This window comes from Sorex araneus, chromosome 1 (assembly GCF_027595985.1).
Source record: "Sorex araneus isolate mSorAra2 chromosome 1, mSorAra2.pri, whole genome shotgun sequence".
NCBI lineage: Eukaryota > Metazoa > Chordata > Mammalia > Eulipotyphla > Soricidae > Sorex > Sorex araneus.
In genome coordinates, this window is record NC_073302.1 from 205979438 (window position 1) to 206051526 (window position 72089).

General features: G+C 41.8%; 1 protein-coding gene across 1 annotated transcript; it reads left to right on the top strand.

Moving 5' to 3' along the window:
* Nucleotides 1–33230: 33230 nt before the first annotated feature.
* MMADHC (metabolism of cobalamin associated D) lies at nucleotides 33231–53673 on the top strand. The gene is made up of 8 exons (XM_055121314.1): nucleotides 33231–33324; nucleotides 33586–33647; nucleotides 37809–37956; nucleotides 39815–40032; nucleotides 43295–43400; nucleotides 44001–44131; nucleotides 51750–51836; nucleotides 52628–53673. Exons 2-8 carry the CDS (start codon nucleotides 33639–33641, stop codon nucleotides 52820–52822), a joined length of 894 nt encoding a protein of 297 aa, XP_054977289.1. The 5' UTR covers nucleotides 33231–33324; nucleotides 33586–33638; the 3' UTR covers nucleotides 52823–53673.
* The last annotated feature ends 18416 nt before the right edge of the window (nucleotides 53674–72089 follow it).

Here is a 72089-nt window from a genome sequence, read left to right on the forward strand (position 1 = left end):
TAATTTGTAGCTTGTTTTTTCACTTGATTGTTATTTTATTTCCTTTGCTATGCAAAAGATTTTTTGCTTATTCCAGGTGTTTAATTTTTCTTTTGTGGCCTGTGTTTTTTGGTATTATATTTAAATAATCATTGCCAAATCAATGGCATGAAGCTTTCCCACCAATATTGTCTTCTATAGTTTTTATAGTTTCTGGCCTTACTTTCTAAGTCAGTAATATGTTTTATCTTGATTTTTTTTTGTATAGCTAAGATAAAGGCCCAATTTCATTCGTTCTCACATGGATAGTTTTCCCAACACTGTTCCTTTGCTCGTGTGTTTTCTTGATGTCTTTACAAAAATTCCTTAACAAATCAGCATAGATTATTTTTCTGGGCTCTCTATTTCTGTTTCATTTCTGTTTTGCTCCACAGTCTTTATGCCAGAGCCATATAGTTTTAGTTGCTATGATTATAAATTAATTAATTGCAATTAAACATTTTAATTATTTGTATTATATTTTGAAATCCATGTAGTGTGATTCCTGCTGCTTTGCTCATTCTAAAGATTATTTTCAAGTCAGGATTCTAAGTGATTCCATATGAATTCTAAGATAGTTTTCATTCAAAACAAAATGTGTTGATATTTTGATAAGTATTAAATATAATCTGTAGACTGTTCTTAGTAGCACAGATTTTAACAATATTAAAATTTTAGCAAGTTTAACTTAATTTGAACTGTTAGTTTTTCAAACTATAAACAGAGGATGTCTACACATGCATTTGTCTTTTTTCTTTCATTATTTTATAAACAGCTAATTTATTAATTAGTCTTAACACATTTTGTAATAGAGTCCTTGGGCTTTTCTATATAGTTCATGTCATTGCTAAACAGAACCTAACCTATTCCATTTTGAATATTATTCCACTTTTTTCCCCTCATAACTCTTACTAGAATTTAGTAGTGTGTTTAAGAAAAGTGGGAATGATAGCAGTCACCCGTATTTTTCCTGATCTTAGAGAAAAATAATTATTTTTATCAATTTTTTATCATATTGAATATAATGTATCTGTTGATATTTTATAAATGGCCATGAATAGTTGAGATCATTTTCTTTCACTCTTATTTTGCTACAAATTTCTTGGCTCAACTACATTGTCCAAAATAAAAAAGTGAAGAAAAAGAAAGAAAGAGAGAGAGGGAGAGAGAGGGAGACAGAGAGAGAAGAATAGGGCCTGCCATAGAGGCAGGCTGGGGGGGGGGTGATGGGAGGGAAACTGGGGACACTGGTGCTGAGAAATGTACATTGGTTGAAGAATGGGTATTGGAACTGTGTATGACTGAAGTCTAATCATCAACATCTTTGTCAGGGTTGATCTCACAGTGATTCAATTAAAAACAATATTTTTGTGTCATAAAAGGATGTTAAATTTGATCAGACATTTGTTTCATTTATTGAGATTTTTTACCCTTTATGAATATGTATATCACAGTATGCTTTTTATGTCAAAATATATTAAGTACAGAAAGCAAACATATAAAATATTTTATGTTAAAATATCCTTCAACTCCAGGGAAATTCTATTTGCTGTGGTGTATGATCTTTTCATTTGCTATGAGCTTTACTTTAGTGGCAATTAAGAATTTTGCACTGATATTCAGTAGGAATATTGGCCTATAGATTTCTAATGATATCTTTATGAAAGAGTAATGATGGTCTCATAACATTAATCAAAGTGTTTTCTACTCTGCTTCCTCTTGAGGGTTGCCACTAATGGTTCTTGAATATTTGGTTGAATTCATCAGTAATGTCATCAGAACAAAGACCTTTTGTTGGGAAATTTTTAATTATTTCATTTGGCTTGGTTTGGGGGAGTCACACCTGGCAGTGCTCAGGGCTTCCTTGTGGCTCTGCACTCAGGGATCACTCCTGGCAGGGTTAGGGACCATATGGCATTCTGGGGATAAAATCCAGGTAGGCCACGTGCAAGGCAAGCACCCTACCCACTATGTTTTCTCTCTGACCCTTGAAATGTTAAGTTATTAATCAAGTAACCGCCTGAAGTGGACTGAGTATGATCAGGGCAAATAACAGAGCATGAGGCAGACATGCTCCATTGGGGTCTCAATCAAGTGCTAGGGCTACTTTTCATTACAAAGTCTTTTAGCACTGCCTTTTTACATGTATAAACTTTCTCAGTATTCTTATAGCTATAACACAATGTCAATATTATACATTCAACAAAACATTTTGGGGGATGGACATACCCAGCAGTGTTCAGGGCTCTTCCTGGCAGTGCCTGGGGAACCATAAGGGATGGCCATTATCAAACCCAGGTCAGCAACATGCAAGGCAAGTATCCTCCCTACTAAACTATCACTCCAGCCATGGTTGAACAAAACATCTTCTGGTGAATCAATTTCTTAGGTGTTTATTTAAAGGAGGATTGTTCATTGACAGGCCACACAAAAATGATTTTATACGTAATTTTCCTCAAAAGTAGTTTTTTTCTTTTGCTAGGGAAAATATTATATCTTATTATATTTATTTGGTATTTGTCTCTTTTTATTGAATCACTGTGAGATACAAAGTTACAAAACTGTTCCTGACCGGGTTTCAGTCATACAATATTCCAATAGTCATTTCTACACCAGTGTACATTTCCCACCACAAATGTCCTCAGTTTCCCTTCTTCCACCCTACCCCCAATCTGCCTCTAAAGCAGGCACTTTTCTTCTCTCTCTCTCTCCCTCTCTCTCTACCTCTCTCTCTCTGTCTCTCTCTCTTTCTCTCTCGTTACTGTGTATTTTTGCACCCCCAGGATATATTCCAGAAGTAGTATTGCTTGGTCAAATGGAAGCTCAATTTCTAGTTTTTTGAGGAATGCTGCACTAGTTTCCAAAATGGCTAGACCAGTTAGAATTCCCACCAACAATGAATGAGATTCTTTTTCCTTGCATCCACACCAGCTACTGGTTGTTCTTATTCTTTTGGATATGTGCAGTCTCTGTGTTTTTTTTTTATTTGAATCTCCCTGATGGTTAGCGATGTAGAGCATTTTCATACACTTTCATGGCCACTTGTATTTCTTTGAAGAAGTTTCTGTTCATCTCCCATTTCTTGATGAATTTAGATGTTTTTTTCTTGTAAAGCTCTTCCAGTGCCTTATACATCTTGGATATTAACCCCTTATCTGATGGATATTGGGTAAATAATTTTCCCCATTCTGTAGATTGTCTCTATATCTTGGTCACCATTTCTATTGAGGTACAGAAGCTTCTTAGCTTAATGTAGTTCTTCTGTTTATCTTTACTTCCACTTGCTTAGTCAATAGTGTTTCATCTTTAAAGATGCCTTTAGCGGCACATGAAAAAGTGCTCTACATCATTTATCATCAGGGAGATGTAGATCAAAACATCCATGAGATACCACCTCATACCACAGAGACTAGCACACATCCAAAAGAACAAAAGCAACCACTGTTGGAGAGGATGTGGGGAGAAAGGGACCCTTCTACACTGCTGGTGGGAATGCCGACTGGTTCAGCCCTTCTGGAAAACAATATGGACGATTCTCAAAAAATAAGATATTGAGCTCCCATTTGACCCAGCAATACCACTGCTGGGAATATATCCCAGAGAAGCTAAAAAGTATAGTCAAAATGACATCTGCACTTATATGTTCATTGCAGCACTGTTTACAATAGCCAGAATCTGGAAAAAAACCGAGTGCCCTAGAACAGATGACTGGTTGAAGAAACTTTGGTACATCTATGGAATACTATGCAGCTGTTAGAAAAAAGGAGGTCATGAAATTTGCATATAAGTGGATCGGCATGGAAAGTATCATACTAAGTGAAATGAGTCAGAAAGAGAAAGACAGACATAGAAAGATTGCACTCATCTGTGGAATATAGAATAACAGAGTAGGAGACTAAGAATAGAAGAATAGTAGAAATAAGTACCAGGAGGTTGACTCCATGGCTTGGAAGCTGGCCTCACATTCTGGGGAGAGGGCAGCTCAGAGAAGGGATCACCAAATATAATGCGGTCGGAGGCCATGCGGGGGAAGGGTGATGCGGGCTGAATGTGGTCTAGAGACTGAACACAGTGGCCACTCAACACCTCTATTGCGAACTACAACACCTAATGAGAGAGAGAGAACAAAAGGAAATGCCCTGCCACAGTGGCAGGGTGGGGTGGGGGGAGATGGGACTGGGGAGGGTAGGAGGGATGTTGGGTGTACCGGTGGTGGAGAATGGGCACTGGTGAAGGGATGGGTTCTCAAACTTTGTATGGGGAAAACATGAGCACGAAAATGTATAAATCTGTAACTGTACCCTCATGGTGATTCACTAATTAAAAATAAATAAATTTTTTAAAAAATAATAAAATAAAGATGCCTTTAGCTTCAATGCCATGGAGGTTCTGCCTATGTTTTCTTTTATGTACCTTATGAATTCAGGTCTGATATTGAGGTCTTTAATTCATTTGATCTGACTTTTGTGCCTGCTGTTAGAGAGAGGTCTGAATTCATTTTTTTGCATGTGGCTGTCCTGTTTTCCCAGCACCACTAGTTGAAGAGGTTTTGCTGCTCCACTTCACATTTCTTTCTCTTTTATCAAAGATATCCTGTGTCAGGACCTTCAAATATATATTCCATTGGTCTCTGGTTGTGTCTTTCTCCAATACCATGCTGTTTTAATTACTTAGAAGTAGTTCTTAAGTGCAAAATACAATTTGAAATCATATGTTAAGTTTCTTTTTTTTCTTTTTGGGTCACACCCAGCAATGCTCAGGGGTTACTCCTGGCTCTGCACTTAGGAATCACCCCTGGTGGTGCTCAGGGGACCATACGGGATGCTGGGAATCGAACCCGGCTCGGCTGCATGCAAGGCAAATGCCCTACCCGCTGTGCTATTGCTCCAGCCCAATATATGTTAAGTTTTTTAAGATTTTTTTATAAATTCAATTTTCAGCTTTCTCTTTACAGGAGAACTAGTTTCTAATATAATATATAAAAAAAAGTTTCATGGTCTCTAATGAGTTATGTAAAATAAACAGAAACAATTTGGCATAAAAGCCACTAAAAATCTTACTGTCTCCTATTTTGGAGCATTTGTTCTTCTTAAACACAAAGCATACTACCTACTTGTAAACCCAGAACACAGTCCTTAATCATCAAAACCAGTTCCAGTTCCAAATTTTTAGCTGTTATTGTTCACTGCCCCCATACCATGCAACGATTTTCCTAACAAATGCTCACTGTCCAGAAATTTGACAGAAAGAAAGGTATCAGCCTAATCAAAGAAAGACTGATTACTTTCTTGACTCCTATAAAATGAGAAAAAGCTTCTAAAAGGAACTAAAAAAAGCCTTCCTTATTCATTCATTTTTAAAATTGTCCTGTAATTGGATCATTTGGTTTTAACAGCCACATTGATTAAGAGAAGCAGATTCATTATAATTGGTATTTATAAATTCATGTCAAAAAGAAATTCATTAAAAATCATGGTTAAACCGTGCAATTGCTATATCAGAAAATGTTTCTATTAATCCCTGATATATATTTTTCAGAATGTTTAAAAATTATTTAACACAGAAGTGCTATAATTCTGAACCTTTTGTTAAAACTAGTAAACACTGCCACAAGACAGAAAAATCTTCCCAAAATATTATTTTGTGTATTATTGGAAAGATGGAGCAAACCCTGGAGAAGGAAAAAATATACATGCAATTATTTGGGAAAGAAATATGTCTAAGTGCATGTCAAGAGAGAGTAATTTTATTTAAAACTTTAAGATTTTTTAAAAGAATAATAAGAATTATTGTAAGAAAAATTTTTAAAAGAATAATAAAATGTTAAAATCCTATAATCCTTTTAAGCAGGTTAAAACTATACATCTATAATTGTGTCTCTCCTCTTATATAATTTCTCACTGGTGTTTCTATGCTCGTAAATATGCTGTACACTTTTAAAGGAAGATTCAGATACTAAAATTTTCACTGAATCCTCTGGGGTCTATGCCAAAGGTAAAGTGGCATATCAGAACAAATTCCAGGGGAGACGCTTTTAAACAAAATAAATTGGAAGGCACTAAAGTATTTATTCATAAGAAAATTGACATCTGATCTTCTAATCTAAATCCATAACTAAAGGTATGTTCTATTTTCCTACAAACTATCCAGCTGGTTGACTGTTGGATAACACTGTTGTCCTTGCTGCTCTCAAAGGGAGCTTAAGGTTTATGGATCCACTCCCAGGGCAAGTGAGACACACCCAATTCCATCAGGCACTAAAAATCCTATATTGCTTTTCTCTTTTCATTATGTCATTTGTATGGTTCATTTAGAATGTCCTTTTTGTATAAACACAGGAAGACAGTTGATGCTATGCTATGTAACATGGGAGTTAATTGATTCCAAAATAATATATTTACTCCCCAGCATCTATATGCATTTGACTTAAGCCTCGGGTGCCCTTAATTCCTAGCACTCCAAGAGACTGGATGGATCCAGGAGAAGCTGTGAGCTACCCTGCCATTGAAATGGGCCAGGTCAAGTGCCATAATACTAAACTATAAGTTAAGAGTATGGTCACGGACAAACTGTCATGACCCAAAAAAGGGGTTAGGAAAGACTAACCTGAACTGAGGACTGTGGTCTGGAATATGTCATGAGAAGAGCCAAACTTTAAGCTTACTATATCTCTTACTGTGTTCATACAAAATGACGTTGCTAGAAATATTATTAGAAGTAAATTTACTATAGCTGTTTAAATGGATTATTAGCTGAGGATTACTAGTTCCAACTAGGATGTTGAAATTCTGATGACCAAGACTATGGCCAAAACGAAGAAAAAGCAATACACCCTTAATGGAATCTGGCCTTGGGCCTTTGGCAGATATTTTAGTAATCCTGAGTAATCTCCTTAGATGAGATTTTGTCCTTGAGTTAATCTCCTAATGGAGTGAACTTCAGCAGTCTTTGTTGCTATGATAACGTTCAACCCACCTTGGTATCCCCCACCCAACATGATTCCTATATAACTATGCTGTAAGGCAAAAGAAACAGAACCATGCTGGCAGAGAGACTTGTGGCTGGCAGAGACTTGTGTCTGGGAGAGAAATTTGTAGAAGGTAGACTAGACTCTGGGAAGGAGAGTTGTTGAAGACGCTGAGAATGAAGAGGAAAAGAGAAGGGGAGAGGAGGGGCAGGGAGGGGCAGGGAGCAGCAGGGAGAGGAGAGGAGGGGAGGAGAGGGGAGGGGAGGGGAGGGGATGTGAGGGGAGGAGAGGGGAGGAGAGGGGAAGAGAGGAGAGGGGAGGGGAGGGGAGGGGAGGGGAGGGGAGGGGAGGGGAGGAGAGGGGAGGGGAGGAGAGGGGAGCAGAGGGGAGGGGAGGGGAGCAGAGGGGAAGGGAGGGGAGGGGAAGGGAGAGGAGAGGAGAGGAGGGGAGGGGAGAGGAGAGGAGGGGAGGAGAGGAGAGGGGAGGGGAGGGGAGGGGAGGAGAGGGGAAGGGAGGGGAAGAGAGGGGAGGGGAGGGGAGGGGAAGGGAGGAGAGGGGAGGAGAGGAGAGGAGAGGGGAGGAGAGGAGAGGGGAGGGGAGGAGAGGAGAGGGGAGGGGAGGAGAGGAGAGGAGAGGAGAAAAAACTAGGCGTTGGGGAAGGACCCCGGGACTGGACTCCAGGAAGGAGAAGCTGAGAAGGAGTGAGAAGGAGATAGTGATGACTAGGATATGATGACTAGACGCTGAGGACTAGATGTTGAGGATAAGAAGGTTGAAGAGACGTTGACAGAAGGAGGAAACTGAGACTTTGGAGACCTTGAGGTCTTCGAGGAGACGAGGATGTTGAAACTCTGATGACTGAGACTATGGCCAAATGACAACTATGACTGTGCCGTAAAGGGAGAAATCAGATGATGCTGGGGAGGAGAAATAAACTGACTGCCAACCAGCCTGGAGCCTAGGTCCTGTTTCGCCTTGTCTGTCGTCTATCCTTCACCTGTCATCTGGCCTGGGGAGGCGGCTCTCGGCCACTGAACATCCTGTGTCCTACCTGTGCACGGGTCCACCATCGCAACCCCTTTTCTTCTGTTATTACTGAAAACTTACAGTTGACATATTAGTTCTATTGACCTGCCAGACAATTTCTTGTCAAAACGGAAAATAAAGGCCTTATTGGATTCCGTTATCCCATTTAAAATGGGTTAAGCAGTACTTTGCAAAGGTTTCAAATGTATGTTTAAATTTCTTTTTTTTTTTTTTGCTTTTTTTTTGGGGGGGGTCACACCCGGCGATGCACAGGGGTTGCTCCTGGCTCTGCACTCAGGAATTACCCCTGGCGGTGCTCAGGGGACCATATGGGATGCTGGGAATCGAACCCGGGTCGGCCGCGTGCAAGGCAAACGCCCTACCCGCTGTGCTATTGCTCCAGCCCCTGTATGTTTAAATTTCAAATGGCCCTCATTCCAGGAAGTGGCCCTTTACTTACCCATTTCATTGCACATATCCTGGTCATCTATCATTGAGTTACTTCCAATTCTCTTCTGTAATAAACATTGAGGAGTTCATTTTCTCTTTGGAAACCTCTAAACTCCATCGATATAGCTGCAATCTTTTTAACTTCTTATCCAAATGGAGTAAACTATGAATTTAGTCCCACCACCATCACTACTGATTTTTTTTTAATTTGGGTGACACCTGGTGATGCACAGGGGTTAGTCCTGGCTCATGCATTCAGGAATTACTCCTTGCGGTGCTCAGGAGACATATGGGATGCTGGGAATAGAACCCTGGTCAGCCACATGCACCGCTGTGCTGTTGCTACATTCCCATCACCACCTATTTTAACATACAGAAGACAAAATATAAGTAACATGGCTTATGGATATTAAAGAAGAGGTATTACAAAATTATGACTTCTGAGAGAGAATAAAAAATAACAATAGTGCATTAACATTTACCAATTTTCTTTCTTGAGGACATTTTGAGGTATCAAAGATAAGAACCAGTTTTGAGAGGCCAGAGAGAGTTAAGATTTACTGCCTACCAAGAGTAAACCTTGGCCACAAAGCCAGGAGTCAGCCCTAAACTCCGCTGGCTGTGCCCTTGCCCTTCCCGGCCTCCACAAAAATAATAATAATAACAAACAAAATTAAATTAATAAAATTAAAAATAATCTTTAGGGTTAGGGATGCAATACAGTGGCAGAGCACAGACTTGTATGTGTGAGACCATGGACCAAATTAAACAAAACATTAAATTAAACAAAACATATCAACAAATTAAAAGGCAAGTGAACAAACAACCCCATGCTAACTCCCCACTCTTCCTTCCCCTGGCCTTAGGTATCAAGTATCTATAACTATGCTTATCTAAATATATGTGCACATAAGTATATAATACAAACAGGAAAATAAGACACTGAGACATGTTATATGCAGAAAAATTAAGAGAATAACATTAGATTTTTATAAGAAACTATGCAAATCAAAAACCTAAAAAGAAAAAATATAAAATCTACATGAAGCTCTTTTGTCCATGGAAAAATATCTTTTAAAAATAATGAATACTCATTTCCAGATTAACAAAACCAAAAAATTCATCACCATGGAACTATGCTCTAAAAATATGTTTCTTTGGCTCAACTTAAATAATACCAAATAGAGAATGTTAAGTCTTTATAGAGGAGTGAAAAAACACAAAAATCATAAATATGTATGGGAATATATGCATAACAAACAATAACAAATAACTTTCTTTTTAGATTATTTTCAGCTTGCTCTTTGAGTTCATGTTCACCCTTGAACAAATCTCACTTGCCTGTCTTGATATATCTTTGCTCACCTATTTCTATGCTGGAGAAGCCTGTGTTCTCTTTTGAACACACATTTCTCCCTTTATCTCCCCTCAAATCTTTCTAAATAAGTTTCAATTCAAAAAAATTCTTGCTACACACACACCCTTTTAATGTATTAACTGTTTATTCTTTGTGCTACAAATTCTCTATCCTTTGAGCTATTTTTGACATCAGCCTAACATTCCCGCAAATCCCAAAATACACTCTTGTCCTATTTGCTTTAAACAAGAAGGAAGTGAATACCACTCTGATGGAAGTTAAGGTGCTAGAATATTTGATGCACAAATCCCTACCATTAACAGTACTAAAAATCAAAGCTCCTAATTTAATATAAATATATATTGTGTATATGCAGGATGAAATTTTAGCTGTAAAGAACACTTATTTTCTGGGGCTGGAGATATAGTACAGCAAATAAGGTGCTTGCCTGCGTGCAGCCAACCCGAGTTCTATCCCTAGAATCCCATATGGTCCCATTAGCTTGCCAGGAGTGATTAGTGAGTATTGAGTACTGCTGATTTTGGGAGAAGCCTGTGTTCTCTTTTGAACACACATTTCTCCCTATCTCTCCCTCAAATATTTCTAAATAAGTTTCAATTTTAAAAATTTCTTGCTATACACACACACACACACACACACACACACACTTTCAGTGAATTAACTGTTTACTCTTTATGCTACAAATTCTCTCTCCATTCTTTGAACTATCCTTTGAGAGAACCAGACCCCACCCCAAAAACAAACAAGCAAACAAAGTATCATTTCTCATCTTGAGGACTCATGGAATAAGAGCCATAAGTAGAGGCTAACATGGGAGGGACTGGACATAATGCGGTCAGTGAAGTGAGTGCATGATACATGCATGGTTTTCAAAGAAGGGGTGTCTTTTGGTGTCCTCTAAAATATTAACCAAAGGGGAGTCATGAAGAAGAAGGTATCTTACAGTAGGAGATAAGCTTAGGAGAACCAATATTATACCGAGACTGCCAAGGGAAGAAGCTATCTCTGAGGCAAAAAATATATATATATCATGAATCACGAATCACGAATCATGAAATCCCATTGATCGTCAATTTCTTAAGTGGGCTCAGTAACCTCTCCATTCATCCTATCCCTGAGATTTTAGAAGCTTCTCTCCACTCGGCCTTCCCATGGATGCCACATTGGAGGCTCTTTCAGAGTCAGGGGAATGAGATCCAGCTTATTACTGGCTTTAACATATGAATACACCATGGGAAGCTTGTGAGGCTGTCCCATGTGGGCAGGAAACTCTCAGTAGCTTGCTAGTTTCTACCAGAGGGAGAAGTAGGTTATAAGATATCACTTCTGGGAGCGTGCTTTTAAGTCTCTAGATGTTGGCCGTTGATGGGATTACACACACCTGGGTTCCTCTGCCGGCATCTTCATGCGTGAGGCTTGTCTAATGTGTGGAGAGGGGCTTTGAGCATGGCTGTAGCTAAGTTCCTGTGGTCTTTGACCGCTGGGAGCTCTGCTCAGGGCAGGGAGGGAAGCTGGAGCCCATCCCCTCCGAGGGGCCCCGGGGAAGACAGCCTGGCGTGCGGGCAAGAGACTCTCTTATATCAAGCAACACAAAAGTCAAGCATTCTAGAATGAAACAAAGTGAGTGTAATTACAGAGCAGAGATAGATCATGAACATGTCTGTTGTAAAAGTGAGATCCTTAATTGTGACAGTGATGATGAGACTATACATATATAGGGAAAGGGAGCCAAACTTTGAGCTTGTAAACAAATAAAAGCATGACCAGAGTGATGAAGTACATAACTGATACAAAAAAATATTTATTCACCAGAATCCATAGGCCAGGGTCAACTTAACTATGTAGAGATAGATTCACAATGATTTTTTCTGAATTTTTACAATGACTGGAAACATAACAAGATCCTGAAAGAGAGCCGTTCATTTGGCTTTTCATGGTTTAGCTTATTGTGTATGAGTCTTTAAGAGAATCCAGTCTCCTAGATGAATTTTAGGGTGTGAGGAAGGACTAAAGGAAGAATTACACAGAAGTTAATATAAATTAGAATAAATATGGAGCTCTGAGTCTTTTCTAAAATGGAAATATAAAAGGCCAGGGCATTATAATCAAGTAAACAAGTAAATCAGTTGCCACAAAAGAGTGTCCTTAGAAGAGTTCAAATGTTCTTCAGATAGGTTTCTGGGTACCATACAAATTTTGTAAAAGATTAATGGGGAGTACTAAGGCCAGGAGACTTGGAGCACAACAGTAAGCTTGGTAAGATGCCTTGTCTGAAGACAGAACCCAGAGGAGTGGAGGGGGTAGGAGAGTCAGAGATTTGCAAATTTGTTGAAAGACTTATGAGACAAAAGCATATCTGTAGTAATCTGAAGGGGCTGCAGCAGGAATAATTTCTTGGAGGAGCACACTGATGACCTGGGAGGCATGCTCCCTTTTAGTGAGGAAGGCCTTGGTCAGTTAGTAAAAGTATCAACTGGAACTCTTAAATATCCTTCTTGCAGGGTGGCATGCAGGTGAAATCTAATTGCCAATTTTTCTCTAGAAATATCCTCTCTGTTAGACTCAATGCAAGAGGGGTATGCCCGCCCAACATAAGTGCCCCCCTAAATTATAGTGGCATAGATAGAGTAGTGTTTAGATTTATTTTGAAGGTTTTCAGAAGTCTTGCCTTCTAAGGACCATAACTTCCACTTAGATGCTCCGGTAAGGCATGAGATCCAGATGGAGAGTATTAGGAAGAGAACGGAAGAACTCCCACTCGAAGGCCTAGGGAAGTCAGAGCTGTTTCTGGATATGGACAATCCATTCTCAAGGGTTTGGCTACTTCAGTTGCCAATTAAGTTCCTAAGTAGTATACGTTGGCAAGACAGAGGTGAGGGTTGGAAGCATGGAAAGCACCTTAAGGGGGAGGAGCCTGGCTTGCAGCTGCACTGTGAGAGCATTTCCCTGCATGATATAACCAATAACAGACTGGTGCCCCTTTCAATGCACCACTGCTAGGGTCTTTGGGGAATTTACAGAATTTAGGAAGGCAAGAATTTCAGTTTTATGTTTATGGTACAATTCCGAGTTGTCAGTAGTCCTTATTCTTTCCAGATGGCAACATGAATATGTAAGAGATGATGGGCATTGTTGAGCCTGTAAAGGCTGCAAAATTAATATTTTTCCCAATACTTAGGCTTGAGTCAGAGCTATGAGTCTGACCTTTTGCACAAAGGTGAAAAAAGTAAGGATTTAGTTTCAACAGGTATATGGGGGATAACATTGCCTGACCCAAGGATACATCACATACAAAACTACTGACATCGGTAAACCAAATGTCTTGGTAAAGGAGTACCTTAGAGATCCAGTCTGGTAGCATGTGAGAAGTCTATGGCTTGAGGCAGTGATGGGTTGCTGGGAAATCAGTCTTAAAGAAGGGTTTTAGGATTTAACTGAGTGCAGAGCTATTTTGTAAGGTCAGAGATTCAAAGAAAAAAAGTCTAGTATTTAGTGATTCTGTTTGAAAGTCAGGGATATTTCTTGGTTTGTAAAACCAGAGTTTGATGTGAGAAATATTATTTAGTAAATAGCTGGTCCCAGAGTAAATTTAAGAGTCTCTTTCAGAAGTACAGACTAAAGCTTAGGACCAAAGGCATGGCAGTTGATGCCAGGCAAGAGAATCCAGTTGTTCAGAAAGATACGCCACTGGCCCAGAGTCAGGACACAAGTTTTGTTCTAACATTCCAAGGGGAATTCCTTGGCTTTCTCTAACAAAAAGGAAAAGGCCATGGTTGGACAGTGCTAACACAGGATAGTTAAAAGCTTTGGAGACTTTTTAAGTGTATTCAAATTCTTTGTTCCAATTTAAAGTTTCAGTGTCAGAGTCAAGAAGTGACTTAGCAATTATTCTAAGTTGTGGATTCAGATTCTCCAGAAGACTGCCATTCCAAAATAAATCCCTGAGTTTCTTTCTTTATTTTTTTCTGGTGGTAGTAAACTTCAGAGAAGCAATCAGGATCTTTTTATCTGTCAAGTTGTTGGAGGCCAGAAGACAAAATAAAGCCTAAGTAAGTCACCTATTACTTAGTAATTTGGGCTTTTTTTTAAATGTAGGACTACTATTATTTATTCAGCCATTGATTAAGCTGATTGAATTGGGCATGACTCCACATTACTTTGTTTTTTTCAGAATGTTAATTTTGTTTTATATTATTATTATTATTAATCACCATGAGATACAGTTACAAAGATTTCATGTTTGAGTTTCAGTCATACAATGATTGATCACCCAACCTCCACCCGTGTGCATCTTCCAACACCAAGATCCTCATGAGGTCACACCCACAAACTGCCTCCAGTTGCTACTTAAACTCTGTACCGGTCATGATCCAGAGACCACAAAAGAATCTCTGGACTGAGCAGTTGGCTGCAAAGATTTCTCCAGACCCTAATTATCTAAAATTTTGTAATTCCAGCAGCCATGCGACATCCTGTGCTTTTCATAATATAAGCAATACAAAAGAGAGTATGGGGGGAGATTGTTTGCCGTACAGGCAGGGGCAGGGGTGGGATAGGGGATGAGTCTCCATAAGCCCATTTCTTTACAGGTAGTTTAGAAGTGTAATGGAATTTAAGTTCTAGAAATCCTGGCCAGAGCTGCACAGTAATAGATCATCTGCATACTGGGAAAGGGGGTTCTTTTCTGGGGTGAAATTCTATAAATCTCTCACTAGCATTGCTCAAAGAGATTAAAACAGTCCCAGAATCCTTCTGTTTCTTTGTATGTCTTATTTTGGGGCCATATCAGCTGTATGGGCTTAATCAAAGAGATGAAAACTGTCCTAGAATCCTTTTGTATGGTTTTAGTTTGTTTGTTTGTTTGCTTGCTTGCTTGCTTGCTTGGGGGCCACACTGATTATGCTTAGGGCTTACTCCTCGCTCTGGGCTCAGGGATCATTCCTAGCATGGCTGGAGTGCCAGAAATCAAACTCAGGTGGTCATACAAGTGCCCTACACACTGTACTCCTTCCCCAGTGTCCTGTTCCACAATCCTTGAGAACAGCAGTTGGATTTGAGTTACTGTATCTGTTCAATGGAAGGTATTATGAATTGGAATGTAATGAAATGCAGAAGAAAGCATCCTTTAAATCAAGGATAGCAGACTGCTGGGCATTAGGGGTACTGGTCTCCAAAGAGTATACGTTGGTATTATTGCTTCATTAATTATTCTTAGAACCTAGACAAAGTGACACTGCTCATTAGGCTTTCTCACCAAAAGAATATGGGTGTTGCATGGGAAGTTGCTAGGGAATAGGAGTCCATATTTTAGATATTTGTTGATAGTTGGTTATAGTCCTTAAAAAGCTTCAAGTTCAAAGAATATTGTTGGTGTATTTATTAGGTTTCTTTAGGGATACTTTTATGGGAAAGACTTAAATAGCTTTCCTGGGATTTCCTCATCACAAACTATGGGATTCTCAAGAGAGGGTTTTTGAGGGGGAATACAGAGTGGAGGAGGTTGTGGTTCAGATACCTGAAGAAGGCTCATTAAGGAACAATTAGTTTTGTTTGTAATGTACTTAGAATGTCTCATTTCAATAAAGGAAGAGGCCAGGTTCGTGAAATAAAAAAAAAGAATGTGAAAAGGTAAAGGGCCCTATGCTGCATGAGAAATAATCTTGCTGCCAACACTCATGAAGGCAGAAACCCATAAATGTGACCCAAAATTGGACAAGATCAGAATAAGAGGTAATAAATAATGTTCTTATCTCCATATTAAAAGCTACCATAGATCCCATCTCTGAAATGTCAGTCATCCTTATGGCCAATCCTTAGGGCCTGTCTAGTCTGTTGACTCCTGATCAGATTTTTGGTCCATAACAAAGGCGGGTAGCAGGAGCTTGCTGGGCGCAGTCCTTTATTAACCTGGGGTGGGAAAAAGTGAACTAGCCTCTTTTTGCAAGGAGATGATCACAGCTGCTCTCCTAGTGTTCGTTCTCCTTGCAAAGAGGGCATATCCCAAAGGCTGGTCCTCTGTTATGCTGCAGATATGCTTTATTCAAGAGTCCTCTCTGGTGGCACTTGAGACAAATGCAGGTACCCTTGTTCTAGGTTCATGGCATTTTGCGAAGGGGTTGGAATTCAAGGTAAAATCGAGAGGACCGGCGCTGGCATGGGCAGCAGCCACAAGCCTGTCTCTTGATCCTCTCCCCGTTACAATTCTCCCCCGAATCCTCTTCTGACTCATCCTGGTTGTTAAACACCTTGAAGGCCATGTCCAGTAGCACAGTCAAAGGGACCTGGGGACCCATGTCCAATTTCTGTAAATTGCATATAATGTCTGGGGCAGCCCAATTAATAAAATGCATTGACAGGATGTTCATTCCCCCTGGCTAGAGGAATCTAAATTAGTAAATTTGCACAACACATCTGCCAATCAAAATTAAGAGAGGGAAGGATTCTCTTTGGGGCCTTGAGTGACAATCCAGAGAAAATTTTCATAATTCTCTGGCTTGACTACTCCTTGTTTCATGCCCTCAATAAGACAGGAGACCATCTGGTCCGTGCATGCGTGACCTGGGCCATGAATTTGATAGTCCCGGGAAGAGTCAAGATTTGGGGCTGCCTCTACAACCACCTGGTATTCATTAGGTCATCACACTGCAGATTTACCAATAAGCCTCTAAGCTAAGGGCAAAATATGCATTTTCTTTTTTAGGGTGAGCAAGTATTTAAATGATACATAGACCTCTTGCCAGAATCAGTCAAATGTTAAGGAGAACCCATGAAACTTATGCAGGGATTGGAGAGCACTGAGTAACTTTCCAAATTAGCTTCTATTTGGGAGTGATCTGATATAGGAACAGGAACAAGGACTCTGATGATCCAAACCACCCTCCATCACAATCACTTGCAAGAGCAGCATGTGGTTTCATGATAAGGGACACCTCCCTGACAAGCCCCTGCAGGAGAAAGTCTAGTATAGAGGTTGATGGAAGAGACAAACATTAGGAGCAGAGGGAGTGGGGCCTGAAAATGGGTCCTCAGTCAGTGATGAGGGTGTGGGTTGTCGGGTTTATGGGCGTCTGTGTGGGGAGGGCTTCCTGAGAAAGGTGGGCTGTCTAGGAAGTCAAGAAGTTCTGGGAATTTGGCCAAACAAAAGTGACAATTTTTACAGAGTCCAGGATTCTAAATGAACCTCATAAAAGCCTGCAGTTAGGGGGTTGCATATCATTTTTTAAAGTTTTTACAATAAAGATCTAATGGCATGATTGTGCTGTAATTGAGGCTGCCATTAGGGATCCAAAAGCCCTAATTGTCAAGTTTACATTGAGGTCAGGCAATGGTATAAGGAAGAGTTATTAGTTCCCTCAAATTGTGAATTAGGCAGCACAAATGTGAATCTAGGGGGACAGAGAGAGAAGTTCCAGGATCCAAAATGGAATAGGAGGAGATAAGAGGTATGAAGTTTCTGAATCTCCATCCAGACACGGGAAAGTCCCAGACATCTCTGGCATCACTGAAATGAGCATCACCTAGTCTTTAGGAGTCCCAGCCTACCCAACTGAAACCTAAATATGGCAATTCAAGGTTTGAATGCATCCCATCATATCAGTGTCCCTTGGGCAAAGCATACATGCTGTTACATTAGAAGCTGGCACCTACTGAGTATCCCAGACAAGAGAACCTACCAGTGGATGTGATGATAAACAGGTCTGCAGAGAAGGAAGACATCAGGAAGCAGCAAAAGATATCCAGAACCACCTAGTGGTCAAGAGAGATACAAAAGTGCTCCGCTTAGAGAAACATCAGCGTAGCCCTGGCAGACATCCGTCAGCCCCGGAGTCAGTTTAGAACTTTGGAGTATCCCATCCACAGATGAATATGAGGAGAGAAAAATCTCTGGCACCTAGCAGCCAAGGGAGAATGACAAATTGTCTTGGTATTTAAGACTCAGTAGAGAATAGCTGTAACTCGGTTCCCAAGTAACACATGTAAATGGAGTTCACCAAAGAGTAAGTTTACCGAGTCCACTAGTCAGTCAAATGGACTCACTCCCATCCAGAGATGAATTTGAGAAAAGGCACTTCAAATATAATTGCTTAAAATGGATTCACCCAGATGGTATTGCCATTGACTGCTGCACCAGGCATTGGAAATTGACTCAAGTGAGGAGAGAGAGAGAGAGAGAGAGAGAGAGAGAGAGAGAGAGAGAGAGATTCTTTACACGGGACCTAAAAGCTATTTGGGCACAGGAATAGCTTTGAGAAAGTATTCATGAGCATGTTAGGTAGGGAAAGGTTATGAAGAAAGAATAAGAAATGGTCAATTGTTGAACAGAAACTTTACCAAGGAAGAGATACGAATGGCCAAAAGGCACATGAAAAAGTGCTCTACATCACTAATCATCAGAGAGATGCAGATCAAAACAACCATGAGATACCACCTCACACCACATAGACTAGCACACATCCAACAGAACAAAAGCAACCGCTGTTGGAGAGGATGTGGGGAGAAAGGGACCCTTCTTCACTGCTGGTGGGAATGCCGACTGGTTCAGCCCTTCTGGAAAACAATTTGGACGACTCTCAAAAAATTAGATATTGAATTCCCATTTGACCCAGCAATACCACTGCTGGGAATATATCCCAGAGAATCAAAAAAGTACAATCGAAACAACATCTGCACATGTATGTTCATCGCAGCACTGTTTACAATAGCCAGAATCTGGAAAAAACCCGAATGCCCCAGAACGGATGACTGGTTGAGGAAACTTTGGTACATCTATACAATGGAATACTATGCAGCTGTTAGAAAAAAGGAGGTCAAGAATTTTGTAGTTAAGTGGATGGGCATGAAAAGTTTCATGCTGAGTGAAATGAGTCAGAAAGAGAGAGACAGACATAGAAAGATTGCACTCATCTATGGTATATAGAATAACAGAGTGGGAGACTAACACCCAAGAACTGTAGAAATAAGTACCAGGAGGTTGACTCCATGGCTTCGAGGCTGGCCTCACGTTCCGGGGAAAGGTCAACTCAGAGAAGCGATCACCAACTACATTGCAGTCGAAGGCCATGTGGGGGAAGGGAGTTGCGGGCTGAATGAGGGCTAGAGACTGAGCACAGCGGCCACTCAACACCTTTGTTGCAAACCACAACAGCTAATTAGAGAGAGAAAGCAGAAGGGAATGCCTTGCCACAGTGGCAGGGTGGGGTGGGGGGGAGATGGGATTGGGGAGGGTGGGAGGGACACTGGGTTTACGGGTGGTGGAGAATGGGCACTGGTGAAGGGATGGGTTCCCAAACTTTGTATGAGGGAAGTGTGAGCACAGAAGTGTATAAATCTGTAACTGTACCCTCACGGTGATTCTCTAATTAAAAATAAATAAATTAAAAAAAAAAAAAAAAGAAATGGTCAATTGAATATTGAAAAAAAGAAATTGTTTACAGATTAAAGGAGGGAATAGAGCATGCGAGCTAGTAATAACAAAATCAGGGAGATCCATGTGGGAATAACCATAGTCTCTTTAGCTAATGGAAGCTAATGTTAGAAGAGAGCTAAAGAAAAGGGTTAACACGTAAAGGATGAAATAATACAAATTGGGACAAGAAAATGCCAATGCCATATTGTTGTTGAGAATATAGACTTGAAAAGCTTCTTCTGAGATCTGAGAGACAGAGCAAGAGGCAAGGCACTTGTCTTGCATGCAGTTGACCTGGGTTTAATCCATGGCACCTCATATGGTTCCCTAAGCCCCACCAGAAGTGATCGCTGAGTACAGAGCTAGGAGCAAACCCTAAACAGAAACCAAAAAGAAAAGAAACATTTCTTCCACAGGGGCCAAGAAGAGATAGTACAGGAGGTAAAACTTTTCTTGCATTTGACTAACCCTGACTTGAAAGAATGGTCCTTCAAGCAACCACTAGGGGTCACTCCTGAGCACAAAACCAGGAAGAGCTTCTGAGTACCACCAGATGTGACCCAATCCAAAAAGAAATATATATTTTTCTTCTCCAAATCCTGACTAAAATATTCTGCTTCATCAGTAGGAAAAAGGAAAGAAATACAAGAAGTTAAGAAAATTCCTAAAACAATAGAGAAAAATATGGATTCCAAAAACCATTTGATATGCATGTAATTTCCTTGGAATTCGGAGATATTAAAAACTAAAGGAGAAAAATAAACTTCATTTGATCCAGAATTTTACCAATATTCTGTCTTCTGACATAATTTTACTGATATTTGAAGATAAAGTCTCCTTTAAGCAGCTATTAAGCATGCAATCACTGATCCAATCAAACACGTAGAAAATGAGTACCTTATACACCAAAATAATCATCTTATACACCGAGGTCACTGTCACTTCGATGGTTCAGTGAAGTGCCTGCTCGCTCAAATGGCAGGGCACTGGGCCTTCAGCTTGACCCATAACTTGATAAGTTATTCCCACTGCAATTTGTCAACAGATTGGCAAACATTCCTAGTGACGGCAACACACAACCCAGAAATATACCCTTACCCTCAGGCAGGGCCAAATCACCTCAGTGCAATGTCATTCTCCTCTCTTGGCTCCCTCTAATGGCCCCAAGTGCCAATTAAACATCTTTACCATCTCTGTAGCTAAATTTGAACACAGGTATCCGTTGGGTTGCCTGATGAGACTAATTAAGTATGTTGCCGAAGTGTGAAGCAATCAGTCCTAGATTAGGGGTTAGGGGAGGAGAGAGAGTGGGGGAGAAGGAGAGAAATCCCTAGAGGCGAATGAAGTTTCATAAACTGAAATAACATTCTACCATAAATTGAAGGGCTTTATGTTAACAGCAGGAGACAAAACCTCCCCTCACAACTCTTCCTCCAAAAATTTAGCATATCCATGATAAATTCTAAAATCATATTGCCTTGTACCGCCACCTAGTGTCCAGAAGTAGGCTTGGCGTAGCTGTAGCTTAACATTCGCTGAACCCAAAGGAGACATTTTTTTCTTGTCTCTTCCTTTCTGTTCTTCCTCTTTCATCCTTCTTTCTCATTTTTCTTTATTTTTTAACTAGTACATTAGTAAGAGACATTATGCATTCTAAGGGTAAAATGTTATCATTCCGTGCCCATCGGCAAAGTACCCCGCCACCAAACAGGGACGTTTATGAGACTCAGACATTCAGTACCAGGGGATTCCTGTTGTCATGCCTCATTCTGCTTCAGGGCACACAGATAAAAGTGCAATCATGGATTTGTTTGATTGTAATTGAGCCCCCATTTTTTGGATCACCTCCCAGTGTGTTTAAACTGTAAGCCGTTCCTCAGGATAACTCCTCCTTACCATATAGCACACACCTGGCTCGCCATTCTTTATCCCTATTCTCCTGAATTAATGGGGTGTGTATGTCTGTATGGGTATATAAATTTTAATAGCTTTATATGCTGCAGAAAATATTCTTCTTTAGTGCAAAACTGTACAGAAATATATCAAAAATTGTCTGTAATACCAAATATTACATTTGAGTGCCTTGAGATGTTCTATTTTGGAAACTCAACATTTACCTTCTAGACCTACAATGTCATGGTAGGAGAGAAAGATACTAATGGATAAATAAAAACTCAAACATTAAAACAAGGCTTATTTATAACAGCACAGTGGGTAGGGCATTCGCCTTGCACTCGGCAGACCCGGGTTCGATCCCTCCACCCCTCTTGGAGAGCCCGACAAGCTACAGAGAGTTTCTCGCCTGCACAGCAGAGCCTGGCAAGCTACCCATGGCGTATTTGATATGCCAAAAACAGTAACAAGTCTCACTATGGAAACTCGTTACTGGTGCCAGCTCGAGCAAATCGATGAGCAACGGGATGACAGTGATACAGTGATTTATAATACTGTATATCTGAAGGCGCACAATTTTATAAACTAATACGACTTCAATTAAAAAAAAGCCCCTTTGTTGCTAGGAGATAGTACAGTGATTAGGGCACATGACTTGTATGCGCACCCAGGTTGAGTTCTTGGCACTACTTGGTGCCCCCAAAATTGCCAGTTGTGTGCCTGTGGACCCCCAGCATCACTGGCAGGGACTGCGTTATCTCTGGCACCAAAAGGCCTGAGCAAACCTACAGCACTGAAACTTGGGAGTTCCGTTTTTTTTTTAATCCCTTAATACTGCATAAAAACAAAAATAAAAAATAATTACAAGGATTAATCCCTCAAGAGCCCCGATTTTCTTCCAAGTGATCAGCATCATCTAAGCCCATGAGAACCGTTTCTCTGTAGGAAATGTGAAGAATTGGAAGATAAAACTTTCAGAGAGTATCGTCAAACCATATTTAGATCGACATTTCCTTCTTTGTGTCAGATGTTTTTCAAACCAAATGAAACAGAAAATTTGAAAAGTTAAATAACGTTGGATATAAAAACATGGGAGAGTTTTCACAGTACACCTCACAGATAGATTTGTGGATTGCTGTATAATATTTAGGACATACTTATACCCCACTAACCCCTCCAAATCATTCATTTACTTTAAAATTTAACTGAGTGTCCCATATTTTTGTCAGGGAAGACAAGTTGGGGTAAATAAAAAGACTGCTTGGAAATATAACAGGGCTCCCAGCTTTTATGAAAATAGTTCTTTGGTATAGTTCCAAAAATCAATATTAAAGCAAAAGTCCAATAGTATAGAATTCAAATCATATTATGTGGATTAACTTGAATCTAAGTCTCCAAATATGGTCAATATCTATAAATAAAGTAAAACGTCATGTGAACCCCACGCAAGACTTTCAAGCCCTGCGAAGCTATTAAAAACTAAATATTTGTCAAACCTGGCATAAAGCTAACTATATGACTTAAGACAGAGAAAAATTAAAATATACTCTGAATCACTGAGCTATCTTACATACTTTTTGAATATACAGTTCATTTAGACTTATTTTTAACCACACACAAAAAAATCTCTCAACTTCCTAACTATAATGAGACATTATTCTTCTGATCGGAAGTGTTTGTATGTACCTCCAAATCTCTAAAATTCTAACCACTATTCTTTATTAAGCTATTAAATATCCCAGCAATATTTAACAACAAGATAGTATAGTTTAAATCAAAGTTAATTTCCCCTAGACTTTCAACTTCAAATTTTGAAATTTTTTTTATAATTCATTTAGTTATGAGTCATTTTTAAATTGTAGAGGGGTGACAGCTGGTGTTCATATTGTGTATTGCACTTCTGCCCAACACAGATATTATCTTTCCCTGTGGTCCTCAAATTCTAGTGTTCATTAAAAATCTTCAACAGTTTCTTGGGGGCTGGAGCGATAGCACAGCGGGTACGGCGTTTGCCTTGCACACGGCCGACCCGGGTTTGATCCCGGGCATCCCATATGGTCCCCCAAGCACTGCCAGGAGTAATTCCTGAGTGCAAAACCAGGAGTAACCCCTGAGCATCGCTGGGTGTGACCCAAAAAGAAAAAAAAAATCAACAGTTTCTTAAAAACAGTTTCCTGGAACAGATAGTACAAAAGGTAAAGCAGGTAAGGTGGGTAACCTTGCAGGAGAATAACCCAAGTTTTACCCCTGGCATCACATGTGAAATATCCAGTCTGCCATAGAGCCAGTGGTGATACCTGAAAACAAATGGTGTGGCCCCCAAAATACACAGACACACACACACACACAATTTCCAAAAATTCTCATAGTTTCTGATCTTATATACATTACACAAGTCTAGTCCCATTTTGCTATAATCCTGTTTCTACCTCCTGGTCAAATTCATTCCAGAGAATCCTGTCAACATACACACTCTGCATTCTGGGACAGTAGTTTCAAGATGAGGTTGGTGGTTTCTTGTTTTCTTTCTCTTTTATCCCTTTAGTTTTTCCTTTTTGGCTGCGCTAGAGCTCAAATGGAGGTCTTCTACATATATGGTGAGTGCTCTACCACTGAATTATATCACAATGCCAAGATTTTGCATTTCTAGCAAATTCTCCAGTAACATCATACTCCCATTGTAAAGAGAAGCATCTCCACTTGTTTAGTATCCAGACCACCACTGAATGGAGTCAATTTACAAAATGTGACTTTTGGATGTTTCTTGTGTAATGGTTAAACAAATTTTACTCAGGTCTTCTTCACAGCCGTATCCTCTGCTCTCTCTACATGTTTGAATACCAAAATTTACCTCCGGTCCCCTTAAGATCAAATAGCTGGGAACAAAGCAGCACACCATCTGTGGCAGTGATGTAGGCAGGTAGATAGGGAAAGGCCCTTGGCAATGAAAATTGAGATTTAACAGAGTCTCTGGGAAGGGGACTCTTAAGATGTGCAGATTCAAGAAAACAAAAGACCCGGAAGAAACCATCAGCAGACCCTAAGGACAATAGACCCCTCCCCAGGGGGTTCCCCAAAGAAGGCCATCACCACTCCCAACCTCCCTGGTAACCTCCTTAGCAACGGACTTTTACCTGGGAAGAAGCCCCCACGTGGGGGCAGGTTGGAGAAACCCTATAAAGGCCACCTTGAACAAAGGAAGTGCGCGCATATGCTGCCTGAGCCCATGTGCTGCTTGTGCCATGTGGCCGAGCACATGTGTCGCCCGCATCTCCCCCCTTGAGATGTGTACTTTCTTGCTTTCGTGTCCAGTGCTAGGATGTGTATAGAGCTCTCTCCATCTTTGGAGGAGCCCGCGTTCTTTCTTGACCGCGTTACTCCTACTGGTTTTCCCTTTCCACTTATCCCTTCCTCCTTCCCTCAGAAACCTCTAAATAAAATCTGTTACTTCACTGCTTGTCTACTCCTGAAATTCTTTTCCGCGAGCGAGACAAGAACCCAGTTACCCTGGGTCCCGGGTGTTAGAGGTGGTTGGAGAGAAAGTGATCGTCTTTCTCCTCCCCACTTCACGTAAGTCACCCGTGGGGCCCACCGACATCAGCAGGAGCCCCACCAAATCTGTGGTCATGCCCCTACACTAAGTCGTTTCCTCAACCAGAGACATAGATGCTCAAGGCAGCACTAACACTGCACAGCTGGGAGCCAAAACTCCTAACTGAATTATCACCTTCATAAAAGAGGGAAGATAGATGATGACAACCATAACGTTGTTGATAGAGATAAAGATGATTTAATAAGAGCTGTATACTAGGCTAAATTCTTTTTCAATTTTTTTATTTTATAAGGTATTTCACAATATTTGACTACATTTAATAGTCAAACACCAATCCCACCACCATTACACCTTCCCACCACCAAATTTGGGATGTTTCCATCCCAAGGCCCAACCCTGTCTCAAAGTACAACCAAAATAATATATTTTGTATTGTCTGTTATGAAGAACCACTGAAAATACTTACAAAAAAGTATTCATATAGGAAACTGTGAAGATTGTTCTATTTTGGCAGGGGCAATTAAGACATTCTTTAGGATGTGAATAACGTATTGTTAAAGGTTGAATGATATGAGCTTCCGTATATATATGAAAGTATGTATATATGCATATATATATATATATTTCCCTCTGTGATTTTTTTGCCTTCTATCTGAACCCCATCAAATGTGGTGTGGTACTAATGGAGAATGTGTAGGGAGTGTCTTATGATGTGTCATGCTGCCACGTGCTGTCCAGGAATATGTTCACTCATGCGTGAGACTCGGCCTGAGGTGTGGGAAGCAGCCTTGAGCGTGGTGGCAGTCGGGTTCTGGAGGTTTTTGGCTGCCGGGACTGGGTCCCTTGGGGCAGGGAGGGCTCTCACCCGCTCCTCTCTGGGGTGCCCTGAGTGAAACAGCCTGGCGCAAAGTCTGGTGGCATGGGCATGCTAGGATAAATTCTTTACAGGGGTTAGGTAATCTTCACAAAATCTCTTATGAGTTAAACAATAATAATGCACCCATCATAATGCTGAGGAAACAGAGAGAGCTTATAGGGAGTAGCTAAGTCTCACATTATAATTAAAGTCAGTGACAGATTATGAACACGTTCTAACTAAAAACCAAAATAGTAAATTGAGAGCTACTCTTCTGTTTCTTCCCAGAAATACAACGTTCTCTCTCTTTTTTGAACGGTCAAGAGAGGGGAGGGTTGATCACACTGTGCAGTTTTTACTGCCCGCCCCCCAGCATGATGCTTGGGCAGTGCCGGCTTCAATTCTGGGTCTCTGGCATGCAGTGTGTGCATCAGCCCTTTGAGCTATTCACCAGCCTAACATCCATGCATGGTCTTATATTTCTCAGTAATAGTCATGTGCTGACATCAGCAATAAATGTTTAAATCATGCAAGAGGTTTTCAGGAAAACCTTGAGTTTTCTAGAAATGCAATGGGACATGGCCTATCTTAACATATCACATGCTAAAGGGTTACCTTAACATCGGTGGAGGTAATATATTTTTAAATAAGTTTTCAAGTGTTGAGCTTTGTGATCAAGTCAAAGTCAAAATAAAGACAAAGCTCACAGACTTGTTCTTTTGCATTTCCCCCTATTATTCTCCCTTAATGTGTGTCACTTTCTTGCAGTCAGGTTCCAAGCAACTTTTCTTAAAATAACCCAGAATATTGTCTCCAAATTTAGATATGCTTGGTTAAGCAGAAAATATTTCCACTTTGTCTCTTGATTTTCTAATCCTATTATCTTTACAGAAAGAGCTAAGCATAATACAATAGTCTTTCAAGGTTGAGCACTTGGTAATGACTGTATATTTCTTTACTTAAGTATGCATCTTTGTTATTGAGAATTAGTATTTCATAGAATATAAGGGAAGTCTTATGTTTATCAAAGAGCACTCATGCAGAGCAAGGTGAGACAGAAAGCCCCAAGGATTACATATAGGCCTCTGAATAATCTTATAATCTGGCAGTCTGATTTTTCTTTAGAAGTGCAAGAAGGCGCTTTGTCTCTGAAAAAGAGCAATACAAAAAAGAGTGAAGGAAAGATAAAGGAAAACTGGGGTGATGGCAGGGAGGTAATAACCTTTTCTTCCTCCCTTTTTGTTGTCCTAAAAGTAGCAGGGGGTTGTAAAACAGGCCTCCAACTTAAAATTCAAAAATTTCACATCCCTTGCCACATAGAGCTAAACTGCATCAGGCAGTTGACTTGGCTTCCGAGTCTCAGTCAACTCATTTCTGACATGTTCCTCCAGCAGAGCAATTGGGTAAATAGATGTATAGATGTAGAAAAGGGTAGCTGTAATTCGTGGCCATATTCTTATCAGACAACATTTTTTCAGTTCAAACAAATATACAAAATATTTTTATTGATTAGTTCTCTGATAGGAATGCAGTGAAGTCCCAGGAATCAAGCAAATAGATAAAGGCTTCTTCCCTTGAGTATCCATAGCAATTAGAAAACTATGACTTCCCAGAACCCCTCTCCCCAACCCCCCCCACCACCACCACCATCCCCTCCATTCCAAGAAACTCCTCTGGCAGTCTAATTTGCCTGATTAATTTATCAAATTCAATGGACTGGTTGGATACTCATTAAGAACCTTTATGTATCATCTAAAAATGTTTAGTAAATGTGTCCTTGATAACGGTGATACTTTCTCCTGATTGTTGTCTGACCTTTGAAACCAGTCTCCATTGCCTGTTTCTTCGTTACTCTTTTAATATTTGTTTATGTACCAAGTTATTGCCTTCCCCGTTTCCCATTTTTTCATTAGCAGTTATTTTTTTTTTTTTGCTTTTTGGGTCACACCCAGCGATGCACAGGGGTTACTCCTGGCTTTGCACTCAGGAATTACTCCTGGCAGTGCTTGGGGGACCATATGGGATGCCGGGGATCGAACCCGGGTCGGCCGTGTGCAAGGCAAACGCCCTACCCGCTGTGCTATCGCTCTGGCCCTTCATTAGCAGTTATTAATCGTTCCATAGCTATGTTTTCCTGTGAATCATAAGAAACTATATGCCCTCTCATTAGAGAAACAAATGGATGTGCTTATACAACACAAAAAAATTTTATAAACCTTCCTCCCTTCTTCTAAGGCCCACTGTGAACTCTGCACTAAGGAGTTTCTATTGAAATGGGGTCAAAGATCAGTATTGGACAAGGACAACTATCTTTGCCCCCAATTGTTCCAAATATAGGAACAATTTTTCCTCAGTTTACCTTCCCCCAACCCCAAAGCCTAACCTTTTATTTTGTTTAGGTTTGTAGATAGGTTGGAATATGATTCAGGGACCATCCCACAAGGGGATTTTATTGTTTATTCTGGTACCCAGTAGTCTGCTGCCCACCCCTCCTTCCGTGTTTCTCTCTAGAAAAACTTCTTATGACTGTGTAGAAAAAGATGGCATGAGTTTGTCATCCAACCTATCTGCAGGTTGCTAATAAAGCTCTTAGTCACTGTGTTTCTCACTCAATAGGTTCTTGGGTGGAACTGAACTTTTTTTTTTTTTTTTGCTTTTTTGGGTCACACCCGGCAATGCACAGGGATTACTCCTGGCTCATGCACTCAGGTAGTCCTGGTAGTGCTTGGGGGACCATATGGGAAGCTGGGAATAGAACTCGGGCCCGCCACGTGCAAGGCAACTGCCCTACCTGCAGTGCTATTGCTCCAGCCCCGAACTTTTATGGTAATATAACTATTACCTTATCACCTATCACATAGTGATAGCTCCCCCCACCCCCTTTTTTTCTTATTGTCATTTTGGGGTAGAAAGGGACTTAATGGTTCTTTCTGCTTTTTGATAACATTGTAGACAAATTGGCATTTAGCACTTAAGCACTTTAGGTAGTAAAGAGTTCTCAAGATGAACTATTAATGTAATCATTTGACATTAAAATATTTTTAAAATTTTGAAATTGGCTTCCCTCTGTATTCTGCCTTTCCTGTTCCTTAGAGCTAAATTTTTCTAAATTTGTTTTCTAAATTAACTGACTGTATCTAAATTTAGTTCTGGCAGAGGAACCCAGGTGTTCCGGACCCGGGGCCGAGATCTCCAAGGCTGCTCGGATTGGAACTGGGCCTCTTCCACCCAGATCCCCCATTTTCTAGTAGCTAGGCAGTCACACCCAGAAACTGCCCCCAGCACCATGTAATACCATCAACGGCCAACATCCAGAGACTATAAACCAAGCTCCCAGAAGCACAAGCGATGTCGCTGCCTGACATCTGATAGCCTAGTTCTCCCTCTTGGAGACCCTGGCAAGCTACAGAGTGTTTACTGCCTGCACAGGGAGAGCCTGGCAAGCTCTCGAGTTATATTTATATGCCAAATTCAATAGCAATGATGGGTTTCATTCCCCTGACCCTAAAGAGCCTCTAGGGCGGCACCATTGGGAAAGATGAGTAAAGAGAGGCTGCTAAAATCTCAGGGCTAGGATGAATGGAGACATTACTGGGCCCACTCGAGAAAACTGATGATCAACAGGATGACAGTGATACAGTGAACTATTACCTATTTGTCAATGACCCTCAAGCCTCTGTGTCCCCTATAAACCACTTCCTAAAAAAATTGGGTAAGGGGAGATGATTCAAAGAGCTCTAGCGCATGTGTTGCATGTGACAACCTGGGGTTGGATCTCAGGTACTGCACGTATCCCAAATACTGCTAGAAGGATTCACTCCACCATCTAACCAGGAGGTACACTATAAAATTCAATCCCACATCCCCCCACCAAAAAAGACCTACTGTCAAAGGATGTACTGACAATGCCACATGAGTATGCCTCAGGCATCAATATATCCTAAACCAAACTTTATTATTTCTTCTAAAACCTATTGTCCACAAGAAAGACAATACCATGGGAAAGAGAATAATATTTTAAAACTTAACAAACCTAAATCTAAATCCAGCCCTGGAAATGTCAGTAAAGACTTAACCTCTTTGTGTGTTAAATTCTTCATCTTTAGCATGATAACACCTCCATTTCCTTATTGTTCTAAGATTTAAAAGACAATGGGAAAATTTTTCTCCAGTGTCACAACATAGCAAATAGTCCACAAGTACTGATATTACTGGATTTCCACTCTCAGGGCATACACATATATCTTCATTCACAAAGCATCCCAGGCAAACCATTTAGATGTCATGTTCAATCTGTGCCCTTTTCCTAATATGCAGCAAATGAACGGATGACTCATGTCAATTCTCAGCTTTCTATGCCTTTAGTTCATGCTTCAGGTCTTTTTCTCATAAAATCAGCAAAAGTCACCTATCCAGTTATTCCCATTCTAATGCCACATTTTCCAGGCCAACCATCCTTGACAAAGCAAAAAGGGAAATTCCCAAACACAAATCTGATGATGCATAAATATTCTTGAATCTGCACAGTTGCTTCTCATTGTTTCTGGGGTTATATATACCTAAGGCTGTAACCTGATCCGTCTACCTCTAACTCAATGCCTTGATAATTAGTAGATATCCCCCGAATTGTCCTCCATAATGTCCTCAATTCCATATCCCTAGCAAACTACTTTCTTTGCCTGAAATTTCTCACCACAGCTGTGATGATTCTGTTCTATTGCCACTCAAGAGATCATCAAGGGTGAGGCATGGTGATGGATTGAGAAAACACTTCATTAACAACAAGTTGACAGGTTGGAAGATGGTGGGCTTGTGTCCTCAAAATAACCATGCTATCTTCATGGTCACAAGAAGCAGTTTTACAGGAAAATAGAATACGGAACACATTTTCAGGAAGAGTGGGTTTACAGATTGTGGGCATCACAGTGATCAATAAATTCAATCAAGCTGACCCCCTGAGGACTACACTTCAATGTAACTGCAAATCAAGAGTTCTGATTAAAGCGTCCATCCTCTTATCCTCCAGGAAAAGATAAGAGGGACAGCCTATGTTTTTAATCACACAGATTTTCTGATTTATAATATTGGATTCAGCTCTGAATTTCTTTGGGCCAGCTTCAATGAGTCTGATCTTCTCTTGGCCTTCAGGTAAGCACCTAGCCACCTTTCAAAACAGTTCAAACGTAATTGCTAGGACTTTGAAGTTATTCCTGACAGCCTTCTGCCACAACATTGATCCCTGGTGACTTTTATCTCATATCAGTCCCTGACATGATTTTCTATTGTGATATAATGAATAACATATGGTTCCTGAAGCTTATAATCATCATTTGTCTAGAAAGCATGTTATATTAACTGAACAAGTGATCAAATAGAGAAGTTTAGAAGCGTGAAAAAACCATAAGCTGTAAGTAACTTCAACACTCTCTATAAGTGACCCCCCTTTGCAGAAATACTCTATGATTTCCCAATCTCTGAATTCTGTATACATAAATAGTAACTATACTATGTATACTATAGTATATATGACTGTATCACTGTATCACTATCATCCCGTTGTTTGTTGATTTACTTGAGCGGGCACCAGTTGCATCTCTATTACACTCTGCCCTGAGATTTTAGCAGCCTCTCCTTACTTGTCTTTCCCAACAATTGGAGGTTCTTTCAGGGTCAGGGGAATGAGAGCTATCATTACTGTTTCTGGCATATTGAATACGCCACAGGTAGTTTCCAGGCTCTGCCTTGTGGGCGGGATACTCTCGGTAGTTTGCCGGGCTCTCTGAGAGGTATATATCTCTTTTACTGTATTTGGGATATGAATACATCATGGGGAACTTGTGAGGCTCTCCCGTGCGGGCAATAGACTCTTGGCAGCTTGTCAGGTTCCCCAAGAGGGAGAACAAGGCTATTAGATGTACGAGTGCTTCCGGGAGCTTGGTCTTATAGTCTCTGGATGTTGGCCATTAGTGGTATTACACGGTGCCAGGGGCCAGTTTGTGGGTGTGGCTGCCAAGCTACTGAAAAATGGGGGGTCTGGGTGGAGAAGGCCCAGTCCCAATCCAAGCAGGCTTGGAGATCTCAGCCCCAGTCCCGCATACCTGGGTTCCTCTGTTGGTCTCAGTATATAGTATATATGCATATATATATAACTATATATAGTATATATATATATAGTATAGCTATACTATATATTAACTCATTTAATCTTCACAGTCTGTGAGTGTGAGGTGGGCAATAATATTGTCCCAGTTTTAGAAGGAAGTCAGCAAAAAACAACAAGAGAAAAAATGTGCGGCCTGTAGCACAGAGGTAGGCAGGAACCCGTCTAGGCCTACTTGGATCAGGACTGGGCCTTCTCGCCCCAGGTCCCCAGCTCTCCAGTAGCTTGGCAGTCACACCCACAAACTGCCCCGGCACCATGTAATCTCATCAATGGCCAAGGCCCAGAGACTATAAACTAAACCTCTAAGAAGAAAGCTGCTGCAGAACGCCCTGACCCCACGCCAGGCTGTCTTCACCAGGACATCTCCAAAAGGGTCAGGTTGAGTTTCTGTCCCTTTCCCAAGCAGAACTCCCACAGCCGAAAACCTCCAGAACCTAGCCATGGCCATGCGCAAGGCCACTTTCCTTACACTTGAGCAAGCCTCACCCAAGACGGGACGACCCTCACCAGAGAGCAGACCAGCAGGAAAACCAGGTATGCGGAAACCCAAGACTGAGATCTCCAAGCCCGCTTGGATCAGGACTGGGCCTCCTCCCCTCAGGCCCGCAGTTTTCCAAAAGCTTGGCAATCACACCCACAAACTGCCCCAGTGCCATGTAATCCCATCAATGGCCAAGACCCAGAGACTATAAACTAAAGCTCTTGGAAGAGAAAGACAGGATTTCCTGAACATTATATTCTACCCATAACAAGCAATGCAAAACAAATCATCTAGCATTGCCTTTTCAGCAGGTTTGAGGGGTGGTGAGACTGGTGTCAAAAGATCGATTGTAACCAAAGTAGAGGGAGAGTATGGGGGAAGTTGTCTGCCACACGGGCAGGGGAAGGGTTGGAGGGGAGGGAGGGGTAGGGGGCAAATACCAGAGATTTTGGTGGTGGAAAGTGTGCACTGGTAAAGGGATGGGTGTTTGATGATTATATGACTGAAGCTCAAACATGAAAGCTTTGTAACTGTAGCTCACAGTGAATCAAAAAAAAGGGGAGGGGAATAATAATAATAAAATGATAAAACAAAGTTAGCATTAGGAGTAGAATTTTAAAAAAGTAATATGGTGTTCATGCCCAATTCAATCAGCTTAATCAATGGCTGAAAAAATAACAGTACTCCTACTTTATTTAAAAAAAAGAAACTACTAAAATAAAATACTAAGAGAAACAGTAGCTGTTGAAAAGTAAACCAGGTAGAAGACTGTATCTCCAGGGGGAAAGAAGGACATCTTCGGGTAAGGGGAATTCATCCTAAGGATCAAGTGGGCGAATCAAATAGACCAGAGAACTGCACACAGCATAACCCAGCGGGAGGTCCCCGGCCTGCAGCCAGAAACGCTGCGCTCAGCCCTTCCCGCACGACCTGCGGGACCGACCCGTGCGCAGGCGCATCTCGGCACTCGGCCTAGTGCAGGCGGGCGACTGCTCTGGCCTGGCCGCCCGCGCTGACGCCACCCGGCCCCGCCCTCTCCCCGCCCCGGCCCCGCCCCCCGGGCCCGCCGCCGTCGCCGCCATCTTGACGGCGGAGAGTTCGGCTGTGGCATCGCCGAGCGGCCTGGCCCTCCGGTACGGCTGCCCCGCGCCCCGCCGGCCCCTGCCCACCCGCCCGCCGGCGCCGCGCGTCCCGGGTCCCGGGCTGTCCGCGGCCCTCGCGGGGCGGAGATGCCGCCCGCCGGCCCGGCCTGCTCTGGGCTCCCTGGAGCGCCCCCGAGAGCGCCGAGGGGGGTGGGCGCGGGCGGGAGCGCGGGGGTCCCTCCCCGCAGCCGTCAGCTGGCCACCCTAACCCGCGCGGCGTGTCTCGTCTTTTTCCCTTTCTGCCCCCCCCAGGAAGTGCCCAGGCCCCGGGAAGAGCCCTGCTGCGCCCACCCCGTGCTCCAGACATGGCCAGTGTGAGTGAAGCCGCCGCGGAGCCGCTCCCGTGGCGGATGGGTGGTCGCGGGGGCGAGGGCGCCGTCACGGGTGACCCCGCGTGCGCGTCGGGAAACTTGGCGGCGACCCGTGCCCAGCCCGACAGCTGGCCCTGCCAAACGCCGCGATGGCAGCTGCCGCCGCGCACGCGCACGCGCACCCTCCCCTCCGCCCTCCCGGGCCGGGAAGTGCCTGACAGTGCGGGAGCTGGGTATTTTAGGGGACAGTGGTCACCGCAGGGATTCCCCGCGACACTCCCCCACCTGAGCACACACGTCAGAGCCCCGACGAGCTCTGGAGCAGCTCCCGGAGAGGCGGAAGTCCTCATTCAAAAATAACGGGGGCTGAACCGGGTTCGAACCCAGCATCCCGTAGGGTCCCCCGAGCACCGCCCGGAGTCATTCCTGAGTGCAGAGCCAGGAGGGACCCCTGAGCATCGCCTGGTGTGACCCAAAAAGCAAAAAAATAAAAAATAAAAAATAATAGAGCCACATCAAGGTGCAGTGCAGATTTCGGAGCGGGGTGCGGAGAGCGCTGGAAGGGGTCTCTGCCGGTTGAGAGGCATTCCATTGAGTGGTGAAAGCTGGGAGGTCGTAGAACCCGGGGGATTGGGCGGAGGGGGGACAGAAAACCCGCCAAGGGGGTGGGGGCAAATAGGATTGCACTGTGCAGTTGGTCTCGGTCCGGGCGCAGCCGTGAGGAGCTGGGTTGTAGCACACAGAGCTCAGCGTCAGGAAGGTGGGTGTGACGGCGCGGAGCTGGGTACCTGGCATGCCCAGTGAAATGTCAAAGTCCGGTGTAGCTGTCAGGACCTGGGGAACATTAACCACCAGCTTTCAGCCTTTCTCCTTCCTCTCTTTTTCTCTCCCCATCCCCGCCCCGCTTGGCTTTTGGGTCAGGACCCACGGTGTTCAGGAAACTGCGCCCTGCCCGTGGGACGGGACTGGTCTCCTGAGTGCCACTGACCTTTTGAACCATTCCCCTGCTCCCTCTTGGCAGTGCCTGTAGGTGGAAAGTTGACCTGGCCTAAACACAGAAAGGGAATGTTTGAAGGATACCTAAAAACACGGGTAAACCCTTTCATTGTTAGCAGCTCATGTGCAGTAATGTTGGTATTTTTTATATTCAAATACTTTTTAAAAAACTTAGAAGTTTTATGCATTGTAAATCGTAACTGGAATTTAGAAACAATATGTTGATTGGCATTTCTTGAACAGTTTAGTTAGAGACTAGACAGGTTAATTGGCCTTGGTGTGGGGACTTTGAAAAATCAAAATTCATGTTTCTGAAATAACTGCCTCTTAAGCTACAGTCATCTGTCCCTAATGCCTTTTGGTAATGTGTATTTAGTGCTTCTGGATTTTTAAAAACAGCCCAGAATCTGAACTTTTTGTATGAAATCATAGTTTGCATTGACAGCCAATTCACATTTCTCAGAATACACCACAGAAGAAATGATAAAAGATGGCTAGATTCTATAGAAAGTTATTTTCAGACTTTGGTATTTACTGTATGATTCTCCTTCGTGAACAGAAGTAGGAGTTAGTCCTAGGACAATATCTAAAAGATTGCTCTAAATCCTAATAACCTATTATTTCAAGTTTAGAATTCTAAATTTGTTTGATGTTAGCCATGTAAGACTCTTCTTTAAACTGCCTATTTTAATTTTTGAGCTGTTGATTTCATGTCACCTGTAATCACCCAGTGCTCCCATGTCATAAAATCTTTCAAATTTGTGCAGAGTTCCATTTCCATCGCAAATAATTTGAAAATCATGTAGTCAAAGAGTCGTTTGATGCAGATTAGAACTGTCACCATCAAACTCTCTAGCGGGTAAATGAGGTACTGGTTTGTTTTCCCATAAAAATGAAACTTGATAGACTCTTACACTGGGAACAGAATTTATAATTTATTATTTCACTTTCATTAAAAGTTTTACCAGTCAGAAGAAATATCAAAATGGATCTAGTGCTCTTGGTATTGGAAGGCTAAAATAATTGATAATAATGATAAGCAGCAGTCTCCAAAATAATTCAGGAAAGCCTCCCTACTGTGTTTGCCCATGCCAATGTAAAGGATCACAAATTACGATTAATAATCAAAGTTGAACTAATGTCAAAAATGGCATGTAAACTTACAGAACTTAGGTTAAAATTAATACATATAAAGATTTAGCACAGGACTAGGGATCTAGTAATCAACATCTATTGATTAAATGCTTTTTATTGCTCCATTCAGTTATCTTACTGAACTTCTTATTATTTGCCATTGCTCAAAATATTTTTGGAATTTGGCATTGCCTTTGGATCCTGAGGCATATTCTATTAGATGTCGTCAGTTGTTAGGTAAATTTAAATTGTAAAAATACTTCTGTAAAAATATTGTAAAAGCACTGAGTTTTTAGATGGGCAGAACGCTTTGTAGCTATCTACAAAGTGCCTTGTTGCACTTTACAGACACTTAGAGGGGGGTGGATTTATCCGAGTCTTGAGAATGAGCTGGAATTGCTAGGCCCAAAGGAGAACAAAGGAGCATTCTAGCAAAAGAAACCTTGTGACATGAAAGAAGGCAGAGAAGTATGGGAATGGTGGTTTGATATTTTATGTTACTAAGGACTACAGTAATAACACTAGGGATTTTATCACAGCCAGTGAAATATTCTTTTATATTTATAGTAAGAAATAAAATGTGAAAGAACACCTGGGTTGGATGATGTCAGGGTGCTCTGCTAAAAAGAATAAGTTCCAGAGTGTCAAATTGCGGAACTGTTGTAACTACTCACTGACTTGTTTTCACGCTGTTCTCTACAGTGTTCCTGTTCTCTACAGTGGGTACATTCCTTAAAACAGAGGTTTTCAACCTTGTTCATAACTGCATACTGACAACTGGCAAGGTCCCGGTATTGAAAAATATCTGTCTTTCAAACTTTCCTTATTTTTTGTCACTTTACTCCTCTGCTTCTGGATCAATTTTCTGACTGTCTTGATATAAGAAGTTCTTTGCGGTTTGTGGCAGCTGTTGTCCACAAGTTAACTTTCAGGCCTATTTTTAACTATTCCCTAGGTCCACTCTCTCTCATCCTGTAAGTCTTATAAATAGATCTTTATGACTATACTCTGTGTTCCTGAAAGTCACTCATTCAAATGCTCTTTCCCTAGCAAAGATTTTCAAAATGTTTCATATATCTCATGAAATTTCTCCAACTTCCCCAAAGATTCTTGAATTGTTCAAATATTTTAATAGCACTTCATAAATTCATAGCATTTGTTTTACAACTTTTTATAACCTGCTTCTCATGCATGCCACCCACATCCCTCTTAATCCATATTCCTGGCCCTGTTTATACATCTGTTCCACTAAGAATTAGCAGCTGTATTCTGATACAAAGGACCTGAGAGTGAATATTTTTGGCTTTGAGAGCTATAGAGTCTCTTGGAAACTACTTAACTCTACTGTTAGGGACAGATAACACATAAATGTAGCTACAGTAAACTTTATTTGCCAAAATGAATAGCAGGGTGTATCCTGACATATTTTGGCAGCCCCTGTATTAAATTGTTCCAAGAAGTATTAAAACTAAAGCTTTGTGAGTGTATCTGCCACAGGTGCACATACTCCATGAACTCCCCAGAGTCTAGGAAATGGACATAGATGTAGAAAATGTGTCACAAAGATATATACTGAAATAAAGTCAAAGAAAATGGACATAGCCAAAAGGGAAAGAGGAAAGTTGATACGGGAGACAGCATAATTCATGGTAGTAAAGAACAAGAGAAGAATTTATAAAATATTAGGGGTTTTGTTCAACAGGGAGTTACTGAAAAACCTTTTTAAGGACAGAAGAATCTTACTGGCTATTCTGCATTTTTAGTGTTCTTGCTAAATTGGGCAATTTTGAGAGATTTCCATATTCCCTAGTCTGGCCGTCTTGATTCTTATTGAAAAAGTCACACACTTCTACACCAAGTTATTATTTTCTAAAATAGCTACATAAATAGGTATAGTATTTGTGGTAAGTGCTAAATAATAGTAGAATAAATATTAATCTTAAAAATCACATTGCATTGTGAAGTTTGCTAGAGGTTGTTAAGCAAAATAACATAATCAAGCAAATAACATCAATGTTTTTTCTTTGTTTCTAGGTGCTCTGTAACAGAGCCAGACTGGTTTCCTATCTCCCAGGATTTTGCTCTTTAGTTAGGAGGGTTGTCAGTCCTAAAGCTTTTTCAACTGCTGGATCTTCATCCGGGTCTGATGAATCTCATGTGGCCACTGCTCCCCCAGATATTTGTAAGTAGAAGTTATTATTGCCTTAAAATTGTCTCAAAGTACTTTAAATTGTATTTCAGTTTCAGTAATACTTCTTTTATATTTAAAGTATATATGTATATATGCCATTGGAAGTGAAAATAGGGTTCTGCCATTTGTCTATATCTGAAAGCTACAATATAAAATTAAATACATTTTCTTAAACTTTAAGTTTATTCATCCTCATGATACTGTTAAACTTTATTACTTCTTCTCTTTTCTGAGTTTATTTTCCTTTTTTTCCCCCAGTGTCAGGGATCAAACCTCTTGCATGAAATAGGAAAACAACATCCTTAGTTGCTAAAAAATTCTTAAATGTAGCTGACATTATTTATTAGTGTTTATTGAATTATAACTTCCAACTTTGTAAAAAATTCTTTTCTCTGTTTTCCATACTGCTGTACTCTTAAATCATGCCAAAATATTTAATCATGTAATTTCCTAGGTAAATATAGGTTATCTCTCACTGCTTTCAGTAGCCATTCCCAAATTATCTTCAAACAGTGTTGATGGCATAGTGGTGAGCATACCTGCCTTCCAAATTATCTTCAGACTATGACTCATTACTCAGTATCTGGAAAAAAAAATTTATAACTTGTGTGATTAGATTGAGAAATGATTCATGTTGCGTTTTATTCCTGTATTGGAGGTTTATTATGTTTAACACTGCTATAGTAAAGGTGTATCTTTAGGAATTTAACTTAATGTGTACTAAAGAGATTGTCCTTAAATGAAATAAAAATAGTATGTTTTTATTAGTATCAGTTTTATTGGTTATTTGTTATTTTTTTATTTAGCTTTTTCTTTCAACGTAATATGCTCTAGTAGCCTTCATTCTTTTTTTTTTTAAATTTTATTGAATCACCATGCAGAGGGTTACATAGTTCTCAGGATTATGTCAGTTATACAATACTCAAACACCCTTCCCTTCACCAGTGCCCATATTCCATCACCAACCACCCCATTATACCTCCCGCCCCCCCAGTCCCCGCCCTTGTAAGTGATAAGTTTCACTTTGTTTACGCTTTATCTTGGTTACATTCCATGTTTCAACACATAACTCACTATTGTTGCTAGGGTTTTCCCCCAAAAAAGAAAAAGACAGTCCTACTGTCAAGGAAGCATTTGATAGCTCTCCATTGCTGAGAATGTAGAGATATTAAGTCCCGCTGTTTGTTACATAACTTTTCTATTTTTTTCCCCCTCGTCCCGCGCCACCAAGTTCACGCCTGTTTAGTAATCACCACGCTGCCTGACAAAGGGAAAAAAAAACCGAAAAAGATGGTTATTTCCCGTCATCAGCCGACGTGGGGCTCTGGCTTAGTTGATAGTTTGGTAGAATGTCTGCAAGCAGTTTCTGGAACCAAAAGTAATACGCTGGTATCGGCCCCGGCTCGAGATTCCACCAGCATCCCACTGTTCCAAGTACATAATGATTTATTCCCTTGTATCCCATTCCCACGCCACCAGGTCCGTGTCAGCTTAATGGACATCATACTATGGTTAACGCCACGCCGCGTTTCTTCCCAAGAAAGAAGGATATTTCTTCTCAGCCGGCGTGGGGATATGGCTTAGCCTTCATTCTAAGTACAATAAAGATTCGCCATTCTTAATATAATTATCAAGCATTATATTGTGTGAGTTGTAATACTTTAATTATTCCACTAAAAATGGACCCTTTTTGTTGTTTTGGAAATGACATGAGACTTAAACGTAATCATGCAGGAAAATAATTTTCAAAGACACCATTTTGGTTTTAAAAACAATTAACTGTAAGAATAGCATTCTTTCAGTCTACCTGCTAATTAGAAAAGGACTTTGTGTTATTGTTCCTCTTCAGGCTCTCGAACAATCTGGCCTGATGAAACTATGGGACCATTTGGACCTCAGGATCAGAGATTTCAGCTTCCTGGGAACATAGGCTTTGATTGTCACCTCAATGGGACCTCATCACAGAAGAAAAGCCAGGCTCCCAAAACTTTACCTGATGTTCTAGCAGAACCTTTATCAACTGAAAGACATGAGTTTGTGATGGCACAGTATGTGAATGAGTTTCAGGCAAGTTGCTAATGTTTTGTTTGTCTGATAATGCTGTTAATTTTTGTTTACTCTGAGCGTATTTATTGAAGAGGTTAAAAAGAGCCTTAATGCTAGTATACACAAAACAACCTACCAATCTACCTGGCTTCTGAAATTTGGGCGTTGTACTGTAACATTTGCTGTGCAATTCTTTTCTTAATTTTAGATTGCAGTTTCAAGGTAATTAAATACTTGAAAAATATCTTCTTTAATAGCTGCTTATTTCAGATAGAGATAATTTGATCATTTCTATATTGCAAATTCAGATTCCCTGTTTTTTTTTTTACATCTATAAATAGCGATTATAATTTACGTATGGTCCTAATTCTGACCCCTTGTATATTCTTCCAGCATTTGGAGACTTTTGAAAACTCTGAAATTCTTCAGATAACGTATAAGCTGAAATAGAAGTTTTATAAGTAGGACTTTTATCTTTTTACTGTTTGTGTTTTTTGGGGGCCATACCAGGCAGTGCTTACGCTTATTCCTGGCTTGACCTCAGGGATCACTCCTGGTGGTACTGGGGGCCATATGAAGTGCCAGGGATTGAACCCAGGTTCAAGGCAATCATTCTACTCACTCTCGTATTGCTTTGACCCTTACAAATAAGATTTTTTTAAAGGCTACTTCTAATACGTATGTTTAATGAGTTTATAATACTGGTATTAAATAATGATTTTTTATTTTTGGTTTTGTGGTCACATCCTGCAGTGTTCAGGGCTTACTCCTGGCTCTGCACTCAGCTATCATTCCTAGCAGGGCTCCGGGGACCAAATGGGGTCCTTGGGATGAACTTGAGTGGGCTGCATGCAGGACAAATATCCTACCCACAGTACTATCTCTCCAGCCCTCTTTAATTTCAATTAGCTTTTAAACAAATAATGAATCACCATTTACTCAAGTAGTAAGTTACATGCAGTTCCATGTTTCTTTGAAGCCCCTGACCTGTTGAGTCCCATTTTTCATATATCTACAGTTTTAGACTGATATTTTTATTGAAATTATATAACCAATGTTGGAACGTAGTTGACCTCCTTTATGTTCAGGGATTTGGGGCCAGAACCAGCAGTGCTCAGGACTTACTCCTAGCTCTTTGCCCGGGGATCATTCCTGGCAGCCTCGGGATCATTTGGGGCTCCAGAGATTAAACCCAGGTCTGTTACTTGCAAATGCAGCAGCTTACCTACTGTGCCACTATGCAATTTCTCCAGTCCCTCTTTCAGCTTTTTATCTCAGATAATTCCTTCTCAGATAATTCCTTGGCCCCTTTTTTTCTTTTTTTTTTTCTTTTTGGGTCTTTGGGTCACACCTGGTGATACACAGGGGTTACTCCTGGCTCAGGAATCGCTCCTGGCAGTGCTCGGGGGACCATATGGGGTGCTAGGAGTCAAACCTGGTCGGTCGTATGCAAGGCAAATGCCCTACCCACTGTCCAGCCCCTCTTTGGTCCCTCTTGTCTGCCTACTTCCATGTTTCATTTCATCTTGCTGAGTTAATCCCTTGATCACCTAATAACCTTGGCTTTTTCCATAGAGTGCATTGATTTACTAATTTACTAATTTTGTTTCTATTTTTAAGTTTTTGGATCACATCCAGTTGTGCTTGTGCTTCTCCCAGCTCAGCACAGGGGTTACTCCCCCAAGAACTCTGAGGACAGTATGATGCCAGAAGTCCTGTCCTGTATTTCTGCATGCAAAGCATGTGCACCAGCCCCCTGAACTATGTCCATGGCCCAATGATTGTTTTATGAATAATTTTGGTTTTGTATTTCTGTCTGCCTCTTGAATGTTCTCATCTGGATGGTCTCAAGAGTCTCAGACTTTGAGTGTGTCTGATACTGATTTGTCCTTTGTTTCAGAACCTCTTTGCTCTCACATTATCGGCAATCTAAATGACTTAAGATACTTTACACTCTTCCAGGACAAAAATTACTGTACCACCTTCTGCAATAGTAATTTCCATTTCTGAACAAATGATTTTTGTTCTTTCAGTTTTTATTAGTATTAATATTGCTGAAGTTCTAGATCTCCTTATCTTACCTCGATTTGGGGGAGTCTTTAGTTTAATAGACTGTGAAGATAGTGTAAATCTGGGTGCAAAGATTAGCTCATGATAATTTATTTTGTGACCTTACAAAAGTTACATAACTTCTCTGAGCAAATGTGTCCTTATATGTAAATTATTTGATCACTATCTCACAAATTTGCTGTGAGGGTTAATGTGGAAAAGGTATATAAATACTTAAATACACTGAATGACCTGTGTGATTGTTATAAATGCACCACTTTCTATAATCATTGCATACCTCTGCACTATTACTATCTCTTCCTGGACCATTTTTTCTTCTAAATTCCTAAGTTATACTCCAGCTGCAGCTTGCCTTTTAAGATGCATATGATAATTAACATGAAGTCAAATGTGGTCATTTCAGCAAAATGCTAATTTCTCCCAGCAAATCATTTTTTTCCACTTCTATACCACATAAGGATAGCTGAATTCTATGGCACTTTTCCCTCTGAGGGTTTTCATTTACTCATCATTTTCTTCTGCCAGCTTGAAGGCCACATTGTTAACATTGCAGTGCCTGCTTTTATCTTAGTTTTCATTGGATAGTGCCACATACATTTCGGTAGAGTAAGAAAACCTCTAAGACTTTGCATAACAACTGTATTAAGTCATGCTCTTTTGTAAATCATTGCTATTGTCTCCACTTTACAGATTATAGAACAAATAAGTATTTAGGCATAATTGCAGGGTACCAGAAAGGGTAACATTGTAATATTTGGAGCATTTTCATTTCTTAGCCAACTTCCATTTCTGTCTTGTCTTAGACAACAATGTTCTACAAAATGGGCACTGGAACGATCCAGAGGGGCAATAATAATCCTTTGTGCAATTGAAGGATGCTTCCTGTTCGTTCACTTAAAGGGAGGGCACTAAGTTTGTTTGTTTAAATTCTGAAAAGGGGTTAGTCGGGTAAATAAGTGTAGGAACTTCTGTCTTCAAAATATATCAGTATATATCAAAAGTATTCTGTATTTTACATTCATGTATTTTCAGACAGGTTTGTAAAATAATATTTTCATCAGAAAAATATGAGGCCATAAGAAAACTCTAGGCTATCACTAGTATATGAAGATTGTTTAAAAAATTTCCTAGATAAAAGAAGTTTAATGCTGATAAGATATTTTTTATCTGAACTCCAGATTTTTGCTTACTTATATTTCTTGTTTCCCCTTAGGGTAATGATACGCCTGTTGAACAAGAAGTTAACAGTGCGGAAACCTATTTTGAAAGTGCCAAGGTAGAGTGTGCAATCCAAGCATGTCCAGAATTGCTGCGGAAAGGTATGTTGTGCTTCACAGACTTGACACTGACGTATATTAGATAACATCGTTAGGTTCTTAGTATTTGGACTAATACAAGCTATTAGAATTGTATTGCTTTAAAACTGCACTATTTTAGCATGTTTGGAAGAGGATTACTACACAGCCAACATAAAGTCTCCTGAACATCTGACTATGCTTTTGATACTTTAGATAGGAGGAAAATAACTTAAACACTTTTTAAAGACAAATAATATTCACCCTACTTACTCTTAACTTTGTTGTAAATAAGGGACCAAAAGAGGGTACAGTATTCTACTCAATAAGTAGAATATTGGCCTTCCATGGAGCCCACCCAGTTTCTATTGCCAGTGCCACATGTGGCCCACCATCTCCAGCAGGAGTGATCCCTAAGCACAGCTGGGTGTGGTCTAAAAACAATTCATTAGAAGTGTTTCCATTCCATCCACTCTTTCCAAAACAGTAATTCATTTAAAACTGAACTTGAACCAGGACAAATTAACTTAATCATGATTTTTTTTAAGTATTTTAATGCATGTTTTCCTTTTTTAAAGAATGAGATTGTTTTCTCTTCGATATGGTTTTTTTTTTTCTGTATAGACTTTGAATCACTCTTTCCTGAAGCAGCCACCAACAAACTTATGATTCTGACTGTAACACAGAAAACTAAGAATGATATGACTGTTTGGAGTGAGGAAGTAGAAAATGAAAGGGAGCTGCTCTTAGAGAAGGTAATTCTTTCATTTGCTGACAGCTTATTTATAATCTTGTTTCATTTTACCATTTGTTTTGAAACTGAGTGTCTACTTAGCTTTTATTCATTTTACATCGTTGTGTTTTTGCACTAAAAGCCTGAATATCTACTCTGAGAATAAAAGGGCCAGAAGTTTTTTAGTGTCATTGAAAAGTACAGATTATTTTCAGTGCTTTTTTTTTTTCAAGTTTTTTGTGTCTGCCTCGAAGTATGAGAAATACAGGTTTTTTTTAAAAAAAGCAAAAAATAAGAATAACTTTTCATAGACATTTCTCTCCTCTATTAGTCTTTTCATTCGCCATCAGTCTCTTAATCATATTAAGTAAGGGCTAGGACTCAAAGGGCAGGAGTAAATGCATTACATGAAGGAGCCTTGATTTTAGTTGCCAGTATCATTTGGTTCCCTGGGCCTGCTGCAGCCCTCGACGTTTTTTTTTGTTTTGTTTTTTTTTTTTAAGAGGAACAGTAATTATCCTGTGTTCAAGAAATAAACATGGGCAGGGTATTTGTAGTTTGAAGATGATTTATTACATGCTCTTCTCTCTCTTTTGTGCTTTGCTTTTAACCTGGAAACGTCATCTTGCTATAACAGTAAACCTTTTTTATGAAGTCTGCACAGTATTTACATTGTAAGGGGAAGCCAATGTTTAAATACTTCCTTGGTGATTTATAAGTTGAATGTTTTAATACTTTTGAATATTTGAAACTTTTGCTGTTGTAGGCAGTGAGTATATGGATACATAAATTTAATGTACGCATTTAGATACATTCATCTGTAAATTCCTAAATAGTGAATTGTGTTAAGAGATATACACATTAAAAAGATATTTTTTGATTAAAGAACTGTGATTGACAGTGTGTTGATAATTGAGTTTTAGGCATATAATATCAGTTAGAATCCCACCATCAGTGTCAACTAACTTCCACCACCTTCAGCCTCAGTACATCCCCCTCATCAACATGACAGGCACATAACCAAGTTCCACTGGTTGCATCTTAAAAGGAGATATATGCATTTTTTTTCATCTTTACCTGTATTTTATTTATTTTTTTTCCTGTTTTCTTTTTTTTAATTTTTTTTATTTTATGCTTTTTAATTGAGACACTGTGAGAACAGTTACAGGGCTTTCAGGATCAAGTCTCAGTCATACAATGTTCAAACACCCATTCCTTCACCAGTGCACATGATCCACCACCAAGAACCCCAGCATACCTCCCTCCCACTCCCCCTCTACCTGTGTGGCAGATGATTTTCACTTTAATCTCTCCTTACTTTGATTACATTCAATTTTCGACGGAAAACTCACTATCATTATTTGGAGTTTTTCCCCCAATAGTCAGACCTGTCAGAATGGCATCATTAGATCGTATGTTTTCTATTGTTGATAAAATGAGCATATGATGTTGCATGGTCGTGAAATTGGCCGCCCAGTTTTGGGATTCTGGTATTAAGTTCAGACGTTTTTCTGCCAGCAGCCGCTGCATTCCGAGATTGGTTTGTGTCCTCTGGGGTCATGGCTTCAGGAGCGGGGGAGCTGTTTGTGGGAGGCTGCTGGGGTCTCATTACAGCAGGAAGCAGGGCCGGTTCTGCCCCTCCCACCCATCGCAAGATTCCCCATGCGTCCCATCATTGTAAGCTCCTACCTCTGTCCAGTTGGCACGAAACGGTGGTGGTCGCCATGCTGCGGAGAGGGGAAAAGGATGAGGACAAAAACACTTTCCCTCCTGGGGCTGCACAGGACCGTAGTTAGTTCAGAGTCCATGAGTGTAGCTGCCAGCAGTCTCTGGGTTTCTGTGCCTCTGTGTATAATGTCCGCTCAGGGGTGGCGGAGTTGTTCCTGAGCATTTTCTTTGGATATCTAGAACGCGGCCACGTGGTTTACAGAGATATCCCAGTCCCACAAACTGGAGCCGTGCTGGTAGAAGCTCAGTTTCGCCGGGACTCCATCTGGAGAAGGAGGGGACTCTGCACCTTCTCCGTCTGGTGCCCCAGTGCTGTTGGCCCGGTCTGGGGTCCCAAGCATTCTCTGACTTGTGGTGCCGAGGCCTGGTTCTTGCCGCTGACTGTTGGGACAAAATGGCGCTGAGGGCGAGTTGAGGGCGTGACTTCCTGCAGCAGGGCGGGCTTGAGACTGGGCTGGCCCCGCCCCGTTCCAGTGCCCCCACGCATTTTGGAGAGATGTCCCAGTCCCACATACTGGAGCCATGTTAATGGAAGCTCAGTGTCGCCGGGGCTCCATCTGGAGAAGGCCTGCTGGTTGTACCTTCTCTGTCTGGCATCCCGGTGTCGTTGGCCCGTTCTGGGGTCTGGAGCATTCTCCGGCTTGCGGTGCTGCTGGCCCAGCTTCTTACTGCTCAATACATGCATTTTTTTTTAAATTTTTTATTGAGTCACCATGTGGAAAGTTACAAAGTTTTCAGGTTTAAATCTCAGTTATACAATACTCGAATACCCATCCCTTCACCAGTGCTCATATTCCACCACCAAGAATCCCAGTATAGCTTCACCCCGCCCCCTCACACCCCTAACCCCCCCACGCCCCTAACCCCCCCACCCTAAGCCCCCCCCCCCTCCGCCTGTGTAACTAATAAATTTCACTTTACTTTCACTTTGATTGCATACAATATTTCAAAAAAACTCACTATTATTGTTTGGACAGTCTCTCCCCTAAAGTCAGACCTGCTGAAAAGGAAGCATTAGATAATTTGTTTTCCATTGCTGAGGATGAAGAGGTATGAGGTCGAGTGACCACACTTAGCGGCCTCTCAGTTTTGGGTTTCTGTAATTTAGTATTTTAGTAACTAAGTCCAGAGAGATATCTGCCAGAAGTTGCATGGTTGCCAACTTGTACTTCTCAGTTACATTATATTCCACATATGAGTGCAATCTTTCTATGTCTGTCTCTTTCTTTCTGACACATTTCACTCAACATGATACTTTCCATGTTGATCCATTTATATGCAAATTTCATGACTTCATGTTTTCTGACGGCTACATAGTATTCCATTGTGTAGATGTACCAGAGTTTCTTTAACCAGTCATCTGTTTTGGGGCACTCTGGTTTTTTCCAGATTCTGGCTATTTAAACTCTGGTACGTGTTGCTAGTTTGCTCATCAAATAGTCTATTCTGTACCCTTAGCTTATTCTGGATGCTACCCTATATAGTGACTATTTCTTTTTATTTTTCCCTGAAAAATGAAAAATAATTAAAGTCTTTACTTAAAAATTTGAAAGTTTCTCTAAAAATTTGATGTTGGGTTATATTAGTTCTTTATCTACCAGATAGGAATATTATTCCTACATGACGAATACTTGGGTACCTTAGCTAAAAACAGTTAAAACGGTTGTCTTTACTAATTTACAGGCGTGATAATGTCAAGTATCATTAGCATTAGCATTGGATGTATAGTATATTTCATTTATAAAGCTATTTTATGATAATAACTTCAAACTTGCATATACACATACTTGCTAATAAATTTCATGAAGTGAACAATCAGGAACAAGTTTCATGTTTAAAGGAGATTATAGAAAGCTATTAAGACATTGTCTCTGTTTTTAAGGAGTTCTGAGTTCAGAACATAAAATTTTAATGGATAATAAAAATTTTCTGTTTAAATATTAAGGTACTTCTCAGTAATACCACCATCATTTCCTTGGTAAAGAGTTTTCATATAGGCATTGCATTAGTGGACTTACTTTCTGATCATTTAAAAATTCTGAGTCTCAGTTGATATTAGCTTCAGTGTAATAGTGAGTCCGTTTTCTAGTACCTAATTTCAGGGCTTTGAAATAGCATTGCTTTGTCATATGTTTTTTAATTTATTAATAATTCAGGTTTTGTTTTCTATTTGAGATCTTAGTGATCATTTTAGAATAAGATATAGCTTATTATCCAAGTGCATTTTTGTTTTATGACTTAAGTATTTTAATTTTTTCCAGCAGATGTCAGTGTTTGCTGTTGAACAAAAATATTTGAGAAATATTTAAATTTTATTTTTAATTTTAAATAAATAATGTTAATTTGATAATTTGAAATTCTTTTAGTTAACCATTATAAACACTTAATTACCAGTTATGTGTTGTCTCCTTGTAATTTTGTTTATGGTACATCTTTTTATTAAGTTGATAGACGTCTTCTAAACAGTATTCTAAGTGTTCCTTTTTCCTTTTGGGGAAATTATGATAAAGTTTAATTACCACAAAAAATATGAACTATGATGATAGCTAAAGAATTTGGGGGAGAGATAGCAGGGGCTGGAGAGATAGCACAGCGGGTAGGGTGTTTGCCTTGCATGTGGCCAACCTGGGTTCGATCCCCTGCATCCCACATGGTCCCTGAGCACCGCCAGGAGTAATTCATGAGTACAGAGCCAGGAGAAATCCCTGAGCATAGTAGAGCATGACCCAAAAAATTTTTTAAAAAAATTTTATTAATGTTTTTCATTACCTTACAAACCTTGCATAGCAAAGGTCAGTAAACATTTTCTGTAAAGAGCCAGATAATTATGTTAGGCTTTATGAACTAGAAGGTCTCAGCTTCTCAGTGCTGTTCTTGTTCTTTCAAAGCAACTGAAGAAAGTGCATAAATGACAGTCATGGCTGTGTTCCAGTAAAACCATACAGATAGCTGTGTTGGACCTTGGCTTCAGTCTGCTAATCCCCTTTTGTAAGATACCACCCATATGTTGTGGACTTGGGGAATCTCAACTGGATGTTAAGAGTGTTTAGCCAGGTCTTTTCCCTCTAGGCAGGCTAAAATCTGCTTCCGAACACTAATGGGCCCATTCACATCTCAGCCCTACAGACAGCACATTGTGCTCTGAGCCTCACAAGGCTCATCTATGCACAACTCAGCCCTTACATACATATAACCAGAGCACATCATTCTTCAAGAATACTCTGAATACACCCAACAAAAGCTAAACTCTCTTGTCTAGCTTCTCAGCTCAGCTCAGTGACCGTCACCCGGACTCTACTTCTTTACCCATCCCCAGACAGAAAGCTGCAAGTAATTCACTTGTTTCTTCTCTCTTTTCTTAAAGTATATATAGACTTTGCTTACTTTTTGTTGAATATAAAACAACTAATCTCTTTTTTTTTCAGTTTTATAATTAGCAGTGGATGACAGTTTTGATACCAGTTTATTCTCTTATGACATGAAGCAAATTTTTCTCCTTATTTTAAATCAGTATTTGAATTTTTTAATTTTTTAAGTTTATTTTATTTTAATGAATCACCACGAGATACAGTTACAGACTTGCAAACTTTTATGATTGTGTTTCAGAGAAACAGTGTTCAAGTGCCCATCCCTCCACCAGTGCCCATTCTAAACAAGTATTTTGAATATTGTAATATGATCCTAATATTTGCTACTCTTTTAAATACTACTGTTTTAGATTCCAGTAAAGCTAATAAAGATGCCATAGGAAACAGAGGGAAGACCAAAATTTTGAGCAGGTGAATTAGGTAGTGTGTAATGATTATATATTTCACAAAAGATACATCCTGTGAGAAGGGTCCTCCCCAGTAACTGTGCCCTGCCCATCCACTTGCCTTCTATGCCTTTTTGGAAATGTTTTGTGTCTGAGTTGATCTGTGTTTTTTTGAAGGACACGTAGATTGGGGGAGTGGGGAGTCTGGGCAGGGGAAGGGGAAGGAGCTTCCAAGCAATACTCAGGAGGTCAGGGAGGTCAGGGAGCCTCACCAGTGTTCTTGGTTTGGGTTTTTGGCCTACACCTAGTGGTGCTTGGGCCTTCTAACTGTGCTTAAGGACACTTCTGGTGGGCCGCAGGGGATCACATGCATTGCAGTGGTCAGCCGTGTGCAAGGCAGGCGCCTCACTCCCTATGCTGTCTGTCCCTTCCAACAATGTACAGTGAAAGAAAAGTAAGACTGGTACCTAACACATTTATCTTTTACTGTTATATAAGTTCTATACAATGGTTCCACAAGTTGTTCATCTTTCCGATCTGTCGCGCGCCACTTCGACCAGCGAAGAAACATGCAACTCGGAGATCCTTCTTGCTCCTTCTTGCTGCGATTTATTCAGGGACTTTCCATTGAAGGGGGTAGAAACGGGAACAAGGGGGAACGAGGAGGAGGAGGAGGAGAGAGGGACCAACGAGGAGGAACCTCTAGCTAGGTGACTTACCCCCTTATATACCTCTCGTGGCCTGCACGTGTCTGCAGCTGATAGGCTAGTTACAGCTCATGGGCGTGGCAAGACATCCTGTTTCCTTATTAGGTGTTGTTTACGAATAACTAACGGTGCAATTTACAAGCACAGTGCAACTGTTGTTACAAAGCAAGGTCCCGTGGAGGCTCTCCACACCGATCAGTGAAAATAACCTTGTTGGCTTACAAATGGCCAAAAGGCACATGAAAAAGTGTTCTACATCACTAATCATCAGAGAGATGCAGATCAAAACAACCATGAGATACCACCTCACACCACAGAGACTGGCACACATCCAAAAGAACAAAAGCAACCGCTGTTGGAGAGGATGTGGGGAGAAAGGGACCCTTCTACACTGTTGGTGGAAATGCCAACTGGTTCAGCCCTTTTGGAAAACTATGGACGCTTCTCAAAAAATTAGAAATTGAGCTCCCATTTGACCCAGGAATACCACTGCTGGGAATATATCTCAGAGAAGCAAAAAAGTATAGTCAAAATGACATCTGCACTTGTATGTTCATTGCAGCACTGTTTACAATAGCCAGAATCTGGAAAAAACTCGAGTGCCCTAGAACAGATGACTGGTTAAAGAAACTTTGGTACATCTATACAATGGAATACTATGCAGCTATTAGAAAAAATGAAGTCATGAACTTTGCATATAAGTGGATCAACATGGAAAGTATCATGCTAAGTGAAATGAGTCAGAAAGAGAGACAGACATAGAAAGAGTGCACTCATCTGTGGAATATAAAATAACAGAGTAGGAGACTAACACCCAAGAATAGTAAAAATAAGTACCAGGAGGTTGGCTCCATGGCTTGGAAGCTGGCCTCACATGCTGGGGGAAAAGGCAGCTCAGACAGAAGGGTAAAATGTGGTTGGAGACCATGCGCAGCAAGGGAGATGCGTGTTGAAAGTAGACTAGAGACTGAACACAATGGCCACTCCATATTGCAAACCATAACAGCCAACTGGAGAGAGAGAAAAAAAGGGTGTTCTCTTTTCTCTATACAATGGTTACATAAGTTGTTCATCTTTCCGATCAATGAAAATAACCTTATGACTTTACAGCCTAAGTAAAGTAGAGAGGCAGGGTTGGGTGGGGAGAGATGGGATTGGGGGGGTGGGAGGGATACTGGGTTTATTGGTGGTGGAGAATGGACACTGCTGGAGGGATGGGTTCTCAAACATTGTATGAGGGAACCACAAGCACAAAAATGTGTAAATCTGTAACTGTATCCTCACAGTGATTCACTAATTAAAAAATAAAAAAAATAAACATTTTAGGTATCCTTGACACTACTATTAATTGTACTTAGTTCCCCATCTGACGCAAAAAATGGTACTTTATTTTAAAAAAGCAGTCCAGTAATGTTGCTATTTTGAGCATATTTGTGTCTTTTTCTGTGCAGTTCATCAATGGTGCTAAGGAAATATGCTATGCTCTTCGAGCTGAAGGATATTGGGCTGACTTTATTGATCCATCATCTGGTTTGACAGTGAGTAATATATCTTAAAAGCCACGGTGTATAATTTGAAGTAGGAAAAAACTTGTAATAACAGTGGTTAAAGCAAATAATTTAAAAATGCGGTTTTTCCAAAGTAATGAGTACAATTCATCATTCAGTCGCATTCATAATTTTGATAGACCTTTGTACCTACAATTAAGTTTCTTCATCTTAAATTGTTTTTATTAAAATACTAAATTCTTCCATCCTCAACAGGATGTTATTTGTTAGCTGAAGATTAGTAATCTTTGAAGAAAGAAAACATTTATATTAAGAAAAACATGGGTGGTTAAAGCATTGTTTAGATATGAAACTTTGAAAATTACCATTTATAAAGTTGCTCTAAAGAAAAGAGCTAAATGACTACTTGTGGTCATTTTTAACTTGGGAATATTTGTCAGTTACAACTAATAGTTTTTTTTCTGATGAGAAGTATACTATTCTCAAAGTCAAGTAAGAACTAGTATAAACTGTTAAAGAAAAACATTCTGGCTTTTGTTTTCTTATCTTGAAAATAATGAAGGTAAATCAGATTATCATCTAAAGTTTATTTCATGTTTAAAAGCAGTGTTCATTTGGTTCTAAGTTATACAAAGTTTGCTGAATCATTTACTTCACATCTCCAGAATTCATAGGAGTGGAGGGAATAATATCAGTACATTTTAGACATTGTACTGATGCAACATGCAACTTTTGTGTTTTGTGTTCATGTTGACTTAAAAAATATTATTCCATTGTCTTTCTTGCTAATGAAAACTTGATTTCTTTTTTATTTCCTTTAGTTTTTTGGACCTTATACGAACAACACTCTTTTTGAAACAGATGAACGCTACCGACATTTAGGATTCTTTGTTGATGATCTTGGCTGCTGTAAAGTGATTCGTCATAGTCTCTGGGGTACCCATGTGTTTGTAGGAAGTATCTTCACTAATGCAACACCAGACAGCCATATTATGAAGAAATTAAGTGGAAACTAGTAGTAATGGCAAGTTATTTGCTGTGCTATTTCTACATAACACTTGGGTTGCTCTTTAAACACTTGTCAAAGGCTTCAGTTTTTAAATTTTAGTTATCTCAAGGTATTTATTTCAACATTTATGATTTTACAGCTTTGGCAGTCGGTTTGTGATCATTTAAATCTCAAATGGTCATTCATATTATCATTGAATACCTGTTGAGCATACACATTGTACAGAATATGGCAATTAACACGCAACCAGGATATTCCCCCTTTTATTGGAAAAGCCTCATTTTAATTATTTTTCTCTAAAAATAAATCACACATTTGGCTATGGTACATTTTTTGTTGCTGTTTTTTTTTTAAATATATATTTCAAGTATTCCTAAAAAATTGTAGTATTAGTCTTCTAATTTTTTTAATAAATGCAATTGAGAATTCTAAATTCATTGTAGTTAACTCTTCCTAATTTTCTTTCTGCTAAATATTTTTGGTGCCAGCCTGAGTATTACTTTGAAATAATGTATAGGCAGCAAGGAGGATAAGGATATACTACCACATCTTTATGTATAAAATGTAGTGTTGGTTTCGTGTACTAAAAAAGTTCTTAACTCCTGCTTGAGACAGATAATTGTACTATTTCATACAAAACTATACCTAAGCTGTTAAATTTTATTTCTTCAGTTTTAGCAGTAGATGGAAACTGTTATGCTTATAAAAATGCCTCTCTTTTATTGGCAGAGTTTGTTTATACATTCTTGTTAACTTTAAAAGAACCATCTTCAGTTTGTGAGGCTCTTGCCATATTGGAATATACACAGATCTCAGGATAACAATTTCTATCAGACTAATTAAATGAATTGAAATTGATATTTTCTTTTTTTAATTAAATGCCTAGCTTTTTAAAAAATACTTTGAGGTTACCAACTGTTTCATTTAGTTCACATATAGCTTCACAGTATGTATAGTTTATGGTTCAAAAGTAAGAGTCCAAAATATCCATTGTCAGAGAAATGAAGTAGTGATGCGTGTGTGTGTGTGTGTGAGAGAGAGAGAGAAAGTGAGAGAGACTATACAGAGTTAACACACACGTACACATCTACAGACACATATTACAATGCACATATTACAATAAGACTCAGTAAGTAATCACATATGTAACCAGCACCCAAATTAAAGCAACGTTGGCATGTCAGAGACTTACCGTACTCCCTTGGCACTCCCTTCCCAGTGATAATCATAATACTGATTTCTTAAAATGCAAATTGGTTTTGTCTGTTTTCTTTGTAAAACCATATGTTCCCTTATGTTTACTTTTGTGTCTAGTTTCTTTCAATAATAGGAGACTAACCTTTATTTACTATGTATATAATTATCAGTTGCGTATTTTCATAGCTTGTCAACTGTTCTGGATTGGGACAGTTTTGCTAAGGATATCAGAATACTAGAGATGTATTGTCAGAATGTGTAGGAGAAGAGGGATAGATATGCATCTGATAGGTACCAGGGATACTGCTAATATTCTACAATATAATGGATAACTCACAAAAAATTCTCTGGTATATTACCTCGCCTCACTCTTTTTGAGTGTGCATGTAACAGTGCACATCTGTGAGCATGAGCTTATTTGGGCATTTCTTCTACCTTACACGGGTCTTAAATCTCCTCCCTGAGTTTCAGTATTGTGCTTTAGCATTCTGAAGTGCCATCTTCTGGTTGAAATAGATACTCATTACTCAGTCCCTCTTCAGTGTCTTTGGTTAGCGACAGTTTGTTTAGGGTGTGGTGGGAGCGTTTTGCCTTGTTGTCTCATGTTCTTTCCAGAAACAGAACATAAGAACCAGTAATTGCCAATTAAAATTTGTGCTGAAGTATTATCACAATATACATACTTGGGAAACCACTTGAGACTTTGTGCTACCAGAAGAAAATGACATCAGTTACTGTTAGTAAGATAGCATTACAGGTAATAGTTTCACATTTACAATCAGGATGCTATGAAGAAAGAATGTGTAACTGCTATCTATCTTTAACATAAGTTTGCTACTTTTAGAAATAAGTATACAATTGAAATCAATGTTAAATCTGAAAAAAGTTTTTAACAAAACATACTAGAACTTAGTAATTCTTGCATAGCTGGTAAATGCTGTTGATAGAGAAATACTGGTACTTTGGTGATGGGTGTGGCTGGTAACATTAGGAAGAGGTATGAAATTGTATCCACTAATGTATCATCTTGTAATCCAGGTTTACCTCGATAAAGATAGGGAGTGAGGGGGGAAACTAAATGCGAGTCACCTGACAGACTTTCCTCAGAGTAGACCAAGATTCAGAATTTTTTTTTTCCATAAAGTTGTTCACAATAATTGATTACATTCAATATTTCAGCACCGGTCCCACCACCGTTACACCTGTCCGCCACCATTATTTCAAATTTTCCCACCACCTCTCAAGCCCGCCCCACAGAGATGCTAAATAATTTGTATTGCTTGTTATGAGTAGTATGAGATGTCTGGAAGGGTCTATCTTACAGTCATTCAGTAAAAATGTTTTAAAAAGATAGTTTGAGATGTCCTGGAATTCTAAAATTTTAAATAATTGGGGTCCAGAGATATCTCCGTGGTGATTTGCTTGATTCCAAGATTCATTTGTGAGTCTCGGAAACTTTTGTACTTCATTTGCAGACTCTAAACTGGGCAGCCAATGAGAAGCATGTATCTCTCATACCAGGGCCATACTGCACAATTTTTGTGGGTGGGTACGGGGGACTCTGCAGCCTGGATCTTCCCATACTGGGGTAGACAAAAAGGGCATCATACAGGAGCATGCACAAGTATTAAGACCTAGTACCGGAACTTAGCCATGATTCCAGTATTTGTATTTATTGGTGCTTCACGTTTATTAGCAAGACATGTATAAAATAATTGCCGTTTAAGTTTATAAGCTATTCCACTTGAACTCAGGCATGCTTTTCATTTTTTTAAAATTCAGTAAAACATCTAAAAAACTATAAAGTACTACACATCCGTGAACCCGACTTAGTTTGTAACATTTGTAACATCAACAGAAATCTTACATTTGAACAAATGTTCCCCCTTTTTAAAGATTTTTCTTTCCTCTTATGACTATTCCTCTGTTGCTGACAAAGCAGGGTTAAGACACCTCACCTATAGTCGGACCAAGTAGTGCTTTGTTGGTAGGTCCTGCTCATTTAGTATGTGTAGCATAGTGTTTGGCATCTCATTTTCTGTGTGTCAGTAGCAACCTCTGGTCATGACAGTCATAGCTCCACACATTCCAAATATCAGAAGAAAACTTTGACCAGGTGGTTTGTGCTTTAGCTACGTGCTTGAACATTGTATCCCTGATTGATACCCATACCCACAACAGAGTGGATTTCATTAGTCTATGAAACTTAGGCATCAGATGTTTTTAAGTTTCCCAGATGCTTCAAGATAGTAGGTTATAGTCATTACCTATATTAAAATTCATTAATAATAGTTTAAAGAGGGATCCTTAGAAATAAAAGCAAGTATGATGAATGTAATATATTAAGGAAATAGAGGCTACAAAAGTCATCAGAAACTGCATCTAGTGACCTAATTGGTCCCAAACCAATTTAAAGTTTTTTGGTTTTTTTTCAACCCCCACTGCTAGGAAGCCTTTTCCTAAAACTCTTTGTATGGCTCTTTCACAACACATCATTTTGCCCTTAACCACTTACACAATTATTGGTTTTTAGTTGTCATAATATTATTTTTCTTATACATGGAAGGTAGGTAACCAGTTGTCTACTGAAACAGCACTAAGCACAGTAATAGCATTAAACAGTTATCTTCATTCTCATCAGCAAAGATGTTTAAAAGTTTTTTTTTGCCCTCCCCTCTCTGTCAGTAGGATTTAAGTTGTAGTACTGTGCAACAGAAACAAGGCTTTGAGCATGTGGCTCCCAGTCATTGCTGGGAGCAGTACACCTAAAGCTGTTGCGCAGGGCAAGCTCTAGTGGCACACACACTGGCCAATGAGGAAGAGAGTCCTGGGAAACAAGTCTTAGGACAAAGTTTACACGATAGTACAATGAAAAGAATTATCGGTATATATTGGTGGATAAAATGGATTTATGAGGAAAAGAGACCTTTGTTGGCACGGGGCACACCTGTGGTGTGCAGGGCAATTGCTGATCAAACCAGGGTCTGCCAACATGTCTGCATACAATGCAGACATAGCCTTAGCTTCTATACTATCTGGCTCAGGGGAATTTTTTTTTTTTTTTGCTTTTTATAATAATCAGTTTCAAATGAATTGTAGGTCTAAATTTAAGTTTTCTTAGATCTTGAATAGGCAAGGATTTTTTTATACACCACCATATAGGTAGTAAATGCTGATTTTACTAAAAATACTTTAAAATGTTTATGATATGTTTCTAAAGGTCTAATGTGTTATGTATATCTCAATCCAGCAATAGGTATCCATCAAAGGACTCATTCAAAATATATAAAGAACTAAAGCAGAAATTTAAAATACAAACATAGTCAAATGACCAATACACTATTTCATTGGTCATCAGAAATCCAACTTAAACCCACAGGCTCATACTGCTGTCCATTCTCATGATGGCTAACAAAAAGATTAGGTATTGGTGAAGATATAGAACAATAGCTGTTGATGAAAAATGTATAAACATTCTGGGAAGCTCTTCAAAAATTCTCTACCAAATCTAATAGATTTCATCTTGAACCCAGTAGAAATGCACACATCTATTCACCAAGAGACATGTATCCCCATGCAGCCTATACCAGCATTCTATATAGTCAAAAATAGGATGCTACTCGGGTGCCCATCCCACTACAATGACTGGTTCATTTTCATATAGTGAGATCCTGTGCAATAATGCAAATAAATGCTTTAAGATGACTTGCAACAAAATTCACCCTAAAGAAACCAAAGTATACAGTGTACCTTGTTGCTGCCCAACCAAATCATGAAGATGAGACCTTGGACACTGTCCTGCAAGCAGGAAGCAGAACCAAGACCCCACGCTGCACTAAGTGGGTAAGCCTAAGCTTGAGAGTCTAATTGATGGGGAAAAGGAAAACTGACTCTCTGTGACCAGCACATTCCTGCAGCACAAAGCAGCAGCTTCCCCTTCTCACATATCTCAGACCTAGCTAAACTTTAGATGTAAAAATTCTCTCCTATTTATCACAGACCCCAGGTGTGAGGAGGTCATGACCCATGTTTTTGTTTCTGCAACTCACTATGTTTTCTGACTATGTTAATTTACATATTCTTTCTATGCTGTTGAATTTCATTGGTGATTCTTCCTACGCTGTTGAATTTCATTGGACGTGATTATAATAAGCCAGCAAATTAAAGGAGGCTGAAAAGACTGCTCTCGGTCGCAAGATCTGAGCGAGTCTTGTGATCCAGCATGAACATTAATTTCTCTCAGGTTCCTTGTCTCAGCACTTCAGACCACCTAACCGAATGCTCCTGCAACATCACCTGGTTACATTTCATGCAAAATATAGCTAAAAGTAGGGGTAATGGTACACCTTGGGAACAGAAGGAAGAATGGTGACTCTGGGGAAGGTTGAAGGGACTACTCAATGTTAATAAAGCACCTTTGTTCTGTATTTGGGTGTTGAGGACTTGGGTGATAATGCAAACTTGAGTTGTACACATATTTTATATCAGATCTTTCCAACTTATTTGACTTACTGTCCTCATTTCAGCCAAAACATCACTTTGTGCCCACCTGGAAATCTTTTGTTTTGGAAGGTACACCCACTGGTGCTCAGAACTTACCCCTGGACAGAGCCCAGAGATCATTCCTGGCCGTACTTGGGAGACCATATGGAATGTCAGGAATCAAACCCAGGTCAGCTGCGTGCAAGGCAAACACTTGTACTATATACAGCTACTGCTGTACTGTAGCTCCAGTCCTCTGGAAATCTTTTTTAAGTGACTACAATAGAAAACAACCCCTGTTGTAATCAAGGCTATTGCTGTTCCCTGAATTGTTTTCAGCACTCTCTAGGGAGTGGTAGTGCCCACTTTGGGAAGCACTGATCTGTATTATATAAGGATAAAATGCTTGGGACGCACTGGTCTATATTATGTAAAGATAAAATACTTTATTTTTTAATTGAAGTTTTGCATGATAACAAGTTTTAGGTGTGCATGTTAAAAGTCAGCATATAACTGCATTAAGTTTATTCTAAAAGTACCCAAAAAGGTTTGGGTATTTAGAGGAACAGGGTTGCATCTCTCAGCAATATTCAGCAGCTGGACTGAGTCGTTCATAAATGGCTCCATAATTGGACCCAGGATGCAGTGCTGTTGGTCCTGTTGGTGCTGGTGGCCCCCAGCACCACACCTGGTGATGTTCAAGGACCTCTAGATCTACACCAGTGATGGCAGGGATTGGATTTGGTTCCCTGTGTATATGAGCCCTGATCACTGAGCTGTCAACTCCCTTCTCAAAAATTTTTTTTTAAAAAATGTTGTTTTCATACAACCAGATCTACTCTCAACATTGAGATAGAAGAAACATTGAGATAGAAGAGCTAAGAAATAATGTAGGGGCGGGGGGTCCTGAGAGATAGTACAGTGGTAAGGCGCTTGCCTTGCATGTGGCCAACCTGGGTTGGATCCTGGGCATCCCATATGATCCCCTGGGCACTGCCAGGAGTACAGAGCCAGGAGTAATTGCCCTGGGGTCACCCTAAGCATTACCAGGTGTGACCCAAAAATCTTTAGGGGGGGGAAAGGGGAAAAAATAGTGTAGGAATTAAGGTGCTCCTCCTAAGTGTGGCTCACTCATTCCCTTAGCACCAACTAGAGTGACTCTCTTTCTCAGCCCAGCACAGCACGCAGTCGCCTGGATCAATAGAGTGACTCAACAACCCCCCCCCCCCCCGCCCTCCACACCCCAGTATCAGCATCTCCTACTTGAAGGTAACATACCTTAAAGAGATTCCTAAAGTAAATTTTTTTTTGGTTTTGGGGTCACACCTGGCGATGCACTCAGGAATTACTCCTGGTGGTGCCCGGGGGACCATATGGAATACTGGGATTTAAACCCGGGTCGGCCGCATGCAAGGCAAACGCCCTACCCGCTATGCTGTTGCTCCAGCCCCACTAAATTTACTGTTTAAAAAATAAGTTAATGGGAACCCGAGGACCTTGGTGGAGGCAAATTGACACTGGTAATGGAATTGGTGTTGGAACATTGTATACCTGAAACTCAACTACAAAGAACTAGAAATGGTGAGTTAATATATTTTTAAAAAATGAATGGTAAAAGCTAAAAATAAGTTGAAAATATTTCAGTTTTTCAAAAATATTTAGGTATTATTTCAACTAAACTAATTCTTAGATTTAGGCATGAAGTTTACAAAGTATTTTATTTTTCTTATATTTTTAGAAGTATGTTTGCAATTTTCATAACAATTTTGCTTATACTTTACTGTTAGAAATATTTTTATAATTTTCATAACAATTTTGCAAGTTCTTTCCAGTTTTTATAATTTTTTTTTGCAGAGTTCTTAATGTTTGGATAGTTAAATGTTTGAGGTGGATGGGAACACACCCAGCGATACACACGGGTTACCGCTGGCTCTGCACTCTGCACGCCTGGAGAGCTCAGAGGACCATACTGGGTGCCAGGAATTGAACCCAGTTGGCCATGTGCAATGCAAGTGCCTTACTATTGCTCAGGCCCCCAAACTAAAAATTTTAAACATACAAATACCAACTAAAGTTGAAAGGATACGGTACAAGCCATGTACACACTAAATCAGCACTTTCTGGGTTAAATGATTGTCTTTATGAATCATTGAAAATTTTTCAGTGCTTTACCTTTGAATGCCTGTTGTAATTGTTGCTTAAAAATATCATTTGTTTTTAAACTGTGATTAGATCTTTAACATTAGAATCAAAATTACTTTTTTGAAGTATTTGGTTCTCCATACCTGTGTATGATCACAGAAGAACATGAAACCCATTTTTCACTAGTTTACAGAACATGTGACTTCAATTACATTAGAGTTTTTAATAATAAATTTTAAATAACAAAGTCTTTGTCACACAATCTGTATTTTTTTTATTTTTATTTATTTATTTATTTTTAAATTTTTTATTGAGTCACCATGTGGAAAGTTACAAAGTTTTCAGGTTTAAATCTCAGTTATACAATGCTCGAATACCCATCCCTTCACCAGTGCTCATATTCCACCACCAAGAATCCCAGTATAGCTCCACCCCGCCCCCTCACACCCCTAACCCCCCCACGCCCCTAGCCCCCCCACCCTAAGCCCCCCCCCCGCCTGTGTAACTACTAATAAATTTCATTTTACTTTCACTTTGACAATCTGAATTTTAAATGACCAGATTTGGAGCTGTTCAAATTGAGTTATATCATTGTCGGGATCAAAAGAAAGATTTCATTCTGCCAATGAGTAAACAATCTGGGAAAAAAAAGAAAAGGAGCCTATGTTTATTGCAGTGTAACTAAGTTATGGTAATAAGATTTGCGGACATTAAGCCTCACTGAGTTAAAATACCTTCACACAGTCAAGTAGTCACTCATGGGGAATAAATTAACTCTCCTGGGATGCTGGAAGAGCCAAATTATCTCAAATGGATGAACACTTGGCATTTAGCGGCTCACTATTTATAGTTCCCTTGGAATCAGATGTAGATCAGCCCCTGGTTGAGTTTGAAGGTGAACCCAATGCATTCTATGCTCCCACACAATAATGTCCCTAGGTGTCATTATTTATTTATTTTAGCATATTGGAAGAACCTTGAAAGTTGGCAAAGGGAAATACAATAGAAATACAACTAATAGTAAATTTGAGACAATTAAAAAGTGTGTGGAATTTGTGGACATTTTAAAAATAGTTAATGCAAAAAAGAAATTAGAGGTCTGACAAAGTGAAAAATTTGTGGTGTACTACTTAGGATTATCCAAATTCACAACCTTCTCAAATTAAGCCTGTTTATCATTTTAAATTTATTTTCACTGACAAGCGAAGGACTCTGGAGTCTTAATATCATAGTCACATTTGTGGCATTGTGATTATTGTGAAGGACAATTTGAAAGCACTTAGATTAATTTTATAAGCTCTATGAAAATGTTAACCTCATGACTTCTAGTCATTCCTATAGATTTTCCGTGTGTGTGTGTGTATGTGCGCGTGTGCTGCGCACGTGTGCTCTTACTGTTGGGATGGGCGGGTGTCCAGACATACCCCATTCTTATGAGTATAAAACTGTGGCCCAACCAGACACAAAATCACCTACAAAAATAGAGGTTCTTTGTTTTAAGGCCACAACCTGTGCCCAAGATAAAACCCAGAGTTTGCTCGTCCTTGCAAACATGTGACTTGCCCTTTCAGCCTGGCCCAGCCTAGAATTTTTTTCTTTAATCCATATTTGTGGGGCTGAAGAGGTAGTACAGCAGGTAAGGCACTTCCCTTGCACATGCCTGACTTGAGTTCAATCCCCAGCACTTTATATGGTCTCTGAGCCCACCAGGAGTGATCCCTGAGCACAGAGCCAGGAGTAAGCCCTGAGCACAGTCAGCTGTGAACCAAATAGGAACAAGTTAATTGTTGACTAGCTAAATGAGTCAAGATGGCCACGTGGCAATGGCTGCTAACTCGATTCCACCAGTCCAGTCACATCGAACACTCACGAGCAGGAGGGCAGTGGCAGAGCTGACGTTTTACGTCACCCCAGGATCCTTTCATCAGTCCTGGAACTGACCCAAGGTAGTCTGAGCAGCCCTTCTGGGCCCAGAGAGTCACAGGACCCAATGAGTTTGGTTCCTGAGAGAGCCTGATTCAGTTCCTCAAAGACCCAACAGTTTGTCAGCATGGCCAAAGCATGCAAACACCTGCCCAGGCCCCAGGGAGACCGTGGGTGTGTTGGTGAATGAGAAGCAGCAAGGAGGCAAGCTTGGACGCACAAGACCATGGGTTCTCCACAGAAATTACAGCAGTCAAAGGATGAGTCTGCGCTGTGGACAGCTTGCTATACCCAGTTTGGGAAGCGCAGGAAGAAGAAATGAGAGACTAGGGGAGCTGCCAGGAACTCCCCAGCTGCGGACTACCAGGAAGAGCAGGAAAATATTGGCTCTAACTTCCCAGTTTGGTGGAGATCCTAAGCTTCCCTTCACGAAGCCTGATCCAAGCAGACAGGAGTAAGTGAGCCACTCTAGACCCCGCTGTCAGCTACAGGCACAACCGCTGGTTTCTCACCAGGGAGCTTGAAGCAGAATCAGTGACGGGTCTGTTGAAAGGACTGAAATGGGAGCTGCTCAAGAATGCCACATCCGGCAGGAGCGCTGCGGACTGGGAGAAACCAAGGCCTCTGCAGACTCAGAGAAGTATGAGTCTGAGAAGTCCTCCCTGGAGGGCGCGGGAGGGGGTTCCAGAATGTCTCTGGGCTGGGAGCGGCCTGAGGACTTAGGTGGCCAGAGCCTAAACTTTTGATTCCATTAGCACATAGCAGATTTCTTCATTCACAGGGTAATGACATACAAAGAAGGAAGGGAAAAGACTAAAGCTGATCAGGGGTTTGCAGGCAGCCCCCTGGACCAGCTCTCCTCCTTGGTCCCAGGGCACCCCGACATGGCCTGAGAAGTGGGGAGGGAAGCATGTATTCGGCGGTAGTCTCCCACTGTGACATGCAGCTGGGAGAGACAGAGAAAAGGAAGAAGAGCGAGAAATGGCCAGCTCCAGTCAGAAACAGGCCACACGTGCAGGCTGGACGTCTCCAGCCCTGGCGCAGATGGCACAGGGCCAGAGAGGGCAGGGTAGTGAGGGCACCGCTAGACCCGCCACCTTGCGCCTTCACCCAGGCAGGTGCTGGGGGAGCGCAGCCTGTTGCCCACCCCAGCCTCGCAGACCCCCGGGGACAAGCTCACAGCGGAAGTGCTGCCCAGAGCTGCCTCAGTCTCCTGAGCCCTGGGCTCACTGCTCTCTTGGGCAGAATCCCACTGGGCGCCTGGGAATCCGCAGTTTGAGGGTGAACCGAGAGACTGCAAGGCTGGCAGGGACACGTGGTGAAGTGACTTTTAGTGGTCACATTTTAACGAGGCGGCACGGTGGGGGCAGGTGGGGAGTAGGGTGCATGATGATGGTGATCAGGTAATTCACCAGGAGAAATGCCAGGTAGGTGCCTGTTGCGGCCACCCCTGCTTAGGGCCACAGACAGACAAGGACTTTATCTCCCTCCCAGTCTTTAGATTTCATAGACGACTTGTGGGCTGGACTCCTGCTGTGTGCAGGGGACTGCTGCCTAGTCAGTGGGCTCACGCGCTGCCCTTGGCTTTGGGCACCACAGGAGTCAGAGGGACCCTGCAGAGCAGGCACGCGAGCTTCGAGGACTCCTGGGCTCTCCAGGCAGGCGTGTCTGCCAGTGAGATGAGAGTTGAGCAGTCACATTGCTCCGGGCTGCAGGTTGATGGAGGAATACGGTGCTCAGGGAGCTACGCAAATGAACACAGGCCCAAAGCACACCACCATTCATGGTTCCACGCAGAGAATATGCCCAGCAAGGAAGTGCAGCCGCCCCTGCAGAGCTGGACGCCCCCTTGGCGGATAAGAGGAGGTTCAGGTTGAGGACCAAGGTGGGCTGGAACCCAAATGAGGAGCCAGGGCTGGGGTACCACTCTTAGGCCCTTCTCCTGGGCTGAGGCCCTCAGCTTCTTTGGGTAACAATAAAGGAAACCTCTACGAGTTCAGGTTGTTATCTGATCTGAAGACAGAGCAGAATACACAAATCATGGGATAACAGTTTTCCAGTGTAGCGGTTAACGTGTCTGCATCGCACAAAAAATGGGATAATCTCTGCAGCAGACAGCCTGGTGAACTCAATAAATGGAGTTGCAATCCAAACAGCTCAGGTTGGATGTGGAATAGTACCCACTCCAGGGGCACATCTTAGGTTCTGTTACTGGTAGGCAGAAATCAGAGAACTCTAGAAGTGCCCCTGACAAGAACAGTGAGTCCATCCATCAGAAGAGTGGGCTGGGAAGGGAACAATAATATAGCAGGTTTGATCTTCAGCATCCCATATGGTTCCTGAGCACTGCCATGATTAATTCTTAAGTGTAGAGCCCAGAGTAAACCCTGAGCATTGCCAGGTGAGATTCAAACCCTCAAAAAAAAATAGTGTGGGCATGCGTGCCCTGTCAGCCTGGCAGAGGTGGAGGGGCATAAGTGCCATGGGGAGTCTCAGCTGTCCAGAGGGCTGAGTGGGTAGGGCACTGGGTCAGTGCCAGAGCACAGCACGTCACTGCTTCCAGAGCTGCCTGGCCCTCCCTGACTGCCACCTGTATGCGCCTGCCACCTGCAGTGAGCCAGTCCCTACCGGGATGGCCGCCAGCATCCCCCTGCCAAGGCCTGGAGATTTCCACACTATCTACTGCTCTAAGTCAGCATCCCTTCCTTGTCCCACTTTCTCACTATCTAGGAGAGTTCCTCCTCAAAAGTTCTAGGCAAATGGCTTGACTCTGGGCCCAGAGAGAGGGTGCAGAGGGTAGGAAGAGGGGGGCTTACACCATGCATTCTCCAGGTCCCCCAGAAGCACACAGCTTTCTCATACTCTGACACTGGAGCAAACCCCGTGGGCCAGGTATTGTCAGGAACAGCCCCAGCACCCCCAGCACCACCAGGGAGGGACCCCCCTCACACACAGAGAAGGTTACAACTATGCTGAAGAGAAAGTCTAGATGCTGGTTCCTGATCTAGAAACAGAATTATGACCAACCCATCCTTCAAAAGACAACCCTAAAGGCAAGCGAGTGGCAGAGATGGGGTGGGGGACATGAGCCGAGGTGAACATCGCCCCCCGCCTCCGCCAAGATGTTAGCTGGAGCCTGTGGCTGCGCTGGAACGCAGACACCCACATTACAAGGGCTTCGCACATTACAACACACCACCTCCCTGCCTTTCCTTCCTGCCTCTCAATACCCTTGACCTCACCAGGTGTAGCTCACCTCAGCGTCCTCCCTTCTAACCAGCTATAGCCCACCTCAGCTTCCCTTTCTTGTATTTGTTTTGTCTTGGCTTATTCTGTTTCGTGCCAGTACAGTACTTGTACTGTAAAGGGTTGTACTTGGTTAGAGGCCTCTGTAGTAAATCATTCATCATACTCTGACTCATTGGACATGTTTAGCACCGACCAAGTTCAGTGAGATGCTGAGACAAGGGATAGGAAGAGGATGGATTAGACTCTCTCTTTACAGGCAGGGTGCTTCCAAAGTGCAACTGTCCCCATGAAACAATTGGAGTGACGAGATGGTGAGTTAGGGTGTGTCTAGCTCCATGTAACAAGATTTCTGGACCAAAGTGTCTTGGAAAGGGCTTGTCCTTAAGTCAACAGGCAGGTTAGAGGCTGGATCTATCCTGTCCACTAGAGGAAATCTTTGTATCAGTGCAGTTTTCCTTCTCTGTCCCTCCAGTCTCTTCATCCCAACACGTCCCAGCAAGGAAGAAGGAAGGAAGGAAGGAAAAGATTAGTTTCCTCTAGCCCTGCCCCATTTCCTGGAATGACCCACTGAGTCAGTGAAATCAGGAGGTCAGAGACTTCATTTTCACTTGTTCACATCACAGTTATTCAGTGCACAAATGACTGGTGTGTGGGGGCGGGGGGTGAGGAGTTATCAGTAATGTCTGCAACCGTGCACAGAGCGTGTGTGTAAATGAGACAGAAGCCCTGGGTGGGGGTGCAGGAGGGGCCAGCAGAGAGCTGAGATCTTCCAGATCTTTCCTGTGGACCTCCCGGATGGGAAGAAGCAGAGGCAGAGGTGCTCTCTAGGGTGGCCCTTTCCACATGCTCAGACAGGCCGTCACTGGGAGGACCCTGCTCTGCGAAGCTCGCCCCAGCACCCCACACGCCGGCCGCACCCCCGACACACACAGTCACAGAGAGAGAGAGAGAAGAGAGAGAGAGAGACTGTTTCCTGCACTGGCCCCCTGCCTAGTGTCTTGCCACCACCGGCCAGCAGCTAAAAATCAGTTACAAATTCAACGGTCTGAACACAGTGCAAAGGTAGGGCGGGGCGGGGTTTCCACAGGAGCGTGCTTGGACCAGGCAGAAGCCTGCCCGGTGATAGGCTAAGGTTTTTGAGAGCTGCCTGGTGATTGGCTGCATGAGCCCGACCAAGATGAACCCCGCCTGTAATTGGCTGAAAGCTTGGGATTACTGCCCGTGATTGGCCAGAACATGGGTAAGGGGCATCCTCAGGGCTGTACGGGGTGGCTATAAAAGACTGTGGTCACGCTAAGGCCTCAGTTAATCCAGACAGCTCTTTTGATAAAGCTCTTTCTATGGTGCAATTTCAAGCTTCTCAGAGACCTCTGACAGCCCTCTCAGGTTGCTTCCGAGCCCAGGGACCCGTAATTTCGGGACAGCTAGACCCATGGAGTACAACTCAGGAGTAGCTGAGATAGCTAGAACCCAAACTCGGGGTGTACCATGACATTAAGACCCAGAGCGCAAACATGGGCAGCAAGCTCAGACGACCAGAGCCTAACTCTGGGTGGGGATGGGCGGTGGGGCTAGAAAGGGCAGCTTGTTTTACTGGAGCCCAAATTTGGATGCAGCAAGGATAACCAGAACCCAAACTCGGGGGTAGCTAAGACAACAAGAGTCCAGGTCGAGGGTTGGGGAAAGCTCAGACAACTTTGGGACACACATTATACTTGTGGTCACAGGCTAATGGTTTTGAAAATTACATCTTGATATCCAGCAGATAATCTCTGTGGTTGAATGGATACGCTAGACTCAGCCGAGGCCCGCCTGCAACTGAGTACCAAGCACTTGATGGGTGTTTTGTGACTGGCCAGTGGGCACGAAGGTGCCAAGTCACATGACATGAGTGTAAAAGACTGTGTGCAAGCCTCGGCCTGAGAGTTTGACTCGTGACTCAGTTGTTTTTGGATGATATTCAGCCTCTGACCCTGGGTCTTGCGCCAGTTCCAGTGGCCCATATCTGTCTGGGCACCACCTTTGTCCCCCTTGAGGCCCAGTGGGCCCCAGCACCAGCATTCAGAGCTTGCTGGATCCCTGAGCTATCTCAGCATCCTTGTCTAGCTACTGTCCCTCATGCATACATTTAGCATGTGGCAGTGGGGCCCTGGGCCGACGGTGCCCAGGGCTTCCCTCCAGCATGTACTTCTGCCCCACCCCGTGTCCTCGCAACTCTCATGTTTCGAGGATGTGAAACTTCAAGCCGTGCACCACAGCCCTGATCCAGACTCAGTATCGAATGTGGGGATAACTGCAACACAAAGGGAGACCCCCGGCACCTCCTGCCAATGGCTTATAACTGGGGTCCATGGATGCCCACTCTCCTGCACCCCCTCAATATCAGCACCCACTCCTCAGTGCTCAGCGAGGACCAAACCGCCCCCCCCTCGCTTGCCTCCTTGAACTTCTGTGTTTCTCTACTCCTGGAAGCAGCTGGGAGCAAAGTGAATTTCCAATAAGAATCTTGGCTAGACCTAGAGAGTCCAGTTGTGTTCCCTGGGAGCCCCTGAGCCAGATAAGCTTCTGTACCCCCTCTGGGAGGCCACTGTGATCCTTGCCCAGACCCCTGAAGCAAGGGCATCTTGATAAATGGCGTCTTGCAGCCCCACGACTCTCTGGCACACCCCTGTGCACATCAGGGATCCTGCCCCAGATGTCCTACCACATCTTGGAGATGTGGAGTCTCAGATGGCCAGCAAGAAAGCGAAATAGTCCTCATCTGTCTGTGCCTTCAGGACCACTGTCCAGCCCAGGGCTTTTGGCTGAAATAGTCTGCTGCTTGGTAGAGGAGAATATTTGATCCCCATGATTATGCACCCCACTGTCTATCCAAACCCCAGGACCTGCAAGCCAGCAGGTACACACAATATGGAGGAGCCAGACAAGAAATCTGCACTAAACTCCAATGGTCTGCACAAACCTCCCGGCGCCCAGGGGCCCCACTACCCAACAGGACAGGCCAGATCAGGGCCCTGGCATGGTGCGGGAGGCAGTAACGCACCCTGCAAAGTCCCAGGAAGGGAATTGTTCAGAGCCTCAGAGCCCAACCTCAGCCACCAGCTTGGACCCCGGGATCCTGAATTTGGGGGGTGGGGTGGAGAGGGGGTTCTGAAGTTGTAGGGGGGAGAGCTGGTTCCACTGACCCAGGTAAGGCCCACATCTGCCTGGAAGGGGCCTGCTCAGCGTTTGAGTGTGGGATGGGGTCCTGAATTGGGGCTCCCAAGTGGCAACTGCTGCTGGGCTGGACCTGAGCCACCAGCTTATATACTGGTTTCTTGCTGGGAGGCTGCTGGCCTGAAGCTGGAGCTGGGACCGCATCAGCCCAAGGGTCCTGGGGCACATCACTTGGGGACTTGAGTCTCTCAGGGAGCTATGTTGTTAAGATGGAGCAATAGATGTTGCTCCTTAAAAGGAGAAACTCCTTTGAAGTCCAACACTTAAAAAAAGTAAACCTTGTGAATTGAGGACATGGAGTGTTGGGAAGGACACAGAGTGAAGGACTTTCTGGACGGTGCAAGGGGAAAAGGAGGCCTGATGGCAGCTTCTGCAGGAGACTAGGTGGAGCAGCTGTGGGTGCAGGCCCAGTGCTTCCTGATAGAGGGTAGCAACAGGGCCTCTGGGCACAGCGGGGGGCCTCAACAGGCATCACTCTGTCAGTCTGTACTCTCCCAATCTAATCGCTGCCCTGGTATTTCCTATCTGAACTCTTCCTGTGTTTATTTGTATTTAATCAGTTTCAGCAAAAATAACCAACATTCAAAATTTTTAACATTAAAATGTAAGGTAACCGAAACCCAAACCCAAGCTAAGACAACTAGAGCCTGATCTGGCAGTTGGGGGCACCTTGCTCTACTGGTGACAGGCTCACGTTTTCTAAGCGCCATCTCTTGATTGCCCAGCAGACATCCTGCTGATTGATTGCATGAGCTAGACTCAGTCTAGGCCTGTCTACAACTGGGTGCCCTTGTTTGGTGCCTTGTGACTGATCTGTGGACCATGTCACAGGCACATGGCTGTAAAACGCTGTCCTCATGTCAAAGGGTGGCGGGAGGCAGGGGTGAGGGGATCTCGTGATGAAGCTCTGTGGCTCTGTTTGGGCATGAGTTTGTAGAGTAAAACTCATTTGACCCTGGAGTACAGGGAAGTGCAAACACAGTTTGGGGTTCAAGTACTGGATTCAGAAAAGGGAGGTGCATGGCCAGAGGGACAGATATGAGCATAAGTCTAGCAGAGGATGGCGTGTAGGTATGGCTGTGATTCTTTTTGGGGTAGCTTCCAGTTCTGGCTGGCCCCGAGTTCTGGGTGGGTGGTGCACCCCAATGTTCAGATCTGACCTAGATGTTTCCAATAGTGGTGGCTACTGTGTGGCTGGGTTGCTTAGAGATGGTAGATAGGAGGTGACTCAGGGCAAAAGAGTGAGGTTACAGAGGTTGCTGCGTGCATTCAAACTTGGACCTCACACTAATCCAAGGCAAAGCTGTGAAGTTTATGGGCACAGAAGTCTGGGGAAGCCTCCTCCCTCCTACAAAATGGGGTCTGGCCAGGGGAGATTGTTAGGGTCCAGTGTTGATAATTTCTCCTTCCGAATCTGCACAAAGAGCTCAGCCAGTAATGTAATAAACAGTGGAGTTTATTAGCCAGTTAGCTGGGGTCAAGCTTCTAGGCACGCAGGCCCAAGCAAGACCCCGAACAAGGGAAAAACCACAAATTTTATAGTCAGGGTGCTTACATCTACTTACATCCCAACCCGCACATATGAATTTTAACAAAAGCAAAAAAGTAAGTTTCATGATTCAGAAGAAAACATAATTTCAAGTAGTACAAACAAGCAGTAAAAACAAGCAGTAACAGATAGGTGATCTAGACATGTTTTCAGAACATTCTGGCAGCTACCCACCCTGCTTGTGTCTGGGTGGTTTCTATAGACAGTGAAGAACGATTAGGAAACTATTCGCCAAGGCTGAGTTTTCAGCCCAAAATGACCTTTCCTCACAGATGGCTGGGGGAGAAGCGGGGGTTTCAAGAAAAACAAAAAGGTTAAAGAAAAACAGGATGTGGGGCAGGAACTGGGCATCATGGAGTCGCTCCTGCATCGCTCTGTGCCCAACAAGATGTGCCCCTGCGCTTGCCACCGGTCATGCTGACACCAAGCTCTGAAGCAAAGGGCCAACGCAGAGCTTTGCTGTGGACCAAGAGATACAGGGATTCTGGGGAATGGGAGAGTAGAGAGAACAGGACACCCAGAACTGTGTCCACCCTCCTTGCTAATATTCTTTCCACTTTTGAGGAGTTTGCATTTATAGACTGACCATTTGAAATGCTCTGGGAGTAATTGACTAATAAAAAAGAAAGCACTACCATTTATTGACTTAATTAATTCTCATTACTTGCGGTGAGGCCACACTCAGTGGTGTCAGGAACTGCTCCTGGCATAGTGCTCAGACTGATGCCTGGTGGTGTGCAGGGTCCATGCCAAGCTGCGGATTGAAACCCAGGGTTTCTGCATGCAAAGCAAGTGTTTGAGCCCTTTATACTGTCTCCTCAGCCAATTGCATTTGTTTTTCATACTCCCCCCAGAGATAGGATATTGTTCTACATGTGGGAAACTGAAGCTCTAAGAGCAGTCATGGTCAGAACCTGGGCCCACACGCATTCCCCCACCCTCTGCCCCTATGTGAAAGTGCCCCCATGTGCCACCCATCCCTGGAGGCACCTGGGACACAGCAGACATGACTACAGTCAGCCTTGCTCATTGCGGAGCAAGAAATACTCTGGGAACCCAGGGGGTCGAGAGAGACAGGTTCAAGGGCAGGGCTTGAGGCGGGCACATGGAATCAAGGCATTTGCTGAGGTGGGAGGCTCGGCTATCCCAGAGACGGGGGTTTGTGGTCTCCAAGAGTACTTTCTCTCCCTTCTGCTGCTGCTCTGTGCTCGGGTGCACTGACAGGCAGGCGAAGCTCTGGACAGAAGGGCTAGAAATAGCGACAATATTGACATAGTGGCCAACTCAGTCCTGGAACTGTATCAGCACCGAGTCTGTGAGCCCCGTGTCAGGTCTCCGTGGCCCAATCAGTTTCCAGATGATATGAACACGATGTTATCAGCAGGAACCGAGGGAAGATGATGGGCTGATGGGGGTCCCTGATTTCTGCAGGGATGGAGAGGTGCGGGTGTGTCCTATAGCCTGCACCTGTGCTGCTTGTCTGTCGTCCTTAACAACTCCAGGCTTTCTGAAACAA

What these genes read in the sequence shown, in the direction of transcription:
- MMADHC (XM_055121314.1), top strand. An exon ending in CACTGCTCCCCCAGATATTT is followed by an intron (nt 37,957 to 39,814) that starts GTAAGTAGAAGT and finishes GTTCCTCTTCAG; the next exon opens with GCTCTCGAACAATCTGGCCT. An exon ending in GGGAGCTGCTCTTAGAGAAG is followed by an intron (nt 44,132 to 51,749) that starts GTAATTCTTTCA and finishes TTTTCTGTGCAG; the next exon opens with TTCATCAATGGTGCTAAGGA.